This window comes from Euwallacea similis, chromosome 24, assembly GCF_039881205.1.
Source record: "Euwallacea similis isolate ESF13 chromosome 24, ESF131.1, whole genome shotgun sequence".
NCBI lineage: Eukaryota > Metazoa > Arthropoda > Insecta > Coleoptera > Curculionidae > Euwallacea > Euwallacea similis.
Window position 1 is genome coordinate 228,207 of NC_089632.1, and position 60,948 is coordinate 289,154.

General features: G+C 33.6%; 6 protein-coding genes across 9 annotated transcripts; 3 read left to right on the forward strand and 3 right to left on the reverse strand.

Moving 5' to 3' along the window:
• Positions 1–13,320: 13,320 nt before the first annotated feature.
• On the reverse strand, positions 13,321–36,680 carry Ctl2 (Choline transporter-like 2). 4 transcript variants are annotated; one of them, XM_066402043.1, is made up of 14 exons: positions 36,561–36,680; positions 31,175–31,294; positions 30,693–30,853; positions 26,517–26,667; positions 25,840–26,018; positions 24,344–24,447; positions 19,559–19,620; positions 19,129–19,499; positions 18,943–19,057; positions 18,734–18,887; positions 18,527–18,676; positions 18,332–18,473; positions 13,675–13,897; positions 13,321–13,616 (listed from the first exon to the last, which is right to left on the reverse strand). In XM_066402043.1, the coding sequence occupies exons 1-14, from the start codon at positions 36,583–36,585 to the stop codon at positions 13,513–13,515; spliced, it is 2,061 nt and encodes a 686-aa protein (XP_066258140.1). In that variant the 5' UTR covers positions 36,586–36,680; the 3' UTR covers positions 13,321–13,512. The 4 variants fall into 4 exon arrangements, with proteins under 4 accessions (XP_066258140.1, XP_066258139.1, XP_066258138.1 ...); XM_066402042.1 differs by having other exon boundaries at positions 36,555–36,662; XM_066402041.1 differs by lacking the exon at positions 36,561–36,680 and adding an exon at positions 31,411–31,736.
• Positions 21,742–23,334, forward strand: LOC136416626 (jerky protein homolog-like). The gene is made up of 3 exons (XM_066401901.1): positions 21,742–22,312; positions 22,522–22,998; positions 23,062–23,334. Exons 1-3 carry the CDS (start codon positions 21,833–21,835, stop codon positions 23,332–23,334), a joined length of 1,230 nt encoding a protein of 409 aa, XP_066257998.1. The 5' UTR covers positions 21,742–21,832.
• Positions 36,681–43,021: 6,341 nt separating the features above from the next.
• On the forward strand, positions 43,022–45,843 carry LOC136416718 (uncharacterized). The gene is made up of 3 exons (XM_066402040.1): positions 43,022–43,340; positions 43,443–43,586; positions 45,431–45,843. The coding sequence occupies exons 1-3, from the start codon at positions 43,271–43,273 to the stop codon at positions 45,634–45,636; spliced, it is 420 nt and encodes a 139-aa protein (XP_066258137.1). The 5' UTR covers positions 43,022–43,270; the 3' UTR covers positions 45,637–45,843.
• Positions 45,844–49,982: 4,139 nt separating this feature from the next.
• LOC136416642 (uncharacterized) lies at positions 49,983–51,272 on the reverse strand. Its single transcript, XM_066401914.1, has one exon. The coding sequence runs from the start codon at positions 51,270–51,272 to the stop codon at positions 49,983–49,985; it is 1,290 nt and encodes a 429-aa protein (XP_066258011.1).
• Positions 51,273–54,367: 3,095 nt separating this feature from the next.
• LOC136416736 (uncharacterized) lies at positions 54,368–55,897 on the forward strand. The gene is made up of 3 exons (XM_066402066.1): positions 54,368–54,501; positions 54,581–54,748; positions 54,808–55,897. The coding sequence occupies exons 1-3, from the start codon at positions 54,432–54,434 to the stop codon at positions 55,005–55,007; spliced, it is 438 nt and encodes a 145-aa protein (XP_066258163.1). The 5' UTR covers positions 54,368–54,431; the 3' UTR covers positions 55,008–55,897.
• Positions 55,898–57,725: 1,828 nt separating this feature from the next.
• LOC136416695 (uncharacterized) lies at positions 57,726–58,719 on the reverse strand. The gene is made up of 3 exons (XM_066401997.1): positions 58,413–58,719; positions 58,129–58,358; positions 57,726–57,926 (listed from the first exon to the last, which is right to left on the reverse strand). Exons 1-3 carry the CDS (start codon positions 58,675–58,677, stop codon positions 57,858–57,860), a joined length of 564 nt encoding a protein of 187 aa, XP_066258094.1. The 5' UTR covers positions 58,678–58,719; the 3' UTR covers positions 57,726–57,857.
• Between the last annotated feature and the right edge of the window lie 2,229 nt (positions 58,720–60,948).

The following is a 60,948-nucleotide window of genomic DNA, read 5'->3' on the forward strand; positions in this document are numbered from 1 at the left end:
CGCGTTCAGAAGAGTAAACAATTGTAAAAACTTTTGAGACAGCTGCTGGATGACTATCCACTTTTCCAAAACATTTAAATAGGACTTGACTTCTTCTTTTTACTTTCACATTTGAGGACAAATAGTCACACTGTAAACTCTCCTGAATACACCCGTTGTAATACTGCTTAACAACTACACGAATAAAATATGCGTTCAGTTAAACTGCTTTTGCTCATGTGGATTATCTGGATGATTTTCAGTTATGGGGTATCACTAATCAGCATGTGAAATCAGTTGATTCTCTTTGGGTTCCAATTGATTCAGATATTGGATAAAAGCAAAACGCTTCATATACTACTATTAAAATTTGTTTCAACCGAATGAAAAACGTATATTTGAGGGAAATAAAATTACATATTTGGGAATAATAAGAAAGTTAAGATATTAGTATATTCAAATATGCTAAAAAATACAGGATGGTCTATCTATAAAATATTAGCCTAAATGACGTCACCCTTTTTAGATCAGCTGTATACAATGTGAAAATATTTTCCTAAAATAGGCCATTTGATGCAATCAACTATCCAACGACCTCCTTATAACCCTAACAGTTTTCGAACTATCAAAGGTTGGTACAATATTGTAGAACCCTGTGTAAGGTGCTAGACAGTATGTGAATTCACTATAATTCTTCTGGAAATTGTAAAATTGTCAAAAATTAGGCTCACAGTATTGCAGGAATATATTTGAAGTTCTTTGACACAATTTCTAAAAATAACTGTTTAACATTGAACATCGAATTTTAGCCCACATAACAGACTTCTATAAGTTAACTTTGTGCAGAAAGTGCTCGTTGTTTTAATGTTAACGATGCTGTTATATCTTTTATAAACCCAAACATCTTGAATCTCCTTAAGAAAATTTAAGTAAACTGCTCCACAAAAGTTAAGGTAATTAAAAAATTTTAAGATTGTTTTCAGAGTTGTCGATTTTTGTTTACCTAATTTTTATGTATGAAAATTTGATTGTTTATTATTTCATTTAAATGGTTTTTTGATTGGTGGTTTGATAACTTTTTTAGTTTTAGGTAAGGTTCCTACCTTTTGTATCTTTAGTAAAAATGCAGTTTTTTCAACAAAGGAAAAAGAGAAAGTTCAATAGGGGATATGGTTTTCTTGAACCTGAGCCACAGTCCGACAACGGCATTGCATACTTGTCAATCAGGTTATTGAAGTAGCTTTGATCAATTTCTCTTCAAAGTTGTGGTAAAAGCCGTCTGAGCTCTTGGAGTGCATATGGAGGCGGTTGATGACAATTCAAGGCTTTTTGCGGCTGATCCCCAGCGTGGTTAATCGGAGTGAGGTCTAGGATAGAGGCGGCTGTGCCAACTATAGAACACCATGAAGCTCCAAAGCGTCACGGACAATTCTCGCACGATGAGAAAAATAAGAAATTTAGCCCAACAGCAACATGAAACCAAGGAATAACATTGTTTACGACTTATTGGATGTAAATTTGTGTACTTGTGCTCCCCTCAAGCACCAACAATTCTATATGTCTATTAAAATGCCTCCCCAGACAGTTTATGAACGAATGAACTTCCTGGACCAATCTACTATTTCTGGGCATCAGGGGAAGGGTCCATACCCGACCACATCCACTGTCCGAAAACCGTCCATATATCGAGTCGTCTGGGAATTGTACGGGCCTTCATTGGTTTGTTCCAATTCACGAGCTCATTAGGCTCTTCCAGTCGAGATTGAATATGAAGTTGTGATCATCGGAAAAGTTATCGTGAGCGTAGGTTAGCCTTTCAGGAGTTTTTGACGAACTGTTTCAACTAAAACCGCAACGCCAGGAGCATTTAGAAACCTCTTTTACATCGCTGTGTAAGCTCAAAACGAGTATTGGCCAAAAATTCTTACAAATCACAAACGGTAAGAACATGCGTGAACCTGAAAAAATGATCAAACGAGGAACAAAAAATACGCTGGGACAAAATAGTAAACATTCAAATCCACATGTATGAAAATTTGGTACGCAATAATCGACAACATTTAAAATAATCTCAAAATTTGCGAACTTCCTTAACTTTTGTGGAGCAGTTTATTTACAGCTATAAGTTTTATTCGCTCGACAATACCATCCATTTAGGAAAAAGAGATTCCAGAGACTGCATTATATGGAATCGCCCATTATCAAGTCCGGACTCTTAATCTGGATCGTCGCTTCTCAGCATGGGGGCGTGACTACAAACCATCTCTCTCCGAAACAGCATCACAGTGCATTCATTTTTATGAACTACGTCAACTACATGTAGATTTTATGCCGGTGGGGGTATCCAAAAGGGTGTCGATGTTTGCTTAGACCTACTAACCTATTTAAAAAATTTTCTTGTTAACATACAAACATTACAATAAAAAATGCAATGCATTTACTAGATTATAATAAAATATGGGCAACACCGAAGGATTATATTTTGAGCTTTGTGTTTCCTAGAAGGAGTCCCAATGGCGACTTCTAAATGCTCAACAGATAAGCAGAATTGATTTACAATGGCAGCCTGACCACGGTAATACCACTTTCTCGATAATGTAAACATCGTAGGTCTCATCTGGAAAGTCACTTTTCCAGTCGTCTCGTCCCGGTTTCCGGATCGCGTTAACCGGAGGTGACGATCCACATATTGTTGGCCATTGTTGCCTGGAATATTCCGAGATTTCCATTTTAATTAACAAACTTTTTATATTTTTCCATTGTTCCAAGCGCAGCGACATCGCAGGAAGGCGAGTGCAATTTCGAAAATTGATGTGTTTTGTCTTTTTATTCAAAGAGTCTCCCTTTATTCAAGAAGCATCGGATTTTCTTTTAAGACAATAAAGCCATGCAAACTGTTTTGAATTCGGTTAGTATTACTTCCGTTGTAGTAATTTGGTCAATGGTAAAGTTGGACAATGCAACTGTCCTCATTAATCTATATACGAAGTGCAGTTTTGATTGGAAAGTTGGGTGGTATTGTGTGAAATTTCAACGGGGCCCAGTTGTGTGTATTAGCTATTTGAAGTAAAAGAAATAAGTTTTGACTATTATGCCATTCTATAGGTAAAACATGCATTGTGGAAAATTGCGTCATAAACAATGAAGATATTTGTTGGCCTTAACTGCTATTTACTAAAATGTAGAGGCTACGAACTGGGTGTTTTCTATAAAATTGGTTCAATTTAATTACATCTCTACAATTCTTTTAACTTTTTAAATTCGCATCTATGGTCGATTTTCAAAAACTTGTGATACGTACTCGGCATTTCGAGAAGTTATTAGAATTTGCTTTTAGCGATTTGTTTTTGAATGAAACATACCGAGTGTGAAAAAGAACTTGTTTTCCAATGATGGAATACATTCACATATTTACTTTTAATGGATTAATGTCCAACTACAGGGTGTCTCTAAAAGGTCTTTACAACACTCTATCATAGGGGTAGCTGAAGCCAAAATAAAACGATTTAGCCACATTTGCCTTAGTCCAAAAGTTGATAATAACCGAGCTACAGGGTGGCACACAGCAACACAGCAACATAGCAACAGAGCAACAGGGGTTAATTTTATTCGTCGCATTAATTTTTGCGTGCGTGTAAATGGTGGGAATTTTGAACAGTTACTTAAGTAATTTTTTAATGTTATTTTTAATACTAAAAAATAAAAATTTAGAAAATTACATTCCTTCCTTCCTTTGATAAATTTTTATTCTTCACATAGTTAGCCATGGAAAAGAAATAATGACAGTTATTATTGGCATTGTATGTTTTTACATTTACATTTTTTTTGTTTTTACGTTTTTTTTTATTTTCCAAAATGAATATGTACTATTAGTTTCACGTAAAACTTAATTATTTCGAAAATGGTTTGGAATAGATATAGGTAACCCTAATACAGTTCGACAGAATTGCTTTCTCTACTTGATACTGCTTAAAGTTATACGGTGTCCCATTTAAAAAAAAAACGGACTTCTGCAACTTCAAAAATGCAAATGTTAGGAGCTAAATTTTAAACACCCTGTTTAATACTAAGCCATATAAATAGCAAAAGTGTAAACTTAAAACTATGTATTGACATTCTGTAAAATATGAAAATTATGCCTTTAATAATTACGGAGATATGCAATTTTAAAATTGGTCATTATGGAGGAGCGTTTTTAATTCAAAGTCGAATATCTCAAAAACGGTATGATCTAAGTATAGGGCATTATATAGAAAATGTGTCTCAAATATTACATAGAATCTAAAAATAAAATAATATATTGAGGGTCCCATTTGGAATAAGTAAGTTGACAGCTATTTCCGGTTAAACCGGAAGTGACAAGAAATTGAAAATATTTTTAAAAAAACAGCACACGTCGAAGTTAACTTAACACCAAATTTTAAAATTTTTGTCACTTAGATCCTAGTAAACTTTTAATGAACGGGTTAGGTGAATAACCTTATGTATGTATACTCTTGCAATAATACACAATTTTCCACAAGCGATTTGTGTTAACTTAGTTATATTGTATAAATTCTATTCAATATATTAGCGTACCGCAAAGATTTGTGACATTGACATATGCCGTTTTGTTTTGAGTGTAGTAAAAAAATTTTACAGTACAATTTTAAAAATATCGAACTTTTTAGCATATTGAAGCATTTGAGTGGCTGAAAACATACGATAATTTATTGCTATGATTGATTTCATGACATCCATGACGTCTTTCTAAATTAAACATTCCATATTTAATTTTGACATTAAAACTAACGTAATTACAGAGAAGTTTTTGATAGATTTTGAAGGTGAAGGAAGAAAAATTTACTTTGCATTCTATAAAAAAAAAGTCAGTTTATATTACATTTCTCCCTTAGAACTGCCAATATAAACGATTTCCTCTCTTTGCCATTTATTGAGATTCTGGTTCTGAGTATGCAAGAAATTTCATTTTGTGTAAACAATCAAAAAGATGGATAATCGAAATTTTAAAAACATGCACATTTGTTATTAAAACAAAGTTGCCTGAGACTACAGAATTTTTTAAGAACATATACTGATAATGGTTATTTACGTGAAAAGTGCGAAAAGTGATATACACTACTATACCGAGTTGGGTCAGCAATTGATAGCGGCAAACGCATTTACATACGTGTTAGATACAATGTTCTTCCTTCAAACGCATGTCTGTTGACTTTATTATATTCTATAAGTTCAATTAAATAAGAACATTCCTGCGGTAGAAAATTTGGGACAACATGTATTTAATTTTTTATTATAAGACACCAGTTTAGTATTGTTGACCTAATAATTTTTGTGACGTTGTTATAAAAATTGATGGAAAGATGTCAAAATTAATGAAAAGTACTTTCATCATTCCATCAGCATCATGATCACAACCCTCCTCCCCCCTCCCTCCCCCCCTTAATTCAGCTTTAAAACACTAGTTTTCCCTCGCGGTTGGCAAACCAACAAAAGCCCGGCTCGAAATTAAAAATCATTCATCGCATTCGGAATCAATCATTACATCTCTCGGCCATTGTGCCCTGAAACGTAAATGGTTTTATGTTATGATTCCGCCCCTCATCCCTCCCCATCCCGTTTTAATCAATCCCGAAACGTCATAATAACGGTGATGTCTTTATACGCCGCGGACTCACAAAAGCCCTTTTGTCCCGAATTGACTTTAATCAAAATCTGGTTTACACCGGGAAACGGTCGTCATCGTCCTGTTTAATTTTTGCTTATACCGAGTGATTCATGTCTTAGCTTGCGGAGTATTACGCAAAGGGTTTAGTCTGCAGACTCTGCAATTCATGTCAGAAAAATAGCAAATTCGTATCTTATCCACGAATGTATTTGTTAACTTGTTAACCCATAAATCTTCATTTTTCAATCGCCTTTCTTTTGCATTTTATGAGAAGATTCCGATTTAATAAGAGAACAGCAAGTAGGTAATGGACATTCAATTCCTTCAGAGGAATTCAAAGGTCAGTTTTAGAGAACAGAAATTCCGTGTTTCAAGAAATCTTCTATGTTTATTTGTTTACTAATGCTAATTACTTGTTTCGCGAGCAATGTCATAGTGGAAACTTCATCAGTTTTCCATGGGGATAAAACGGAAACAAAAGGCTCATGTCGCTTCTTCGCACTCTACGCCTATCGCCATCCTCTCCATTTTCCCAACCCTGTAAAGTCGTTCGTCGCAAATTAAAAAATAACTGCCTCAGGCAGTAATTAATTAATTCTTTTGTGCAGAACGAATAAGAGAGAGAATTAAAAATAACTGGGCGGGGCTGCTGCCAACGGATCCGAAGGGCCTTGTTTTTCCCTTTTTTATTCCATTTTTTCCCTCTGCAGCTTTTACCTAATTTGATCAATATACACGCGCCCAGTTAGGGGAGAATTGAGCATCCACGTATGCACATCACATATACCTAATTTATTAAACTAATGGATTTGCAATGGAACACTCGGATCTACTTGACTGATGGAAAAAGATAGCGAGCTCTAAACTGCCCGGAAAGTAAAGACTAATTAAACGTTTGATAGAACAAACTAGCGAAGGCTTTGAGACTGAATAAGCAGACCACAAAGCGCCTTAGCGAATTCACCGAATAAAGGGGTGGGGGAGGGGTTTGAAACGATTTAATTAGTAAATCCCGGTGGAGCGTGGTCGGCGCGAAACACTGGAACAGTTAATGAAAATCTCGTTTAGATTCAATGCGATAAGGTTCGATCTCCCGAACTTGCCCGTTAAGGGTTGTTTAGACGACATAAAGGGTAGCCCTGAAAAACCGCCCGATCTGCGCCAAATTGGATCTTTTCCAGATCATTTTGAAAATTGCGTTTTATAGGATATGAGCTATTAGTGTTTCCACTACAGGGTGGCCCACATAATAACATGGAAAAGATTTGCACGCATAAGCAATGCACATAAATATTTACAAGGTATGAAGTTATATTATATAGCGCTTGTAAAAAGTATTGCCACATGTTTATAATTTGCAGAAACCCGATACAAAAAAAAAATGCTTAAACATGTATAATTTTATTAAAAAAAGACATTTAAGGCATTATTTTCGATGTTCAAATTTTCTATCCTTATCCAGCTATCTCTACTAATTTTTTATTTTCAAATGGAAAACTATTGTAATATATCAAATGAAAGGTAATTCAATAGGGAATACAACAGAATACTCTGAACTAAAATTGAATCTACAATTTCTTTTAAAAAATTAGAACAAAGCCCATATCTTAAAAAAAATTAAAAGTTTTAATTTTTGTTTCGTAGATAGACAATCCATTCTTATTTCACTTTGAAAGAAGGTGAAAAAATTGCAATAAAACATAAAAATTCCAAATCGTCTTCAGTGTAAACAATTTTTTAGTTTCAAAATATTTTGGTTTGCATAAAATAGATTAGTGGTTGAATTCAGTTTGTTAAGGACTTTAGGTTATTGGTTTTTGGTGTAATTTATTTAGTTAATTTATTCGTACTTTCATCCCTTAAGTTACACCGATATACTATGTATATCGGCATTTATTTAGAGGATCCTATCCGGGTGCCAGACAACCATACCCATCAGGTCATATCCAAGGGTTCTTTATGGCTGGGAAATACGCTACTTGTTAAAAGAAGCTTTCTAAATTGGACTATTGCTGCAATCAGCAATACTCCAATAAGAGTGACTTGTATAGGTATTCACCCGATGGTTGCAATTTATGACATCAGGCGCGGCCATAGCCCGTAAGGACTCCTGGTAGTGGTGCGCCCCTGGTTAAAGCTTCTCAGATTTAGTACTTAAGAGATGAGTGTAGTAGATTTGCCCTCTTTGACTAGTACTCGCTCTAGACATGTGATCGTGAACATAGTTCGTAATTTGCCCAGTTAAGCAAACTCCCGTTTCATACTTAGACCAACATTTTGTCATTATTTAAAAAGTAAAAATTAATATAGTCCACTTTCGTAAACCAAATTGTTGTTTTCGTGGTTTCGTTTATCGAAGGAACCTTAACACAGTTGTTAGGCATTTACCACAGTTAGAATATTTTAAAAAATGCATCGTTTATCTCATTAAGCAAAAAATTGAAATTTTAATCTTTTTGGGGTATGAAGATCGTAAAAGGACTTACGAAGAGTTATGTCTTATATTTTATGAGAAATATCCAGACCGACCAATTGATAGAAGTGTAGTTTGCTGGATTAATAAAAAATTTCAATAAACCGGAGGTGTGAAAACTGTTTCAAAATGTGAAAAACCTCGAACAGCAATAATTGATGACGATAAATCACTGGACTTTCTTTTATCTGTCGATGAAAATCCCATATCGTCTACCAGAAAACTTGCCGATGAATATAATGTATCTTCAAAATCAGTAAACAATTTTTTAAAACAAAAAAAAATTAATCCATGCAAAATTTTCCTTACCCACGAGTTGACACTTGAAGATTTTGATCGCAAAATGTAATTTTATGAATTGTTACAAGAAAAAGGCATTCAAGATAATAGGTTCTTTTCTAGAGTTTTATTTTCGAATTAAGCAACATTTATCGACATAATTATCGCTAGTGATCTACAGACAATCCTCATTAGATGCAAACCTTGCATACACAACATCCGCAAAAACTCAATGTATGGATAGGTATAATTGGTCCCCAGTTCATCGGTCCATTTTTCATAGAAGGAAACGCATCATACTTGCACCTAATACAAAACGAAATAGTTTATTCAATCGCCGCAATTTTTCCTGGAGAAAATAAAAGACAAGTAGCCAATAATACGTATTTGGATCCAACAAGGTGCACCATGACATTTATGCTATGGCTGTGAAAGAGTATCTGGATGAGATTTTCCCTAGGAGATAGATCGGTAGAAGAGGCGCAATAGAATGACCCCCATGATCTCCAGATGTAATCCTCTTGATTTTTTTATGGGGTCACTTAAAAAATTAAAAATAGGCCACAAAATTTAGATGATTTATGTCCTAGAATTCAAATAGAATTAGAATTTTACCAGAAGCAATACTGGGTAATTGGATAAAAGAGTTCGAGGAACGAGTGCCAAATTATTACTAGAGCCCAATTTGAGCATTTATTGTACGAATTTCAATTTTGTTTGATGTAATAGTGAGTTACTTTATATTCAAGAATTTTATTTTTTAGGGAAATTGTAGATTCAATTTTAGTTCTGAGTATTTTGTTGTATCCCCTATTGAATTACCTTTCATTTGATATATTACAATAGTTTTCCATTTGAAAATAAAACGTTAGTAGGGGTAGCTGGATAGGGGTGAAAAATTTGAACATCGAAATTAAGGCATTAAATGCCTTTTTTTAATAAAATTGTACTTGTTTAAGCATTTTTTTAAATATCAGGTTTATGAAAGTCATAAAAGTGTTCCAACATGTCAGAAGCGCTGTATATTATACGTTTACGTTATGATCCACAGGCGTTAGGCGCAATCCTCCGACGGAATAATGGCTATAACAAACAAGTATAATATACTTTATTCAAGGTTATCGTACATTATCAAAACTAAAGCCTATTAAAAATGTGAATATAATATAATATAATTAATATAATGTAGCTACCTAGATATATGTTTAAAAATTTAATTGTGAAGAAGGTAGGTCGAATAATTTTTTTCGATAAAGAGGTTAATTCAACAACTTGTTGCATGACTGAATTCGAAATACAAATTGTTTCTCAAATTCGTCTTGAGTAATTCAAAATCGTTTATATAATATTCGAAAAGGTAATTAAGTACCTATACCATTTTGAGGGCAAGAAAAAGTGGCTAATTGATCTGAATTATCTTAGAACGAGCTGTTAAATCGTTGAATAATAGCTTGAGCTAAACCCAATCCTTGTAAACGTTGATGTACGCAAGAAGTGAATTGCTGTCACAATAACAGTAATCTGAGATGCCCCAATACCTTTTGTGTATTCCTATATATACAGTTAGGTGCAGAACTGAGTCAATACTTATAAAATTCGTATTAATGGTGGCATAAACAAAATATCTAACAAGTATTCAAAGGAAGGCTTTTATTTTCAAAAAGTACATTAACATTAACATTAAAACCATACAAAACATTTGCCGAAAATAAATGGGGTACATCAAATAATCCTAAATAACGTTGGTTCAGTTTTGCACCGTCAAATTCCAGCCATGAACAAAAACGATACGATCGAGAAACTAGTCGACAAACAAGTAGAAACTCGCCATAAAATGCAGTGTGCAGCTAATATAGACGAGTACGAACCATTTAATCGCATATCCTCCGTTAATAAACATCATAATTCAAAATCTTTAAACAATGAAGCCGATTTCAAAGTTTCAAAGAAAATTAATTGAAAAATCACTGATTGATGGAAGATCCACACGGGAAATCGCATTTCAATTAAATATAAGTCAATCCACAGTACAAAGGGTAAAAAATAAGTGCAAAATTTCCTTAAAAATAAATAAAGGTGGCCAACCAAAAAAGATGTCTGTGCAAGATACTAGAAGAGTAATTAGATATTTGGGCAGTGGTGAAGCCTCTTCGGCCTCCAAAGCAGCCGTGTTGCTGCGAGGGGATACTGGGAAATCGGTGAGCAAATGGACAGTCCAACGAGCTTTACATCAATCCAAACTTGTTGCTGTGGAGAAGAAGAAGAAACCCCTACTTTCTAAGAAGAATATTAGGGCACGACTAGATTTTGTAAAAAGATATGAGGCATGGACCGAGAAGGATTGGATGAAGGTTATTTGGTCTGATAAAACTAAAGTTAACAGATATGCAACAGATGGTCGACATTGGAGCTGGAAACGAGAGGGAGAATCCATGAAACTAAAAGATTTCATTCTGACGGTGAAACATGGGGGAGGAAATATTAAAGCTTGGGGCTGTATGTCGGGATATGGGGTTAGCCCATTGAAGAAAATAGATGGGATAATGAACCAGCACATCTATAAAGCCATTTTAAATGATCACCTAATAGATACTGTTAATAATATGCCTTATCCCACTAGCAAAGTAATTTTCCAACAAGACAACGACCCCAAGCATACCGCAAAATCTGTGAAGGAATGGTTGGGTACCCAAAAATTTCAGGTTTTGCAGTGGCCGGCACAAAGTCCCGACCTAAATCCCATTGAGAATCTATGGGCTTACGTGAAATATCATCTGGTCGACGACTACGATTCGCCACCATCTTCACTTAAAGTTTTATGGGAGAGAATAGAAGAAGTATGGGACCAAATTCCACCTGATTTCTGTGAAACACTAACAAAAAGCATGCCAAGACGTCTACTAGCTGTTAAAAAAGCTAAAGGTCTCTGGACCAAATATTAGTGTCAATGTCGACCAAAGTGTTCAATGTTAATATTAGTGGAGCAAAACTGAACCAATGTTATTTAGGATTATTTGATGTACCCCATTTATTTTCGGCAAATGTTTTGTATGGTTTTAATGTTAATGTTAATGTACTTTTTGAAAATAAAAGCCTTCCTTTGAATACTTGTTAGATATTTTGTTTATGCCACCATTAATACGAATTTTATAAGTATTGACTCAGTTCTGCACCTAACTGTATGTGCGCAAGTCTGGTTTAGCAAAACCGAACTTAAGCCATGATTCAACAACTTGACTTAAATATGACATTTATTTTGACGTATATCTTCAAGGAAATCATGAGAAGTGAAAAAAGAAGTGGAGTGCATCCGTATTTTACACAAACTATATATTAAAACACTTTAATATAAAATTTGTAGTTGATTAAAACAATATGAATTAATATTAATTTAAAACTGTTTTTAATTTTCTTAGTGCATTTTATACTAATAAAAAGTAAAAAAGTAATTTTACACTGTGTCTTCAACCCACCAAAAAAGTCTAGAGCTTCGCCACACAGAAAGTCGAAATTATTCCAAGTTGCGACTATAACTCACTGACTGCATGAGATTTAAAAAAAGCCATTCCAGATGTACTTTTGTGCTTATGGGAACCTATAAATACTTTTTAGCCTAGTTTGCTATCAAGTCTTACTTATCTCCTATGGTTATAATGTCAGAGCGTAGGAACGTGTTTCATTTTCTTAGATACAAAAATTTTCAGTCACTCGATATTGAAAAATAAGTAAAAAGAAAAAAATCAAATTTAGCCAGACTCAGGGCGACCGCTAAGGTAATTAAAAGTTGTTCTGAACTTATTTTTTTAGTTAAAATTAACTTTTTTAATGAAACTAACCTGAACTATGTAGGCAGGATGTCCCATAGTTAGGTGCCAACCTTTAAAGAGCAAAAAAAATATCTAATTGGTAAATAAACGTACATCATTAAGACCCCCCCCCCCCCCCGAGATACGACCCCTCAAAAGGGTCCCAATGAGATTGTTTTTGGTAAATAACTCCTAAACAACTTAACATAAAGGTATGAAATTTTGATATACTCACAATTTCAACGCACTCAATCCAAATATCTTATCAAAGTAGTTAAATCTGAATTATACACCTATCAATGACAGAGTTTGGGTTACAAAAACAGCTACTTTTTTTATGACTCTTTGATGCGGCTTCCCTTTGTGTGGACAATAGCTCAAACAGCTCTACAATCATAGCTTGTAACGTAGAAATTTCTGTAGTCAAAGGTGTATAGAAAAATAAGTAAACTTTCGTGCACGCGAGTAGAATAACATTTTTCTTATGAATTTAAATGAATCTATAGAGTGTTAAAATGCATGTTTACCGTATAGGGCAAGCAAGACCTAGCGAACGGAAACAAATTCGCAGCTGCACCGTTTTCTAATTAATCAAGTAGTCTCGTGAAACCAAAGCGAAGCTGATCATTGGCCCATTTGCACGCCAACCGCAGCCTACTTTAAATAGCTTCACTTTCCAGAAATATCTTTATTTATCTTATTGCTAGTATTATACATTTGTTGATGTTTAAAATTATAATGTCTATAATAGTAAGCAGTTACATTTAAATGGAAACGACAGGTTAACTTGTTTTACCCTGTTATTGAATTATTATGTTTGTGAGATAAAGGCCAATCCGTTTAGTTAATAGGATTTGAATGAAAGGGGCGTAGTTGAACGTGCCTTTTGATCCGATAAATTACCCTTCGCTTACCCCTAAACATATAGAACACATGCATAGAGGAATTGATTACATTGGAAAATCGTATCGTTTGGGTAATCAACGTTGATGGTTTTCAAGTGAGGCTGATGAGGCGTCTTTGATAAAAAGAAGCGGATTGATATTATCTAAAATATTTTATTTAAAATAAAATTAATTAATAATATTTAAAATAACTTATAAGCAAAGTACACAGCTCAATAATATACACTTAAATGCAAAATCAATTATGTAGATAAAAACGTTTCGCCTAGTTAAATTACGTATACACTGAACACTGTTTAGGTATAAGGCTCGGTTACAAGATAGGTACACTGTCTTCACAGCCGGTATTAATGATTATCTTCTTAATTAAGAAACTCTAGAACGTTTACTAATTATTAAACACTATTCATATTTCGGTCCCTTATTTCTTTTTCCGAATATCTTCATCAAATTCCTGGACATAAAATACGGCTTGGACTTGCCATCATTCGATTCACAGTCTTCCACTAAAAGAGAAAAAGTGGCAAATCATCAAGGCATTAGTGCAACTTGTTTAAAACTTACAGAAACATAAGAATAAGGTGTCTACAGCCATGCTATAAACGTTGAAAAATAGCGTGGCAATTAGGTAGGTGACTATCATAACCGCCACAACTGGCACATAACCGAAATTTAGTTTCGAATTGTCCATGAAAGGAACCATGTCAGTGGCAAAGAATACGTATGCTACTGCACCAATGCCAGCAGTTACCAGCACCTTACTTAGGAAAAATAAGAAATCCGTAACCTGAAGAAAAGTAGGAAATTATTAGATAGCTCAACAAATATATTCTAGCATCCATTAAATAAACAACTTTTACTTATGAATCCAATCAAAGCAACTAAAACTTAGCGCTAAACTCTTCTTTAGTCCGGTCAGGGTAGTTCAGATTGAAATGAATGAGTATGCAGGGTGTAAATGAAATAGGGGGACATATTTTAAGGATTGATTTTTCATTTGAAAATGTGAAGGAAAGTTGGTATAAACATGGATCTGCAAAAAACTCTTAAGGGTGCTATAGTTATTCGAAAGTGGCCTCTAAAAAATACGAAATGGCGTGCGGTACCAGGGAAAAGCTACATTTACTTAACATATTCCTATATCTTCTAACTTTTATGACAATTTAATATCGAAATATTATTTCTGGTCTAAAATTACATAGAAAAGGTACTTTTGATAAATTGTCGTAGAGTGAACCGTTTAAGAGATATATCGCTTTAAAGGAAACATTGCAAGGTGAGAAGCTGACATTAAATATAGAAATCGTCTAACAAAACAAAACTTATTTTTTTGATAAAAGGTATGAAACGAGAACAGAGCTTAAAAAATTAAGTTCAAAATCAATAAAAAATTTCACTACCCAATTTCAGCTTGTCACCTTGAAATGTTTTCTTTAAAGTGTCATATTTTTTAAACGATTCGTCCTACAACAATTTATCAAGAGTGCCTTTTCTATGTAATTTTAAACAAGAAATCATATTTCTATGTTAAATTGTCATAAAAGTTAAATGATACAGGAATATGTTAAGTAAACGTAGCTCCCCTCTGGTTCCGCACGTTATTCCGCATTTTTTGGGATCACTGTCGAAAGGCCATAGCTCCCTTAAGAAGCCTTTGCGGACTCATGTTTGCATTAACTTTTCTTCATATTTTCAAATGTAAAATCCGTCCTTAAAATATAACACTCTATTTTATTTGCACCCTGTATTGGCATTTAGATTTCGATTTCCAAGTTTAAGAACTACTGATGGCTGGAAGCCGCGAGGGTGAATTTCTGCAACCTTACATTAATAACTACACAAAAATCGATCAACAACACCTTTATGATTAACAGTAGAGCTACGTTAAAGTTATGTCTTGTAAAAAGACTATTAAAACTTTATTTTGAAATTGCAATCTATGTTGCGAAAACTGAGGAGAATCTCTATCTTATGAAAAAATAGCAACTATTGCGTACTGGTTTTGGCTATCTGATAATAGTTTAACTAGAAGGTAGAGAACCCAACTATTAAAGGAATTCTTACTCCAGTTGAACAACCTGAATGAGTACTCCAATTATGATCATTCATCATTCGAATGGTTTTTCTCTTTGAAGTAAACAGGACAACATAAAGTAACGTAAACCAAATTCTTTTAAGTTTTTTAACGAAATGGCCTCTTTTTAACACAATTTCACATTTGCGTTGAATTCTAAATATTTGTTGTATAACTTATTTACAATATGATTAAATTCAATAGTTTCCCAATCGCCATTATTAGTTTATTGTACTTCCAATACTTCCAGATGTACAGAGTGTATATTTCTTATTCTCGTAGTAATAATTGAAATTAGGATAACGATTCTTCCAATGTTCTTGATTTTTATGAAATGCATATTGCCATTTACTACACTACACGTTTAGAATTTCGAGATGATTTCCAAAATGGTAAATATACAGGGTGTTTCAGTTGAAATTTTGATGGTACGTTTGGTTGCATATACAATTGTTGACAACTCTGCACTGGTGAAACTATTTCTATAAAATGAAATCTGACCTAGTATGGCTAAATAACGGACTTGGAGGTCTTTCTAATTGTTAAAAACTATCTAATAAACAGGCTATGTGAATTATCCTGTATAATGCATTTAAACTTTTTTCATCTTCGTCTTCGCCAAAATAATATTGCCTTATAAATATATTGCATATACAGTTATTACATTAATACATTGTATACAGGGTGCCTGTAAAAGATCTTTTACAACACTCTATCACAGATTCTTCAGATCAAAACACGACGATTTAGCCATATTTACTCTAGCCCAAAAGTTGATAATAACAGCGCTAGAGGGCGTCAAAGTTGAAAATTAAAAATCAATTTTTTATCATATTTTCCATAATGTACAACATAAAAACGTGAAAGTTAGTGTAGGGAAGTTTTTCAAGACGCCGAATTCATATCTGTTGACAAATTGCACTTATCTGGTAGAGAGCTCAACTTACGGCCCACAGCATGTATTTAATTGATTGAAACTTTCTTACCTCCTGGTATAAATGATTTTCAAATGCAGTAGTGTGTTTGGTCATCGTTTCTAAGTAAAAAAAGTATATCTAGTTGATGTTGCTAGGAGGAGCCGTTTACGAGATAGATGCATTTGACTAATTTAGGTGTAAGATATTAGATTAAATAACTTATTTCCTACAAAAAAGTATTCTTGATAAGACTTTTAATAATTCACAGTAGTTTTACAACAAAACTTAATTACAAAAACATGAATGCAAAGAAACAAAAATATCATAAAAACTGTTTAGTGTCCACCATTTGCACGTATACAAAGATTTATACGTCGAAGAAAATTAAAATGTACTCTTTGCATAACTCCTTCGTCGTCTCTAATATCTTCTAATTTTCTAATCTTCTCTCTCTAATTCTTCTAATATCTTGAGTGCGTTGTCAAAGTTGTCATGTAAATCATGAACTGAAGATGTCCCTATAAAAAATAATCCATTGGATTTAAGTCCGGAGAATGTGGTGATCATTTTACAGAGGCGTCATTACCTCTACCTATCCATTTATTTAGGTATTGCTGATTTAAATGATTTCTAACACTTAATGCAAAATGTGATGGAGCTCCATCGTACATAAACCATATACTTCTCCGAAGTTGTAAAGGTAAATCCTCTGACAAATTTGGCAACGAATTTTGTAGATGTTGCAAATAAATTTCCCCTGTTAATCTTTGTGGCAGAATGACAGGACCAACAATATAATTACTAATTATTCCAGCCACACATTAATTTTAAATTCGTGTTGAACATGTTTTACATTGATTGCATACGGATTTTCATCTGCATAAACGTGTTCATTATAAAAATTGGTTACCCCTTTTCTTGTAAAACGCGCCTCATCGGTACACAAAATATTGTTGCCAAAATTTAAATCTCCTTCTGTTTGCCTATTAAAAAATTGACAAAAAAACAGGTTCATAGCAGGATCATATTGTAAGAGATCTTGAACTAGCGTCTTATGGTAAGAACATAGCAACTTTTCTTTAAGTACTTCATGAACGACATCTTTGGATAATCCTATTTCCTTACTTAGTCGTTTGGTGAATATTTCTGAATCTTCTTAGACATGTTCTAAAATTCGACTTCAATAACCCTCACAAAACGGTGCCTTCCATAATCAATGGTTGAAGGAGTAAATCGGCGGGTCTCCCGAAGACGTCTCTCCACAGCAACAAAAGTTGGATGGCTTGGTATACGACGATTCGGGAACCTATCGGTGTACACTCTAGCACATTCATGACTGTGTCCTTGGCAATACCCAAAAACCAATACCATATCGGTATATTTTTCATTAGTATATTGATGTTTCGAAAATTAAATTTTCAAATGAATTAAAATTATTGACAATACTTTTATTTAGATATAAAAATGGACACCACTAAAAAAAATTGTTTATGTAAAAGCAATACAATACATCAAATACATTTCTAAAAGTCATATTTTTATCTAAAGAATATTTGCTAAACACTAAACAGTTTTTATGATATTTTTGTTTCTTTGCATTCATGTTTTTGTAATTAAGTTTTCTTGTAAAACTACTGTGAATTATTAAAAGTCTTATCAAGAATACTTTTTTGTAGGAAATAAGTTATTTAATCTAAAATCTTACACCTAAATTAGTCAAATGCATCTATCTCGTAAACGGCTCCTCCTAGCAACATCAACTAGATATACTTTTTTTACTTAGAAACGATGACCAAACACACTACTGCATTTGAAAATCATTTATACCAGGAGGTAAGAAAGTTTCAATCAATTAAATACATGCTGTGGGCCGTAAGTTGAGCTCTCTACCAGATAAGTGCAATTTGTCAACAGATATGAATTCGGCGTCTTGAAAAACTTCCCTACACTAACTTTCACGTTTTTATGTTGTACATTATGGAAAATATGATAAAAAATTGATTTTTAATTTTCAACTTTGACGCCCTCTAGCGCTGTTATTATCAACTTTTGGGCTAGAGTAAATATGGCTAAATCGTCTTGTTTTGATCTGAAGAATCTGTGGTAGAGAGTTGTAAAGATCTTTTACAGACATCCTGTATAACAATAAAACATCCTACAAATGGTAGGAAGTCTAGATAGATGTCCTTATAGTAAATAATTTAAACGATTCCATTTAGGATCATCTTACCTTATCCAGCACGAACACTCTTATGATATTTCTCATAAGCAACATAAAAGCGTCCTTAGCACTCGCGCAGAAATTTTTTCCGTGAATTGCGCACATGATATAGGCGTTTTTGTTGATGAATTTAATGAATTTTTCCAAACACCTAAAGAAGAAAAAACATAAAAAATTAGGTGACGCATTACCCTTGAAACTAACCAAAAGAAACATTTCAGACAGCACAAAATGGCTTTCGTAAATGCATTGTCGTATTTCTTCAGTTTGTGATCGACGTATTCCAGACACACTCTAATCATTCTACAGATGGCGATGATCAGAGATCCAAATGCTAGTGTACCTAAATGATACCTACAATTATATAGTGGAAGATATGGGGATAATTTTCTGAAAAAGCTTCATGCTAACCTAATGGTCCTGTACAATGCTGCGGTTAGAGCAAAAAATGGCAATTCGCTTTTTCTGATGGTCCAGTACCATTGGGCGAATACCTGGGCTAGGACCATTTGACCGAAAGCGGAAACGAAAAAGGCCAACCAGAAAAAGCCAAATACGTTTATTACTAAAAGATTCGGTTAATAATAATGTGTTGCTTAAGAACAATGTATTGAAATTACCTTGTAAGTAGGGGTAGTATGCTTCATTGGCTATTCCGCCAAATACATAAGACGCATTCTCACAACTTTGGTAACTAGGCTTCTCGAAAGTCGTAATATTACATTCTTGATTATTCTAAAAATTGTCTTATATAGTTTGTTCACATTGGTTTCAATATAGTAGATATTAATTGAATTTCAACGTACGTTGAATCCGGAATCGATAGAACATTTAGACGTAACATTGTAGTGATAATAAGGTTCGCCTGTAGTGGCTAAATACGCTCCAACAAAAATTGCATAAGCCACCACGCCCAATTGCATTATCCAGGGTATTATCGGGAAGAACAAGACCGAGGTTACCGAGCTCACAGCTTTGCTTCCCTCCTTGATCAAAGCAATGGCCAATACTATTCGTTTCCTCAAGAACAGCAGCACCAGGAGTACAATGACTAAGATCAATACGACAATAATGAATGTAGCCAATAAGAGGTCTCTTTTCTGTTTCGAGCTGGTTTGTCCATCGTTCTCGAAATTTTTCTTATAAGTCTGCCAGGTAGCATAGGAAAAATAGCAACCTATAAGAATAGAATAGGGGATAGCTCAGATTCGGGAAATATTTCTGTGGACTCAGTACCTGCAGCCAACGCTGCTACCGCCCCAGCAATTGAGATCCAGACCATAATGCCCGCAATCCACCTAAAAAAGGAAATAAAGGGTGGTTTGGAATTATTGTTAATCCATCTGCTGGTGCAATGGACACTTTACAGAGAAATGCCACTGGTTGAAATGTTTTCTAAAAATTTTAATATGTCCATGCAAATTAAAAATGTTCTGAACTTTGTATTGTGCCATTGAAACCTGTTTTAAATTCGATTTTAATCTCGATATGCTTCAAAATCGATTTTTGGTTATCTACGCCAACTTTGGGGTCATATCGAGAAAATAGGGGAAGTATATCCTTACCAGAGTATGTACTACCAGTACTTACCAGAATTTACTGTTCCAGAATAATAAGTAAATTCTACTAGCCTTAAAAACTGAGAAATACGCTTTACTATATTATACCTTAAACATTGAAAAACAAACAAGTCGTACAAAAATTAAAAGATATCAACTTAATTTTTTAATGTAACACCCCATATATTATTGTACAGGGTGATTGTAATCTATCTAAAGGGACAAATTTTAGTGTTGGATGGAGGGTTCCGCTGTGATACCGCAAAAACTGTAAGGCATTTTGCAATTTCTAATAATATACTTAGTAAAAGAATAGAGAAAAGAAAAAAATAATAAAAAGTACTGAATAAATTGAAATAAAATAGAATCAACTAAATGTACCTGTGCAAAAGTATTTTAACAACAGTCAATTGTTGTAAACAAATAGTTAGTGGTTGTCAGGGTGTCAAGGCCTGCTCATTTGAAGTCTGACAAAACGAGTTGTTTTATTTCTTTTAGGACTTTTTTAATCTAACTTCATTAATTTAGATTAATTAAATAGTAATTTCTACTTTATTTAGAAATCCTTATAATTATCATAAAAATTTTAAATTATCAGACATTTCATTAATTTGACAAACAAAGAGAAATGCTGCTCAAAAACTAGATGTAAAGAATTTTCTACTATATCATGATTTAAACAACTCCGTATAAATTTTTTTTTTGAAAAACAGAGTGTTTTATTTTTAAGAAAATATCAAAAAATCACTTATAATGGTCCAGACCTGGAATTTTGTAATTCTTGTTATTAGAGGTTCTTAAACTTAGACAGCAACATAAAACTACCAAATTTGGAGAAAATATCTCAAGCCATAAAAAAGATATAAATAAAAGAAGATTTGGATCGTACCTATAAAATACCCTATATCTTCGTTGTTAATATCCTAAGGGAACATTTTAATAGTCAATTTGGTATCACAGCAAAACCGTCCATCCAACATTAATGTTTATCCCTTTAGAGCCCAATCATCCTGTATATTTAAGAAGCTTGAAAAAATACCTTTTCAAAGCCTTAAGTAAGTTATTGGGAAATATTTTAATTCTTTGAATGGGGATATAAATGTGTCGTATACACGAGTTCCAACACTCATATTAAAGAAATTACGAAAATAATTATTAGAAGTTTGCAAGTAAATTTCTCATTAACTACTTACTATGCTATTATGGTCATTAACTTGTTATATCATTAAAAAACTTCTTTTTTTGGATTTTACAATATTCAATAATCTACAAAGTGTCTCATTCTTCCTCATTCTTATTATTTATGCTTTCTAATTTTTCTATAGCCTGAAGGATAAAGTTATCAGAATACAACGAACCACCCTGTATTTACTTATAAATGTATATGTATAATAGCACGACCACAATAATTGAAGTGTCCGCTTCATCGAAATAGTGAGTCTATCATTGAAATACAGTAAACACTCGATACTGCGAACATCGGATAACATAAACCTCCGGATAACGTGAATCATCTTTCTATTACATTAACCACCGCATAACGTGAACAAATGATTTCCGTTACCGGGGGAACTACTTTTGGGGATTCCCTGGCAGTCGTGCTCAATACGGGGTTGCCCGACCGTCGTGCCTGGTATTTCCCCAGTATTTCCCCAGTTTTACTTTGTAGTTTACTGACGATCCCCTATTGTTTCGTTTTTTGCATTGCAACATTTGTCTGTTGCTTTTGAACGGTTGTCGAAAGGTTTAGTGAATACGTGTTGTTATACATGTGTAGTGTTGCTGAAAAAACCAAAGTGTTTAACTTTCCATGAAAAATCTCTTGTAATTCAGGAGCTAAGTAAAGGTGCAAGTGTTTCAAATTTATCCAGAAAATACAATATAGCTAAATCTACGATTTGAAAAATAAAGCAAAGAAAAGAAACCATTTTAAGAGTAATAACAGATACATATGTTGGATCAAGAAAAAAAAACACTTAAAGGGTCTGGATTACCACAAATGGAAAAACAGCTATACAAATGGTTTCTAAATCAACGAAATAAAAATTTTGTTGTAAGCGGAGAAATGATAAAGCAAAAAACCAAATCCATACATTCTGAAATAAAGGAAACTGATAAGGAATTTACGGCTAGTGAGGGATGGCTACAGAGGTTTAAAAAAAGATTTGGAATTCGGTTTTTAAGAATTTCCGGGGAAAAACTTTCTTCCCAACCGGAACTTATTGACCCTTTCAAAAAGCAGTTAAAAAATAAAATGCAGAAACTTGAAATTACATTAGATCAACTTTATAATGCTGACGAAACGGGCTTATACTGGAAACTTCTACCGGACAAAACATTTGTTTCATCTGCAGAAAAAACAGCGCCGGGACGAAAGACTGAAAAACAACGAATAACAACAGTTTGCACAAATGCTACTGGAAGACATAAAGTAAAACCATTACTTATCGGTAAGGCGGCCAATCCAAGGTCATTTAAAAACTTTACTTGCCCTCTTGATTATGAACACTCCAAGACAGCGTGGATGACTGCTGTGTGTGGATTTTTAAAAAGTAGTTCCATCATTCCTTTGTACCTTAGGTAAATTTTGTTGTGTATTTTTCTTGAAATCGTAGCATAAATTTACGTATTCCTTTACAGGTTACACGTTTTTTGTCAAATAAAGGGCTCCCGATAAAAGCCTTACTTCTGCTAGATAACGCGCCATCGCATTCAAACGAAGAAGAATTAAAGAGCGAAGATGGACAGATAGTAACAATGTTTCTTCCACCTAACGTTACGCCGCTTATCCAACCTATGAATCAAAATGTTATTAGGCTTACAAAATTATATTACAGGAATAGCCTTCTTGCCGATGTTATAGTAAGTAATTCAAACATCACTGATACATTGAAAAACTTGACTATTAAGGAAGCTGTTGTCAACTTAACGGTTGCATGGAATCGACTCGATTCACAAATTATTGCAAAATGTTGGAGAAATATTTTAGAGAACACTGAAATATCCGAGGATGACGATGATGAATTACCTCTTTCTGTTTTAAAACGTCAATGGGACGATGATAAGGCAGGCTTAATCTCCAAATCCTGTGATCTTCTCAATACACTAGCACCACAAGTAAGGGATTTATCTTTACAATTTAAATCTGTTATTACATATGTAATTTATATATATTTGTAGGCCACATTCAAGGAAACTGATGTATTGGAATGGAATGATGCTGACAAAGAATGTGAAGTCCATGTAGTCGAGAATTTTCAAGAAATGTCAAGTAAAGTGTCACTGGACAGCGCTATAACTGCATTAAATACTGCAATCCAGTGGGCAGAATATAGTGGTGTGGATTTCACAGACCTCATAGTTTTAAAAAGACTAAGAGAAACAGCCCTTGTGCAAAAAATTACAAATCCTAAGAAGCAAATTAAAATTTCAGACTTTTTTGTCACCCAATAATCTGTTGTCCACTCTATTTAGATTAATCCCCGATTACATAAATAAATCGCTAACGTGAACTTGCGTTATTTTATTTTGTTCACGGTATCGAGTGTTTACTGTATTATCAAAATTTCTTTCATCCATTGTCAAACAACAATCATTAATCAAATGCGTACAGATCGTTTTTTGCTCATATATTATTGGACGTCTAAAACATTTCTGGAACAATTTTGTGGAAATAGTCATTAGTAAAAATATATAGCCTGCAAGATTTCCGGATTTGATGCCTCTGGACTATTTTCTGTTTGGTTACTTAAACATTGTGTACAAAAATCGTTTATATACTTTGAAGAAATTACAAGAAGCCATTACTGAAGCCATTAATACAATAATTCCTGTCACGCTAACTGCAGTTTTTCAAAACATGAGAGAATGTGTCAGGATGTGTTTCCAGCAAAATGGCTAGCACTTCCAGCAATTACTATAAATTGAAATTATAATTTGTAGTTGTAAACAACGAAAAACCAATTTGATTCAGACTTGTTTGGATAACTTCAATTTGTATTTAATTTGCAAAAGTTTTAAATAAAAATTTAATTCCTTACAAATTATATTTTTGCTAAGTGAAAATAGACAAATCTTTCCCAGAAAGTCGAAAATATAACAAGTACGCCACTGGAGTCTAGCTGATGGGATATTGTAGTTCTCGACCTTGAAAATTAATGTGAAACAGTATTGAAACCAAATTTCAGTACAGAGAGACACACTTCAATAATTATTGCTCGCACTGTATTATAAAATATGGATAAGCAGGTTTAAGAAGTACTCGCTTAACTAAATGGTCCTGTGATTTTTGAACAAATAACTGTCAACTTTGCTTTCACTGTGTGGTGTTATTGACAGATTGACAGATTTGATGGCTCCTGCCTCTTCAGATTTATTTCCTATGATTAGTGAACTTTGGACCTCAGTTAAGACTCGTTTTACGTCTATAGAATACTTATAACGTTACTCCTGATTTACTAACCTGAGCATAAGAATATATATTATGCATGCCACCAAAGCTATTGCAATGCTAATGAGGATTTTCCACCAGGATGTGGTCAGGTCAGATATTACTTGTTCAGCAAACTAAAAGAAAATACATTTAGTTAAAAAAAACGTACATAATTCAAGCCTCAGTTTTAATAGGAAACTACACTGCTTGGCAGTGATTCAAACTGAGGGTTGAATGGATAATTTATGGCCTAAGCCATAAACACGCAAGAAAGCAGAAACAAAATGACTCAAGCAAAGCAGCAAATGCCCGTAAAAGTTAGTTTAAAGACCAACGCCTTTTCTTGACTTGAACAAACGATAATGCTTTGACTGTATTATCAACTATAACCACAACATCTCAGGTGGTTGGATTTAGAAAAACTACATGAATTAATTCGGCAATGGAGTATGTAACCTCGTCAATAAGAGGGATGCATCAATGTTGAACTGAAAATAGTAGAAGAAAACTTGAACTGGAAGCATCTTAAAGTTTAATTTGCAAAATTAGAGCGTCAAAAAAAAAATTTAAGACTCAAAAATTAGAAAACACAATATTTATAATCAAATTACAGCAGAACAATGACGAACAACACAGAACATAATGCAACATAACACAACACCCAAGTTAAAAGAAATGTAGTAAAACCTTCTCTGTGTTTGATAAGATATCGATTTGACTTATAGATTTGGTTAGTCTATCAGTAAAGCTCGATTCAGGTTCGGCCAAGTATTTTGCGATTTCCTTGATGGATGCACTATCAACCAAGGGAATGCATCTTCTTTGAACTGAAATTAAAAAAGTTATGTTTTTGTATGGAATTGACATGGAATGGACACAAATTCAATAATAATTATTGTTATTGTAAACTGATAATATCGAATTCTGAAAATACATACAATGCTAAGAGAGACCTCATCTTTCAGTGGGTTAATATTGTATATAGCAGGAATATGTTGTTTAAATAGCTATTAATTAACCAGTTAGCAAAGAAGTCTTGCTTTTTATCAAGTTGATTTCTGCAGTGAACGAGAGATACGAGCTCCAGCGAAGAACACGAGTTAAATAAGATCGTCTTTTTGAAAACGTGTTCGAAATAGAAGATTTTTTCTAATTTTGGAAATTTTTTGTGAAACGGAGAAGCACTCTGGTAAAGGTATTTTGATAAATTAGCATATCATTTTTAAGCATTTTGTTAAAAATGCGAATTTCCATTTCCTAATGGTTAAGAAATGAAACGTTTTCAGAGCGCCGACAAGTCTTGAACCGTCACACATTTGTCAGAACTAGAAAAAATGAAGATTTCAATACAATGTAATACTGTAAAAAGTATTACTGTACTGGTATGGCTTTCTAAAAATACAAAGTAGAGTGGTTGCAATATCAAAATCTAAAACAGCACATCGGAAGACCGATTTTCTATCGCATGCTTTTGCTACTTCCTGCACCTATTGCACAAATAGATAACATAAAAAAATCAATGGAACCTCGTGAACTTCGTTGTCATCTTTGACGAAAGATATTCCATTATGCACTACCAGACTCAGCCACATATGAACTGGATTCAGATGCTGCTTCCGTAGCTTTACTTCGTATCTTTGTAGGGGAGCTATTTCTTCCTTGGATCGCTTCTTGTCAGCCACCTTATATACGCATCTATTGAGGACTATACAATGATGAAATTATCATAAAAATGAGAAGTAATAGAAATACAATTCTATAGAAAAAATTTGATCATCCGTAAATAAAAATAAGATTAAGATTTGGATCGTCTTAAAGGCCATAAAACGATCTAAGTTAGAATAACGTCTGAAGTATTTATGAACCAAATTGATATGATGTCTAAATGTGATTTGGTTAAATGTTTTATTGGCTACAAAATAACATAGAGTGAGTAATTTAAAAGAAATTTAACTTTTGAATTAATAGCGGAATTTTCCCGCCCTGTTCCTGGTATCTATCTTACAGGTGGATATTAACTGTTAGTTGGTTGACTAAATGATTTCTGGCCAAATTTGTGGAATGAGTTTCTGACGAAGTTATGCAAAAAATTAATTAAAAAAAATTCTATTCATAATAACATGTATTTCTAAGTATATGACGTTAAATTAGACGCAAGGTATTAATTGATAAAACAGTAACTAACGTAGGTAGAAATACTTACTACTCTTGCTGGGTAAAAACCATTGAGGACATTTGTTTGGGTCATATATTCGAACATCACCGTCGTGTGAATCACAAAATGGAAGCGCGATATTAGAGGAGTTCGTTTCTGAACAATAAAATGCCTCTGTTGGACACTCTTTTACGCAAATCTGCGAAATAATAAAAAAAATAATAAAACAATAATTAACTGAAAGGCCGTGTAAGGTTAAGGGGTCAATTCGGCCCCCACGGGCGATTGATCTGAAATTTTTACCAATTGTCCCTATCACTCAAAGAACTTACCACATAAAATTTTAACTTCCTAAGTCTCACCATTCAAGGGTAGGACAGGGTTGAGGGTGAAAATTTTAAAACGCCATATCTCGGGAACTATTCATCGTACAGCGTGGGGCAAAATGGTGCGTCCTTCAGTAACCACCTTCTTATTTTCATATACTTATAGATTTATCGGTTGATGCCAAAGGGCCGAAATCTCAAAAAAAAAAAAAACTTAGGTGATTTTAGAGGAGTTCGCACTTTGGTACACTAACCATTTTTGCACACTGTGTAGAGGGCCTCTCGAAGTATCTACCCACGTTGAATCAGATTTGTACCAAATTCAGTATTTGAGATATAGCGATTCAAAGTATAGGTATACAGGGTTATTCACCCAACCCGTTCATTAGAAATTTACTAGGATCTAAAAGTGATACGAATTTGAAAATTTGGAGTTAAGTTAAGTTCGACATATATATATTTTTTAAATATTTTCAACTTGCTGTCACTTCCGGTTTAACCGGAAATAGCTGTAACTTGCTTATTTCAAGTGGAACCCCAAGTATATTATTTTATTTTTAGATTCTACATAATATTTTAGGTACATTTTCTGTATGATGTTCTATACTTAGTTCTTACCGTTTTTGAGATATTTGACCTTGAATTAAAAACATGCCTCTGTAATGACCAGTTTTAAAATTGCATATCTCTGTAGCTATTAAAGACATAATATCCATATTTTTCAGAATGCCAATACATAGTCTTAGGTTCACTCTTTCACTATTTACATGGCTTAGTATTTTACAGGGTGTCCAAAATTCAGCTCCTGACATTTACATTTTTGAAGTTGCAAAAGTCAGTTTTTTTTTAAATGGGACACCCTATAACTTTAAGCAGTACCAAGTAGAAAATGCAATTCTCCATTGAACTGTATTAGGGTTACCTATACCTATTCCAAACCTTTTTCGAAATAATTAAGTTTATGTGAAATTAATAGTAGATATTCATTCTAGTAAATTTTTATTATTTGCGTAGTTGGCCGTGGAAAAAAATAATGACAGTTATTGTACGTTTTTGTTTTTCGGTAGCTGTTAGTAGCAAAATTAAAGTGAAACTTTGAATCATGACATGACACACAACATGAATTGAGAATATCAGCGTTTGTGTATTCTTGCATCAAAATTGAAAATATCAGCATTGGTGTATTCTTCCATTTTGATTCAAAGTTTCACTTTAATTTTGCTACTAACAGCCACCGAAAAACAAAAACGTACAATAACTGTCATTATTAACAAATAACTGTCATTATTTTTTTTCCACGGCCAACTACGCAAATAATAAAAATTTACCAGAATGAATATCTACTATTAATTTCACATAAACTTAATTATTTCGAAAAAGGTTTGGAATAGGTATAGGTAACCCTAATACAGTTCAATGGAGAATTATATTTTCTACTTGGTACTGCTTAAAGTTATAGGGTGTCCCATTAAAAAAAAAACTGACTTTTGCAACTTCAAAAATGTAAATGTCAGGAGCTGAATTTTGGACACCCTGTAAAATACTAAGCCATGTAAATAGTGAAAGAGTGAACCTAAGACTATGTATTGGCATTCTGAAAAATATGGATATTATGTCTTTAATAGCTACAGAGATATGCAATTTTAAAATTGGTCATTACAGAGGCATGTTTTTAATTCAAGGTCAAATATCTCAAAAACGGTAAGAACTAAGTATAGAACATCATACAGAAAATGTACCTAAAATATTATGTAGAATCTAAAAATAAAATAATATACTTGGGGTTCCACTTGAAATAAGCAAGTTACAGCTATTTCCGGTTAAACCGGAAGTGACAGCAAGTTGAAAATATTTAAAAAATATATATATGTCGAACTTAACTTAACTCCAAATTTTCAAATTCGTATCACTTTTAGATCCTAGTAAATTTCTAATGAACGGGTTGGGTGAATAACCCTGTATACCTATACTTTGAATCGCTATATCTCAAATACTGAATTTGGTACAAATCTGATTCAACGTGGGTAGATACTTCGAGAGGCCCTCTACACAGTGTGCAAAAATGGTTAGTGTACCAAAGTGCGAACTCCTCTAAAATCACCTAAGTTTTTTTTTTTGAGATTTCGGCCCTTTGGCATCAACCGATAAATCTATAAGTATATGAAAATAAGAAGGTGGTTACTGAAGGACGCACCATTTTGCCCCACGCTGTACGATGAATAGTTCCCGAGATATGGCGTTTTAAAATTTTCACCCTCAACCCCGTCCTACCCTTGAATGGTGAGACTTAGGAAGTTGAAATTTTATGTGGTAAGTCCTTTGAGTGATAGGGACAATTGGTAAAAATTTCAGATCAATTGCCCGTGGGGGCCGAATTGACCCCTTAACCTTACACGGCCTTTATTGAATTAATTGAAAAAACTTAAGGAAACTGCCATAGCAAATTCGTAACACCTTGAAAACCGTATCATAAAAGTTTGTATTAGACTTTTAACTTTTGAGCTACAGCCAACAACTTTTTTTAACGATAAACAATTTTTTTATAACAAAATTAGGAAGTTTTTTTTGTTATGAATTGTTTTAATATTTAAAAAAATAAAAAATATAAATAAATGTAATTATTATTTTTTTAGTTTTTATTTTGGTGATACATAATCGAAAAAAGTCCTATTAGATTAATAAACTAATGTCCCAAATCTGAACTTTTCGAGATATTAAGGGTCAAATTTTTAACTTTAACACTCAAGTTAACCTACACGTGTTTTTCGAAGAACTACTACTCATATTGTTGCATACATACATATATTTGGTTCGCGATTGGAAAGTAAATAAGTCCCTTTTTCTTTTTGTTTGGAAACATTTCTATGATTTTACCATCTTTTTCTAACATACGTCATTTTCGAATAGTAGGGATTCCAAATATTTACCACATAGGGAACTCATTTGAGTTGCTTAGATTGCTTGTGTTAAGAGAAACCTCGAGCGCTATAATTTAAAAGAGGGACTTTCGAACACCAAGAAAAATATATGCCTGTTAATTTTGCAAGTACAATCGATTTTAAATATTTGTATTTTGATCTGGGATACCCATATACAGGGCGATTTAAACATATAGGATCAAACTTCTAAGGATTATTCGGTGCAACAATAGAAACATTTGAGTATAAAAACCTATGTCCAGAAATGTCCCCCTAAGGCTTTATGATGCTTTCAGACAGTTATGTGCAAATATATGTTTTGTCGAGTTTTGATACTCTTAATTTTAATTTGTTTATAGAAAATAACACTACTGTAATTATTCAAAATGTCGTCCTTGAACTTGAATGCATCTGTTTAAATAGCATACATAGTTTCTGCGTTCTTGGTAAAAAATTTGATAATAATGTCAATTCAAATTCAAATCAAATCAATCCATGTAATCAGATATTTCTCTGTTTCCACTGGCATTTCATAAATGAGAGATTTTACATATTTCCTACAGAAAGAGATCTAAAGGTTTTAGATCAGGTGATCTAAGAGGCCATGGAACTGAACTATCACTGTCCATTCAATGTTGTTCGAACTGATTTAGTTCAAAAACGAAATGTTAAGCAATTACTGTAGTGTTATTTTTTACAAACAAAATAAAATATACTCGTATTAAAACTCAATAAAACACATTTTTGCACATAACTGTCTTAAATCATGATGCCGTAGCGCCTTAGGGAGACATTTCCGAACATGAGTTCTGATACTCAAACGTCTACTATTGTCGCACTGAATAATCCCTAGGAGTTGTGAATCAACCTGTATGGGTACTTAGTCAGCATTATCATATTTAACCGCATTATTTTGCAACTAAAATCCTAGCCCTTCTCTAAAAAATAAGGCAACTATTATAGTTTTTGCATAAACAAACCTGTGGAGTATTGCAACCCAGTAGAGACGAGGCACTAATACATTTGGTGAGGTCAAAGAAAAACAGGTATTTTTGATCTTTAACTGTTTCATCCATGCCGCAGCGAAGCCCATAGGAATTTTTTGGTACCAATAGTTTTTCAGGGTTTCCATGAGATATAGCTGTAAGGGATATCGCATAATCAGCACTAAATACTCGGGCTATTTAACCGAAGCGTAACAAAATAATGTCCAATGACGATGTTCATTAAAATTAAAACCTCGCAAATCAATTATTTTTGAAATTTTAGAAAAACAGTACAATACTTTTAGTGTGGAAAAAATCTTAGTAGAAATAATTCTATTGAGCGCCAAAGTTTTTTTGAAAAATTGAAGAAAATCAGTAAGATTACGAATTTTTGTAGTTTAACCATTGAAATGTTCTTCTGAGAAAAAAATTATGACAGTGTTGTCTTTTAAGTCTGAATCATTCTGGTTGCTTACCCCAAGCTCCGATTGCTATCCATGCTCCAACGAACACCAGGAAAATAAGAAGGCAAATGATATCAGTACATGATCGATTTTTGTTTGGTCCATATGACTCATCGTATTGAATATCCCGTCCTGAAAAAAATAGAAATCTACGTCGATTATTGTTCTTTAGATTTCTGAAACGGAGCACATTTTATTAGAGTTAATACTACAGGAGTGAGACAATAATAAAGCAAAGATAAACTTACGGTTAATAAAATCGGTACGCTCATCATAGAAATGTAACTCTGAATCGGTGAACATATCCAACCTAATTACCGCAACAGAACGCAAATTAACTTAGTTGTTGCCTCATTTTAACGCTGTTTTCCACTGACTCAGTTATGTAAACTTTTCGACGATGTTATATCTCCTTTATTTGCCTTACTGTTTACCACTCAACATTAAAAATAATAGCGAGTCTAAATATAAGTGGGTTTTCAATTCTGCTTCATTAAGACGCCAGATAGCCAGTCAAGTATACCGTACACGCAACTGGATAAACATGGGTGGATCAAGCCTTTAAATTTTCCTTTTTTAAAGCAAGCCGAAAACTCACCTTGACGATTTCTATTTTGTGAGTATTAACGAATATCTTTTGAACGGATACTGTTTTATCCCACTAATTATTTACCTCAACTCAGCATATTATCATATTGTAATCTTTTATCTTATCGCGACAACAGTTTACAGAGTGGCCCAACTAAAACTTTACACCTTAATTTTCAGTATTTAAAACGAACATGTGTAAAAACGCTCGGACCCGTCGATATTTGATCCCAAGAGGACAATTTTTTATTGTATTTTTCACCCTTTAACTTCAACCCCTCAACGGGGGTGAAAGCTACCAAAAAAATGTTAAGTGCGAAGAGATGTCGAGTGATACCTTATTTTAAAGGTAGTTGTACCCTGATTATAACCTTTAAGTTTGAAGTCACTGCCATTATCCCCGTTGATATGACAGCTTGTCAAAGTCTGTGGGGGAAAAAAGCTTCTATAACTAATTTATTACATTAAGAGCCGCTGACTTCAAGACGCTTTGGCTTGCTGGAAGTACAAACAAGCCTGGTCGTTATCCGTAATAGTCCACGTCATTTTGAATGAAATGGGCCAAAATGGCATACGAAAGAAGTTAAAAATATTCGCATCATGAGTATTTTAGAATGATAGTGTTTGGGCCATTCATTTGCAGTCTTTTGTATTATTGCAGGGCACCTTAAGATCCCTATTGCTTCTGGGTTCAGAAGAAAAGTTTTTTAAATTCCTTAAATTAATAAATCACTTTTCGAAAAATTATATAATTTATGTGAACTTTTTCGTCAAATTTGTAATAGTTTTTAACATTCTTCCACTCTTAGCCTATTTTGTGTTAAGTGACTTATTTCGTGTTAATCAGAAGACTTGAAATGGGCTATAGAAACATTCATCGCTCGAGTTTGCTGTCGAATAAATTCAATTTTCATGCACAACCATTTTACATTGGATAGGATGGTAAGGCCCACTGCACAGTGTTTAGCTGTTTTATCCGAACATCTAACCTTTTGTTTATATCCTTACATGTTCTGGTGCACTTGCGTTGATTCAAAGCAGGTAAAACGCAGCCTTCCATAACAATATTCATCGATGGCTTGGCGAGATTTTTTTTTTAATCAAGTACACTTGCACTTCCAAAAAAAGTGCAAAATGCTGGATTTACGAGAAAGTTTTCTTCGCTGTTTCGCGTTCTGCAAACTATTCTTTTTCCAAAAGCGTAATTGAAAATGCTCTTTTTAAATCCTCATTTGATCAGCTACCATTAGTTGCTAAAATTTATTTAGCGTTCTACTCAGACCATCTGCTTCGTTTATTTAGTTTGTCTACTCCGTAACTTTAGTCCTTCCTCAAGATTTCAAAACTCATTACGAGGAGGAATATTTGCTATTTATCACGTGTCAAACCTGCTTGATCGTGTTCATACAATAAGGATCTAAAATCCCCTTCCATAAATGTTTTATTTTATATCTTATAAAAAAATTTCAAGTCACCCAAGCAAAACTTGTAGACTCGAGTTTGTAGAGATAGATCTGTTTGAAGACTCAACTTTTATTCATACAGAAAATTATGAAGAAAAATGATGTGGTTCTAATAGTTAAGGGCGGTTTTGTCTTGTCCTTTCTCGCTGGGTATCATATGTGGTTCACTTGTCCATTGTGCCACGCGTTTTTGTACAGGATAACGCAGATGGCCCCATGACGATACAGATGACTGATATTGTTCAAATGTTTCAGTTTTTTTAGTTAAAAATTGTTTTAACATTAACTTGTCATACATCATCAAATTTAGAAAAATATTTCCTATCAAAAAATTAAAAAAAAACGAAATTCTATTTGAAATTCTGAAGCTGACACCTGAAGTAGACGAAGTTGAGTTAAAAAAATCAACTTTAATGATACGTAGTAGTCTAAAAAAATCATTCTATTTAATTTTTAGTTCATCAAAATTTGTTTATAAATGTTTGAGTTATAGCTTTGTCCGTTTTTTTTTGAAACACCCTGTGCATAATAATGTCTGAAAAACCTTGGTGACTTACTGATGTATTTTTCAATGGCAATTCATGTATATTATTACATTTCTTTACTTTATGTAAAATTCTAAGCAGATTTTATTTAGCGTACCCTATTCCTAAATATTGTTTTCCAAATAAAAACCATCGGAAATGAAAATAATCACAAACCGACTATTTCTTCGACAAGAAGTGTGGTGGACATTTAGAGCCTTATTTAAAATATATAATAACTAAGCCAATAAAAAATTAAAGTTACAATTTTTGCAATTGCCTTTTATCATTGTGTTTAGGCTTCATAGCCATGAACAGTATGATCTACTTACTGCATGCTTCAATCACCTTTTCAATAATCAACATTTTACATAGACTCGTTAATTATATAGACAGTCGTAATTATTCCAAACTGATAGTAGGTAGATTTGAAAATCGAAAAAACATTGTTTTGACTCTAAATTATTATTAGAAGCATTTTATCACCTGCTTGGTGCTACCAATGAATGTAACAGCTGGCATTGTTACATTGCTAGAGATTACTAGTTTAAATTCGAAATTAAATAATTTAATTTATATATATGAAGTTTAAATTATTTGTTCCCTTATTATTTATTTGATTTGATGTAAAAACAAATAATGTGAGTAATTCGGAGATAAGATGTTGCCGTTGCTCTCCAAACATATCCGTACTTCCCTTCGTTTTCACTTTTTTTCGTCTAATGCTTCAGGATTCTGACCGAAAAAAATGTCAATTTGCGTTCTTGATATGCGAATGCCTACTTCAAGTCAGGTCTACCTAGATATCTTCATAAATATGTTGCCAAGCACAGTTGCCTACTAAAATTGTCGACTTTAAAATACTGCTACCAATCAATCACTCATGAAGTTGGATGAAGTGCATTTGAATCATTTGGTATAACATATTATTATTTATCATTTGAAATATTTGAATAAAATTTTATGATCTTGACTTTGCTCCATGAAGCTGTTTAGAATAATACAGAGAACCGAAATATAAAAAAATATGGAAAATCTCGCATTTAAATTATAAATTTTCTTATTATTTATAATTTGATTCAAAATAGGAAAAATTGAACATCCCTTACCAATACTTCAACGCAATACACAATCTGAAAATTTCATTTTAATAGGCCCAAAAAGAAAATAGTTATAAACATGAATCGCCCCTCAGAGACTCCCGATATACTAATAAGTTATTGTATCTTATAGTATCTCGTTAATATTATTTATAATAATTCCAATCCCCCCTCCCCCAGCCAGTCGGCTCAGCCCCTCGGTTTGTAACTACTCCAAAAAACTGTCATGGATGCACCACAATCGAAGATAAATTGCTATTCTATGGACAGCCCATCTTCATCCGAATTTCCTTCTGGTGGTCTTCTACTTATCCAGATATGTATGTCGTAAATACGATCTCGAGTCGTGAGCCATTAGCTTTTACATCTGCTGGGGGTGGAGTGCTTTGGTCCATAGAGCAATCGCAAGTGCTGTCGGTCTTTGCCTTATCTTCTATGTCATAGAAAGGTGCTAGGATCATCTCTCTGTCTGGATAGTCCTTCTCTATTTTGCCCATTATTAAATAGAGACCTGTTTCTGTTAACTGTCCTTTGCTATATGCATATTGATCTTTTACTGCCGCTCTGTCCCCCAGTATTCTTTTTGTTATCTCTAATTTCTCTAAAATTTTTATTAGAAAAGATGTCAAAGTTATTGGTCTGACAGCTCTGGCGACACTGTAGTAGTCTTTCCCGCTCTCGAAAAGACGACAGCGTTCGCTATTCCACATGCTTAAGGAACATATTCCAGAGCCACGTCAGTCATAAACAACTTGATCTAAATCAAATACGTTAAGTTATATCATGATGCTTTTACCTTAAGAATCGGCGGAATGGTTTTATATAGACCATTTTGGGACACCCTGTATAATAAAAGAGGGTTTGCATATGTACTGTTTTTCTGGATATTTCTGGAACCATAGTAACTTATTTGATTAAAGACATGTTTTTTTCGAATAACTTTGCCACAGCAATTTTTGCTTAATTTTGCTACAATCTGAATGAAAGCGTAAGTCTTAATCTGATATCTCATCAGTAAGCTTTGAATATGAATGTGTATAGGGCAAATAAGACACTAATTAGAACAGTATTCTGGTATGGAGAGTATCTGAAAACCATTGATAGATAAGATTGGAAAAATATATTAGATACCAGTATCTGTTAAGCTTCTAAATTAAATTCCTTGTTAAAAGATTCGAGATATTGACAAGATTGATAGGAATTATTGGAACTGTTCATGTTGTAAATATTTTAAAGATGATTTTTACGTTATTGTTTTACGACGATTATGGTTAATCCATAAAATATGGAATATTGACAATGAAAATTAATGAATTATTCATAATAATTATTGTTATGTATTGAGTCTCATGGTTTTAGGTCGACACAAGGAAATGCCTAATTCGACTCGAATCAAGGGCGAAATCAAATATTTCTCAGAAATTTTATTTATAATTTGAGTTTTATTTATAATGACGAAAACATCGAATTAACAATTCTACGAAGAAAAATACAACCTCTTAGCTTATTAATTATTATAATTATATATTTGCCTGATGGAAAATTCAATGGAAACTGGTATATCAAAAAGCTTCAAATTAATAAAGATTATTAGAAAAAATTCAAAAATCCTCTTTAATAATAAAAATAACTCAAATGAAACAGTTAGATTGCAAAACAAAAAATTACAAAAAATTACAAAAATAAAGTAAAAAGCTGCAATTCAATAATCACTTACCATTACCTTTATATGGATCTCTTCTTCCCATTTAGTACTCGTGTTTGGGTACTCACACCTGAAACAAAAACACCACAAATATTCTGTTACGGTCTGGAGTTTTCGTCTTTTCGTTAAACACTAAAATTCCGCTTAATACACAGCCATATCTTATCACTGATTAATTCGCTATGAAACAGTTTAATCAGCTGGCAATACAATGAGCCCACTATAACATCAGATTAATTTAATTTTTGCTAGCAAAACTCAATAATTTCATCGGAAAGGTTAAGAAAACATTTGGAAATTATAGAGACCCTTCATCAAATTATTCAAAATTCTATAAAATCATTTTACTTAGAAATCTACATTGTTTGGAATAAATTCCTAATAAATTTTTCCTTTTTATATTAAAAAAAAACACCACCCACTCAAAAAAATAGATATAATATGAAATGTTTTAATTAAGGATGTAGAGACTTTACTAAGATAAGGCTTTTAATGGATTTTTATTCGTAATGAATTAATTGCATGATTATGGTCAAGTATGCGGATTTCCCTGAAATGTTGAAATTACTCTTAAAAAATCTGGGAAATTAAATAATCTTTTCATCTAGTGTGTTCAATTTAAATTTCGTTAATATCCATTTAATATTATTGTTAATAAATTAGTACGTTCAGCAGACAGATGATTTGCCTCTAACTTAGGTCCGTACTTTCAATTTTACATTTTTGTCAAATTTTTATTTACTACCTGATAAATTCATCAAAATTTTGTTATAAATGCATCTCTCTTTTCAGTATAAAGTAATGTTACTTATCCTCTTATTTAACGTAACTTCATTCTTGTTTTCATACTCACATCAGAATGTTCTTCGGCTTCTTCCTGGTTATATGCTATGAACTACTGTTCTGATGGATACTTGCTCTCCATCGCAGCAATGACATATTTATCATTGAAAATTTAATATTATGCTTTTAAGTACCTTTTTTCAATGCACGCAAATAAGAGATGGATAGAAAAAAAAGAATATTTCAAAAGGAACTTTTAATTCATAAACAGAATTTTTTACACAGGATGGCGTACCGAAAAGTTTTCACTTAGGTTTTTTTCTTGTAAACGAATAAATGAAAATGTGCTTGAACATCTAAACTTTAGTTTTCAAGGATACACATTTTTCACATATTTGTACCCCCTCTGCTCCGACCCTTACGAAATCTTAAATGGAAAGGGGGGGCAATGATATCTTATTTTAAAGAAAATTGAATTCCTTTTGTAATGGGAACTTCTTCGTATTATTTGATTAACAAATAAGATGCACAAAAAAGGGTATTAATAATAGTATTTTGGATTTCACTTGAGCCTTCGAAAAATCTGCTATTATCAGTTTGTTTCTCGCAAAGGCAGACAGATTGGGAGAAAAGGTTATATTGAATAGTCTGCAAAATTCTTGATTTGTCACTATCGGACTTTTTTTTGTGGGATCATTTGAATCCTAAGGTTGGTGCAACTAAACTCAATTGTTTAGAAGATTTGCAGCAATGAATAGTGTACCAATGCAAACAAATAACTTTCGAAATACTCCATAATGTTCGTGAACATTTCAAACAGTGCCTTTATAATTGCATAGAGGTTGGAGGTGAACATTTTCAACATTTACTTCATTGACACGAGTGGCAAGAAATTTTGTTATTGTTATAGTTCATTTCCTTTTTTTTCTTATGAACTACTCAATTGCTTTTAACGTGGAAGGTACCATAATAATTCAATTCCCTTTAAAATAAGATATCCTCACCTGCTTCCCCTCTACATCGGGATTTTAAGGGCGACAGCCACTACTTCGTAGGGGTTAGAGCAGAGGGGATGTAAATATGTGAAAAATTGTGTACTCTTGAAAACTAAGATTTACGTGTTCGACCATATTTTCATTTATTCGTTAACAAGAATACATACCTGAGTGAAAACTTTTCGGTGCGTCACCCTGTATATGTAAATATATAGCCTATAATTATTTTGTATGCTTCGTAACATGGACTTCTTTGTGCTGAAGAGTTCATAATCCAACTTTGGAATAGGTTTCAGTACTTTGGAATGAGGAAACATATACCTACAAGTCGACACTAATGTTTATTAGATATTGTGTGTATTGAATTGCCCGTTACAACTAAGTCTCAGGATGCTTTTGGGACAACATCGTCTACAGCCATAGAAGACGATCCATGTGATTTTCCTAATTTTTGCTGATCCAATTGCAAGGAAGTTAACAACGTATTTTCAAGCCTCCAGTTTACTTAATGCTGAAATATTTCGCTTCCAAGATTTTAAGCTTTATGCGTCAAATATTTTGAGCTTCACAGCTTTCAAACCTTGTTTAAGACACTCTCGTTTAAGACACAATGATGTCTTTTTACATAGTACCAAATTTGTGTTTCAGACACACAGTTCATCAATTTAGCATCACCTACCAGCAGAAAGTATAATTTTTGGATGCAATAAAATGTTTCAAACCGCATTGAGACTAATTGAATAATCAGTATTTCTAGTTTATTATACAACAGTAACGAATTCTTATTGCTAACTGATTTGCTAAACCAGAAATTATTAAGTTTTACATTGCGTGCAACCTTGCTTATTCGCATTGGAATCAAAACAATGCTCTTTACCTTGGAGATTTCTACGATAAACTAGATTTCGTGACATGCATAATAATTTGGTTAACGAGTAACATAAATATGAATTAATAAGATAATTTAAGGGGCATTAAATCGTCAATAGAAGTACATTTATTTTGAACAACCTGGTATATAAGCGGTATTAAATTAATTGATTGTGTAACTTGAAGATTAACTTTTCTTGAATTAGAAGTTACTGGTACACTGGTAAAAGGAAATGGTATGCATCCTTAAATTTACTTACTAACCTTTTTCATCAGTGGTGCTACCAGCAATATGAACCAATTAAATTTTTTATATCCGCACAACACTTTGAGGACACGAAGACACTAATAATAACTTTGTCGTCGCATTGCATGTCTGTACGACCTTGCCGGAAGATATGGTACTACAATTTATGGTACTGCCGCAATGCTGAATCGTAACAGCGGCACTGTTTGTAGAGTGGTACTTTCACTGAAGCAGTGATTGGTAGTGAGTTAAACGACCGCCGCTCAGGTACCTACTACCTACATAGCACAGTGTCCCCGTAGCTAATTGGGTAGGAAATGTGAGAAAGGATAATGGGTTTGGGTAAGTGTATTGTTTGGGACAAAATCAGCTGTTCCTGCATCTGCCTAGCAGAGATTTGGTATTTTGAAGGAGATTAAAGGGCCAAGAAAGCCCGGTGTAGGTGTTCATTATGTTATCAGCTGGCTGTGTATAGAGAATTCAGTAACTTAAACTTAGACAGATGTTTTGTTACATTTGTGTAGGTTGTTAATAAAGCACATAATTATTTAATTATTACCTCGTGAGTTTCTGACATCAATGATTTATGGACTATTACTTATATCGTGACAAATCCATTTTACACTGCCAAAGTTTTCGCTCTATTTTTTACTCTATAAAAGTTCCAAACGTAGGTAGCACACGACACACATAAAGTGCGTACAACGCACGTTCTAGGAGGTTTTAAAATATAAATAGATAGTGATGCTGCTCAGTCTACAAACTATAAATATAAATTAATTTCATAATTTGACTGAATTAGTTCGCTACAATTGATGATGACAGAATCGCTAATAGTCTTTTTCCTAATTATCTTCTTAATGTCATTTCAGTCTAAAACTAGTTACAAAATTTTTTCATGAAGCACGGGAACTCATAGTGACAAATCTGAAGGAGTGAAAAGCATTGTTTTTATTCACCATTTTATCCAGGAAAAAATGAAAGAAAGTTAATTACAGCTAATAGTTTCTCAAAAAAGTGATATACAGGCTGTTTGAAAAAGTGGATACAAAACTTAGGGAAGTGAATGTAGAGCCAAAAATAGTAAAACAAGTTCCTATAAATATTAGTTCTACAGAGCATCGTTGTTGAGATATAGTTCTCCACAGGGATCCTATTATTTTAATATTTTTTAAAATAACTTCTGATTCAGATAATGGAATGAAAATTGTGGGCAATAATCATATCATAATGGTGATAGATATGGATGAAATAGAGATATATGAAATAGTATAAAGATATATGTAAAATGTAAAAACGTTAAGAAAATATTACTGTTCTGAGCCATACAGTTTTGACTATATAAACTACACAGAATTCTAAAAAAAAATAGAGACATTTTTTCTTCAAAAAAGTCTAATCCATTAAAAAATAATATTTGCTTAATGATTCAAAGAAATAAAAAAATTACAAACATTTCTTCTAAGGTTAGTTTTCTAACAGAACCGATGCTAATGAAACCTATGATAGTTAAGAACCCTTATAGTATGATTATTATCTACAATTTTCATTCCATTATCTCAATCAGGAAGAAAATTATTTAAAAAATATCCAAATGGAAGTACTCCTTTAGAGGGCCATACCTCAGTAATGATGCTCCGTAGGACCAACGTTTATAAGGTTTTTTTCCCATTTTTTTGTGGTTCTAGTTTCGCTTGTTTAAATTATAAACCAAATTTTCCTAACACTTTGTAAAAGAAAACGAATTATTTCCAATCACAAAAAACCGACAATACAACAAACTGCATGAATATAAAATGTAAGAGTAACATTTTATAGCGGCCGCTAAAGCTGGTCTATTTCTGGCAAACTAAACAAGTTAAATATGTTTAAATGATATAATTTTAAGGATCACTATCTAATATCCATCATATTAGAAAATTATTTAATTACACTAAAACTTTAAAACTTATTCAAGAAAAATTGATTTCCAGAGGCGTCCTTTAAGAGATTGTACCTTCGTAAGGAGGATCTGTAGAAAAAACTTTTATGGGAAGTTGTCACATTATTTTAATTCATTATCTATGTATCGGAACAACTGCCCATATATTCTGGAACACCCTGTATATAATGTAAGCAAAGTTATGTTATAATTTTTCTACCTTTAATACACATCCAATTTTGCCCAAGTTTAAATCTGAAGTTTGACATACCGCTATAAGAAAAATATGGAAAGTGAGAACGAAAATTTTGTCACCCCAATAAATTAAAAACTAAATCTGTTTAATAACAAAAGAAATTAATCAATAGCGGTAGTAATTACAAAATACCCCATTTGCGAAAAAACCGTTTGATTCGTCGGGACCAGTTACCTCTTCGCCTGTTAGATGATATTAATCTTGTTCAAGAAACTAAAAATCAAATTACCGAACAGCGAAATGTGAGCGGTAAGAGTATTTAGCGATGGAATAGTTTAGTACACTAAGTATTTCATCTTTATTTGAACGCTAATAAATATTTTTTGCAAAACCGGACACTTATGTCTGAACAAAAAAAATCTTTGAAATCGGACACTTATTGCCGAACAGAGGGAGTACAATACAGTATAATACCGTAATTTTACTTTAGCTGCATAAGAAGAGCTTTAAATCACATACAAGATAAAGTAAAAGATCGCGCACAACGGAGCGTTTTCTAGGGCATAAGGACTTTCAAAGCTTTTATACACGAATACCTTATTATAAGCACATTACAACTACTCGTAATTAACGCTTTTAGCCTCGAAGTTCCAGTATATCCAAACACTTTGAGGTCAAAGTCAGTTCAAACATGCTAGAATTAACGTTTCCAATATTCATGTTTCCCTAGTAACTATGCGTGCATCATAAAGATCATTCATGCACATAGAGACTATTAGACACGCCACAGCGTGATATAGTCATCATTTATGATGCATGAGTCACAAGACTTAACAGAACTTTTGCTTATTTTAGCTTAACGCTACTTTATATACAGTTCCACTCAATTATCAACAGTTTAAAACAATTACTTACGTCAATATACAGGATTAGAAAAGAATTTAGAAAAGCAAACATTACGCATTCAAATTTTGATTTCTACAATTTAGGCGTTCTAGGCTTTATGACCAGGAGTCCAGGAATTGTTAGGAAAACGTATTTGGTGATGTCAGTATAAACAATAATCTTCTGGTTTGCTAATATACCGAGTGTTTAAGTTTTATATTTTTTCAAGTTTTTTTTCCACAACTTCTTCAATTTTTTAGATTTAATGTTGCATCCTGTATTAAAATACGTTTTTCAAAACACTGCTTGGACACCCTGCATAACTTGAGAAATCATTAGGTTCACTCAGAAATAACCAAAATCATAATTCCAAAATTAAGGATGAATCCCAGTCTCTTGCAGTTATCTTATGGCGCATTCCTCTCATGAAAATACCTTTGTAAAATTATTTTTCTAAGAAATGTCGTTAATTAATGTTTTATATACCTACACAGATTCGTCATCAATAATTAGGTACTTATTATCGAGGTGATGAAAGTCAAACAACCATATATAAGATTTACAATGGTTAGGTGAATCTGAGAAGTCATTTATTCCCCCTCTTTGTCGTACTTCATCGCCGATGATTTGAGTTCGACAATGAGGAGAAATGAATGGATTAATCCACCATATGAGAAGAATTACATTGTAAAATCTCTATGTAATTTCAAATTAAGTCTCCATTACTAATCTTTATCACTGAAGCTAATCAACTATAAATAAAGGCATAGAAGTAGTTTCACTTCAAACAAGTTTCAAAGATCTAGTTATTTGCAGCAAATAGGAATAAACATGGTTTCGAAAATTTTTGTTTCTTCACCTGTTTGCATTTTTGCACTCTACTTTACTCTTCTCAGCAATGGTAAGTGATTTGTCTCGTTAATTTCAACATTTAACAATAATTGACGAATTTTCATTAAGATTTGTTTTCCTTGCATAATAAATATATTTTGTTCATTTACAGACGTCTCTGCCCAAAATATTACATGCTACAAATGTTCTTCATCCCCCAACAATACTGACTGTAGCGACCCATTGGGCATAAACGTGGCCACCATATCTTGTGATGGGAGTCTTAATTATTGCACCAAAGTTACTTATAAAACCCGTAAGCTAGCAAGAAATATCTTAAAACATTTTTTTTAGTTTCAGTTAAATACAAGTTGTCCGTTTAACAGTCCCTCGGCTTTTATGAGTTTACTTTTAATTTCAGAAAAAAATCTTTTATGGACATGTTTGTGATGCTAATGAAGGTAAATTGTAAAATTAGTAACAATTCTACAGGGTGTCTCAAAAGAGCGGGACGTCATAAAGTGTCATTTTTTTTAATGGGACCACCTGCATTTTTTCATGTGATAGAATCCTCTCTTGATTCTGTGTTAATTCCTAGACTTTTTTTCCTGGGATGCAGTGACCTGAAGTTATGGAGTTTTAAAAGAAATTTTAGACATTTGCAGTGCCTCATAAAAAATTACTATCGCAATTAACTTAAGTTAGATTTTGATAATTTTAGAATGGATTCTCATATGAGATCACCTTAGCAGAGACGAATACTTATTTAGCCAAAAACGCACCCAGGGTGTTCACAATAACAATTTTAATTTTCACCTTTTCAACTTCAATTTTCTTAATTTTTTTAAATAGGATAGTGCGTTTTTTATGGCGTAAAACGAAATAAAATTCAATTTTTTTCATCTTAATATAAAATAATATCATATTTATCTTAAATGTTAAGGGCTTATTAATTATTTCGGGAAACCCTGTATTCATGGCTAAGTGTCTGAATGTTAATCATGCATTGCCATGGCTTCGATGTTTTTTTGGTTTCAAGTTATGGTAGCTCATCGACCTCCTGTCTAATTTCTCTTACGCTAATGCTTGGGTGCTCTACTGCTGATAAAATAATGTCCAGTTCATTTTCTTCTTCAAAGATCACCTTCTTTCGACTGTTCTTTTTATAATAAACACTTCCTATCTATTCAAAACACTCCTTTTGACTTTTTAGGCCCTTACATTAGGATGTTCTCTATTAGGAAGTCGTTATGCTCTATTAGAAATCGTTGTGTCGATATGCGAATAAACAATTTCCATCACATGAATCAATTACAAAAATCATACTGATAAGTTCTTGTTGAGTGTATTTGACTTTGATGGTCAGTTTTAGAATAAACAGATTTCAAAGGAACAGATAACTGTAAATGAGCTGTCAAAACTTAAAACAAAAAAACATCGAAATTATGGCAACGCATGATTAACGCTCAGGCACTTAGCCATGAATGCAGGTTTTCTCGAAATAATTAATAGTCTCTTTAACATTTAAGATAAATATGACATTATTTTATACTAAAATGAAGGAAATAGAACTTTATTTCGTCCTACGTCATAAAAAACACACCATCCTATGGGAAAAAATCAAGAAAATTGAAATTCAAAAAGTGGAAATTAAAGTTGTTATTGTGAACACCCTGTGTTATTTGGGCTAAATGAGTATTAGTGCCTGTTAAGGTACAAATATAAAAATATATAAATATATAAAAAAATGAAAATCTTATATGAGAATCCATTCCAAAATTATCAAAATCTAACTTAAACTTTTTTATGAGGCACTGTACATATCTAAAATTTCTTTCAAAACGTCATAGCTTCAAGTTACTGCATCCCAAGGAAAAAAAGTCTAGGAACTAACACAGGATCAAGAGAAAATTCTATCATGTAAAAAAACGCAGGTAGTCCCACTTTAAAAAAATGACACTTCATGACGCCCCGCTTTTTGAGACGCCCTGTAGAGTTGTCACTAATTTTGAAATTACATATGCATCCCCATAATTGATTTTTTTAATGAAATCACAAATAAACTCATAGGAGCTCGATGGGCTGAAATGGCCACCCTGCAGTTCTCAAACATTTAGATTTCTTTTCAGACCACTGACTAGTAATATCTCAATTTTACAGAGAACGTTATGGTGACTTCGCGTGGTTGTGATGCAATCACCAGTGACACCTGCGCCTCGATAAATGCCACTCTGGCTAGTAACTACACCGGCTTGTCTGATTTTTCATGCTTAACGTGTAGCACTGACCTCTGCAATTCGTCAATAGTATTTGGGGTGCCGTTGATCACTATAGTTGCTACACTCTTATTTGTAAGATTTTTGTAACATATTTTATTTAATTTTGTATGCAATGAGACTGATTGTGTGTTATGGGTTTGTTTAAGTAGTAAAGGTAAACAGTGAAGTGTGCATTGTTATTATACAAATGATGGCTCAGAGTACAGTATTAAACAATAAAAATAAATCTTTAATTATGTTAACTCTGAGATAGGTAGCTATTTATAATTTAATGCGAACATACAAAATAAAGAATTGTAAAGAAAAAGTTTAAAGAGTTTTTTCTTAGTTTCTTCATAATGTACCTAGCTGATGTATTATTGGTTTGTTGTAATGGCGTGGCGAAACTGGACGCAATATGGTTTTTCACGTTTTTGAAGCCCCTTTGTGACGAATGAAGCTACTAATCCATGGCAGCAAAATCGAATGAAATGATGACACCACGAATCACTTTTAGGGCTGATGTATGCCGATTGCGCTGGTGTATGATGCATCTCTTACAACAAAGTAATCTCACAGGGACACTAATATACATACCTATATGTTAGTATCCCAGTGGAAAAATTCGCTTTTAGTCGCATGCCGTCAATAGTTTACTACATCCAGTTCTTCTAGATAAAGGGTCACCAAATTACGGCCCTTGATACTTCAAAAAATGTCACAAATTTTTATTAAATTAAATATAAAAACGTATCGAAAATTTTCAATCAACTGGTTTTTATGAAAAAATTCTTAATTTAATGGACATGAAGTGTATCGTTCTTTCCACAGGAAATTTTATTAAAAAAGCTGGATTTAATCATAGATAGTTTTCTTGAACATATTGCATCTGAATATGGCGATTTATTGTACCACTCTGAAGTGTGATGGCTGAGCCGCGGAAAAGTGCTAAAACGCTTCTTTGAGTTATTTCAAAAATGATGAGACTGTATGAGAATAAATATGGTTATATAGAGTGATTCAAAACTCGACTGGCAAATTCCGGCAGATTCCTCGTGAAAAAAGAAGGCAAAAATTCCTTTGACGTTTTTCCAGATTTTGCATTTCAACAAAAATACGGCCTTTCAAAGTTTGTTACTTTTGACTAGTTTTTGTGATTTCCTCGATAAAAGTTCAGCATTTTCTCCTGAAAATCTATATGGTTCACACCATTTGATTTTCTATATATATGTCGGGGTAGCATTAGGAACGTTTTCCATGTTTAACGTTATAATATTTTAGAAAATAAAAGTAGAAAGGCAAACTAACGAATTCACTACTACTCGACCGCCCTTCTGCCCTTCTATCTCTTAACTGCTTGTTCCTTTCTTCTTCTTAACTTTCCCCGATCGGGTGGTCCTTCAGACCCAAAAGGGAGTACCTGCTAGTCCCTGTTTCGCGTGGACAAATCCCACATGTGGGCACTTAATTATGTCGGTAGTAGTGACCTCGTTTGACAATGCTTTATCTTCAAGATGGCTTTGTCAGTCTGCCCCTCATCTATTATCGGTTCTAATGGTACAATTCTAACTTAAGGACTAATAAATCTCCGACATATACATATACAAAATCTTTATTTCATACGAAATAGGCTATCGACCTTTTGGTCTTTCTGCCCTTGAGTGTGTACATTTCATTTTAGAATCTAATCATTTACAATTTTCCCTAAAATATGTGTGGTATAAGCGGGAGCAGTGCAGGGAGTAAGGGAGTAAGATATTAGGATAGGATTTATGTTTGGAGGTGTTCTAGGAGGGTGTTTGTGGGAGAATGGAAGCGCGACTGTCTAGTTTGTCTTGTTAGGCACAGTGGGATCAGTAGTGCTAGATTGTGAGGATTGTTTTTCCATTTTGTCTGGATGTGCTGTAGTCGTTCCGTTATTCTTATCATGTGTGCGCGTTCGTACAATAGTTGGTTAGATGGGTTGTATAGTGGGTTTCTAGGGTTTCTTATTTTTGTGATAGTTCGTAGGGCGATTTGTTCCGTTGTTTGTATGTGTTTTATGGTCTTTTCTGGTGCGTTTGCTCTTAGGATATGTCCGTAGTCCAGGAGTGGTCTGCATATGGATTGGTATATTTTTGTTGCAGTCTTTGTACTGATCCCTTTGTCTTTGTATGTTAGTGATCGGAAATGTTTTGCCCTTTTGATTGTTTCTGTTCTCATGGTCTTTACATGTTTAGTGAACTTCAGCTTGGAGTCAAGTATCATTCCTAAGTATTTTACGTCGTTTTTTGGTTCCGTTGCTTGTCCGTCCGCTATTATTGCTGGGGAGTTGGGTTTAATTCGGTGGTTTGACAGTAGAAGCTGGTTTTTGCCAGCATTTGGCGTCAGCCTCCACTTGTAAAACCACCCCATTGTTTGGTTAGTAAGTGTTTGGAGTCTTTCTACAGCCTTCTTGGTGGTTTTGTCATGTACGGTGAGCGCCGTGTCATCCGCGTATTGTAAAATGTATGCCGATTTGTCTATGTGGTCTTTGTCTTGAAGGTTATGGTTGTATATGTCATGGCAGTATATGTTGTAGAGCAGAGGAGAAAGCGGAGAGCCCTGCGGTAGACCTTGTTGTGGGGAGAAGGAGAATGAAAGAGTATTGTCTATGCGAACTTCTAGTTGTCTGTTTTCAAGAATGTGTTTTATGGTTGTTATCATGCCTTTTGGTGTTTGTAATTCGAAGAGTTTGTACAATAGTCCTTTAAGCCATACAGTGTCGAAGGCTTTGTTGATGTCCATGAATAGACTTGCTGATTTTCCTCCCTTTAAGTGTGTAGTCTGTATGTTATTCGTTAGGACCAGAAGTGGGTGGATTGTCGAGTGTTTTGGTTTAAAGCCGAATTGATATTTTGGAATGTGTTGACCGATTTGTTTTTCAAGTCTGTCTTTTATGATGTGTTCGAAAAGTTTGCTGATGGTAGGTAGTAGGGTGATCGGTCTGTAACTTTGGGTTTTAGTGTTGTCCATCCCATTTTTTGGAATGGGGATTATTATTCCATTCTTCCACGATTGCGGTATCGCGTTGTTCGTAAGACAGTTATTTAATTGATTCCGGATTTCGGTGTGCGTTTCTGGCGTCAAACTTTTTAGTATTTTGCTCTTTATTTTGTCTTTTCCAGGTGCTGTGTTTTTAAGTTTGTCTAGGGCTTTGTCGTATTCTTCTTCTGTAATTATCTCGTGTCTAGAGTTCGTTTGTTCGGTGAAGTAATTGTCATACCAGCGGTTTACTCTGTTCCAGTTATCTTTGTCAAATAGTGGATGTTCCTTTGTGCTGAATGCTTCCTGAAAGTGTCTCGCAAATGCATCAGCTTTGTCTTTGTCTGTATAGTGTTCGGTTCCGTTTTCGTTGATTGTTCCAACTGAGGTAGTCTTTTTATATCTGGATATTTTTTTGATTTTTTGCCAATATGCTTTTCCTTGCTCGTTCTCAATTTCTTGACAAGTTTCTAGCCATTTGTCCTGTCGGTATTGGTCAATCAGAGTCTTTGTGTTTCTGTTTAGGTTGTTGATAGTTCTTTTTAAGTCGTTTTCTTGATTCTAAGTGTAAAGTCTGTATAGTTCCCTTTTATGTTTAATTAGTCTCATTATGAATTTTGGTAGGGTATGCTGATAATAGACTTTTTTCTGTTTGGGTGAGTTCATTTCTATTGCTATTGACAGTTGCTGCTGTATTTCTTCCATTGAAGTAGGTTGCGTCTGCTGTTGAATGTAGTCGTGCATTTGTTTTCTTACTTTGTCAATGTTCGTTTTGTCGAGGTTAGTCTGTCCATTGTTTTGTTTTGGGTCGGTTGTGTGTTGTGTATCTTGAATGTTTATGTTGAATGTCATGGCCAGATGGTCTGATCCTAGTTCATTAGTTAGTTCGACGTCATTAATGCTATGAGTGAGGTTTCTTGTGTAAAGCAGTACGTCTGGTGTTGTGTCTTCATTTCCTGGCATCAGGAATGTCGGCGGTGTCTGTTGTTTTATAAAGTCTGAGTTGTCTAAGAGGGTGTTAAGGTGTTTTGTTTTGTTTCTGTTAAGGTTGAAGTCTCCCACAATTATTGCATATTTGTATAGGCATGCCTTAGTGAATATGTTCTGTTCTAGGTTGGAATGTGGATGTATGTAGACAAGAAAGATGTGAATTTTGTCGCCTGCGTGTGGTATAGTGAAGTGGAGACATTCGTTTAGGGGATTATTCAAGGACGGGAGGTTTGCTTTCCCAAGCTTAATGTTTGGCTTGAGCAGGGCTGCTGCGCCTCCTCTTGCATTCGAGTTTGTATTGCCGTGCTTGCATATGTATTGCCAGTCTCTGTATGTCGGAGTCTGTCCTGGTTTGGTTTTAGTCTCCACAAACATGCCGCAGTCGATTTTGTTACGTTCTATGTAATTGTAGGTTAGTTGTTTTTTGTGGTTTAATCCATTGATGTTGGCATAGAGCAGTTTTAAATTGAATGTCCCGTATTCGTGATTGTCTGTCTCAGTTGTTCAAGGGGTTCAGTTTGGGAGGTCCTGTTAGGCTGGAGCAGGTCGAACATTAGAATGTACATATGGGATCCAAAGAAGACCACCGAGGTGTCAATGTTAAAGTCTTCAACAAATTGTTTACGCAGTTTCTTTACCAATTCCTCTCTATTTGTGTTAGTCGTTTTGTTAAGTTGGTGTTTATATTTGTTGATTATGAAGTCGTGTGTTGTAATGGGCCGATGAATTCTGCTTCCTACTGTTATCCCGTCTGACACCTCGTTGGTCCTCCTGTTAAGGCACTTAATTTTAACATTGGGTATACCATCTATCGGGGCTGTAGGCCTTTTTGGGCATTTCATACTCCATGCAGCATGGTCATCCGATTTGCATGCAGCACATTTGATGGGAAGTGGAGATTTACAGGTTGTAGTCGGATGCGGTCCCTGACACTTGTTGCATTTGATAGGTGTCTTGCATTCCTCTGTCCGATGGTCAAATGCGTTGCATTTATTACAGGGTGCCGGGATGGGCGCTGGCGGTTTGCTTTCCACAATTCTGAAAACGCGCCCCAGGAAGTGTACCGCGCGTTCGTTCATCAGCTTTTCGTATGTGGCGAGATCGCCGGTGATCAGTCTCATCATGAGAGTCGGGGCGTTTCTTTGTCTTGAGATAATTCTCTTGCAGAATCTAATTCGCAGTTCCATTCTCTCAAGGTGCTTGAAGAACATCTCGTCGGTGATTTCAAGATCTACCCCAGTTGCTACTACTGAGCAGGAGGCTGTTATGTTGTGGTGGTTGGTGTTTTTTTTATATTGGGTAGATGTAGTTTCATTCCTGCCTAGTTTGAATGATGTTATTACGTTTTGTTGTAAGAGGAGTCGGAGGGCCTCGGTTGTTTTCTGTTCATCATTTGTTTTAATGAGAAAGTTATTTTCTTGTTTAATAATGATGTCCTTGTTGTTTGTGTTGATGTCCTCCCATTTAAGGGCCATCTGTACTCTGGATGTTGTGGGCGGTGCATACACCACGAACGTGTGGGAACATTTTGAATGAGTATTTGGTATGTATGCTATTGCTTTTGTTGTAGTTCCTTGCATTTGTGAAGTACTTGCAGTTTGCCTTTGTAGTGCCGGCCTTTTTGCTTCTGGTGTTGGGGTAGTGGGGGTGGCCTTAGGTTTCCTGCCCCTCTTCTTGGAGTGCGGTTTCGTAAACCCGTCGTCCTGGGAGGCGCGGTCCGATTCGGACTCCTGCGAGCTCCCAGGCTCCATCCTTCTTTCCGAGGTGCCCCTGTACCTATTGCCCAGGCGATGGGGTGTTTGTACCGTACGTTTTTAGGGAATATGTTTATGGTTGTTTCGTCGCGATAAGGATTTCAGTAAATAAACAAACACTTGCTATCGTTTATATGCAGAACGCACGACCGCCTCTCTCGACGATTCGCCCGGAACTCTTTGATTTTCTATTAAACCTGTTTTATCAATTTCTAGAAATTTATTTGGAACCATGTGAAACAGCTGGTGCCCTTAAGACTTTTGATGAAAACTTTTTTCCTGCCAGCTTTAAGGTGAATTTATTCCAAAATTAGAATCCTTGTACCTTTCTAATAAAAAAAAGGTTCTCTTCGTTAATTGCCGAAAAATGCAAGATTTTCGAAAAAAACTACTTTATGTGAAAAATCATATTCAATTATCAATCGAGGAAAAGTTTTTACATTACAAAAGATGTTCAAGATAGCCCCCATTTGCGTTTATACAGCTGCGAACACGCTTGATCAAAGATTGCCAAACTCTTTAAAAAATTCCAGGAGTTTCTCTTATTGTTCCAAAACCTTGGCGTATTCGAATTGGCGTGTTCCCAACTGTCTACACACAAACGGGGGCTATTTTGAACATCTTTTGTAATGTCACAACTTTTCCTTAATTGATAATTGAATATGATTTTTTACATAAAGTAATTTTTCTTGGAAACCTTGCATTTTTCAGCAATTGACACCTTTTTTATTAGAAAGGTACAAGGATTCTAATTTTGGAATAAAATCACCTTAAAGCTGGCAAGAAAAAAGTTTTCATCAAAAGTCTTAAGGGCACCAGCTGTTTCACATGGTTCCAAATAAATTTTTAGATATTGATAAAACAGGTCTAATAGAGAATCAAATGGTTGTGAACAATATACATTTTGAGGAGAAAACGATGAACCTTTATCGAAGAAATCACAAAAACTAGTCAAAAGTAATAAACTTTAAAAGGTCGTATTTTTGTTGGAATGCAAAATTTGGAAAAACTTCAAAGGAACTTTTGCCCTTTTTTTTCACGAGGAATCACCTGCCGGTATTTGTTGGTTGAGTTTTGAATTATTCTGTATAGATCCAAAATGACCCTATCTATCCTCCATTGAAAACTTTCTGTCGCTCTATCAAACACCCTGTATAATCCGTTTCTTATATCGACAATTACCTAAAACTCTTTTTAACCACTACTTATAATTAGAAAATGATGGAATGTTATTATTTCGCATTCAATCCAAAATCTACTTCTACTTTAACATCTAGAAGGCAGAATTGCAGAAAATGTAGTTATTTACATAATTTAAGCAATGGGTCGTGGTAGGCAAAAAGTAGTCACAGACAAGTTTCACCTACCTCTAATAATGCCGAGAATCAAGGAAAGCCCGATAGCGGAGAATATATTGCTGTTATAAAAATAATTTTTTAGGACTTAAAATAGCAAATCACGGAAGCAAATGTATCAAATTGGTAAATAAATAAGCGCAGCATAAATAATGTAGCGCACTGCAATACCTTAGATAAATTGAATTCTCTTCAACAAATCATTGAAAGCTCTCAATCTTAGCAGCTACGACGAGCTTTGTCGGCCTGAACACGGTCATAGGTAATTTCTAAAATTTTTCTGGATCTTGATGAAGAATGCTCGAAAGTAGTGACTTTCAAGTTATTTATTGAATAAATTTAATTGTGTTTTGATCTGAAGTGGGTAAGGAAATGCGTAATTTTGTGATCTGTGAGAAACCACGATTTTATGTATTTCGATCACAACTTCAAGAAAAACAAAAATACGAGGAGGGCTCAATAAGGCATATCGAGAATTTTGGGGTAATATTCAAAATAAGACCAAACGAAATAAAATGGTCAATAAAAATAACAAATAACTTATTAGTTTACTTAGTTTACTATGTCCTGTATACTCAGCGACATACAAAGTGTTATTTAAATACGTGGCGAAACTTCAAAGGCTGATTCTTTAAGTGATTCTAAGCCGAAAAGTTTATACAAGTATAAACATAGATCTGATAATGCTTTGTTTTCAAATTACAGGGCGTCAAACTTGTTTTTAAAAATCGTTACATATTAAAAAAAAACTCCTAAATAATAAAAAGACACAAACTAATATAACATTGAAACTTGATGACAGTTTTTAATGTAGTGCAAAGAAATCTTTTAAACTAGAAATTGTTTGTCTCCTTTTACTAGTGGCGGGCACAGGGGCAACGCCGGAAATTTAAGAAAAATCATACAAGAAAAACGCTTTATTAAAAGTATACTTAAACAAATGGTACGCAATTTTTTTAGTAAAAAAAATATTTTACGATAAGCAATACGAAATTTACAATAGTTACTAAAAGTGTCCTCCTTCAACCTCGACACAAGCATCAGCTCGTCTGAACAGCGATTGCATAACATGTTGAAATATTCCTGCCACATATTTTATCTGATTACATGAATCCCATATCCGTTGGATTAATTCTTCTGCAGTGTTGATCGAAACTGTATAAACGAAGACCTTTACATGCTCTCAAAGAAAAAAATTTAACAGATTTAAATCCGGTGACCTGGGTGGCCATGACTGTGAACCCGTGCGACCAATCCAGTTTTCTCCATAAGTTGCATTCAAAAATTGACGTATTACTATGCTAAAGTGAAGTGAGACCCCATGATGCATGAACCACATTGCTCCTCTTTCTACCGACTAAAAAAAAAAGTCTCAACACCTTGTATCTTGAAAACGAAGCATTACCGGAATTATGTTTATATAAACTTTTCATCTTAGAATCACTCGAAGAATCCCCTTTTGAAGTTTCGCAACGTACTTAAGTAACACTCTGTATAATGAGTATTATTAGAAAGTTATCCAGCAAATACTCCCCATGTATTACGAGTATTATTCATTTTTTTGTAAGACTAATCTAAATTATACTCGATTGAAAATAAAAACTAAAACGCCAATACACTTGAAAAGTTATTGTTAAGCGTTGATTATCAGATGTCTAGCAATTTGCTTTAGTTTATCTAGATTTAGATATTCTAGAAATCTAGAACAACTAAACTATAAGAACGACATCTACTTAAACTCGGTATTTAGTCACAGCAGAAGCACACTAAACGATTTTATATTATATTACTATTGCAAAGAATGTTTTCCTACAAGCTTTCCACCATTTCCATTTTGCTCTTTGCGACTTGTCTATCTACATACTTTAATGGTAAGATTTAACAACTAATGCTTTTTGACGTAAGTACTTAAATCATTCCTAAACTAATATCTTATTTTTATCCATCCAGTTGCATTTTGCAATGGCTTGGTGACTGATATGGATATGGAAACCATAATGTGTTACAATTGCACTTCTCAAAACAATAACGAAGCCTGTGCTGATCCCATGGGCGAAACAGACATGATTGATTGCAAAAAAGGAGAAAATTGCTTGAAGATTGTTTTTACTACCATTAGTAATAATTTTTTTTTATAGATTTAATTTTTTCAGTTTTCAATACATGTTGCTTTTTAGATAATAAAACTGAAACAATCAGGAGCTGTGCGCCAAGTAATGCCTCCTGTAGTGCTTATACTGCAGATCTTACGAAGAAAAATGGCAACTTCAAAGAGCTAAATTGTAAAATATGCAACATTGACCATTGCAATTCGGCCACTTCCTTTGGATTGTCCCTTGCGGTCCTAGTTATGCCGATAATCATTAATTACCTCTAATTGTATTCCTATTTATTACTATGGAATAGTGACTCTACTTTAAAATGATCTACATGTTATACAGAGTCAGTAAAAAAATTCGACATTGGTCTAGATTATTTACTTATGTTACTTCTAATCAGAACCATTTAAATCCATTGTATTAAAATTAATTATGCGATAAGTTCCTAAAAATAATTAGTAAGACATCGGTATATCGATAAGGTCTCATCAATTGATCACTAACCAAGAGAAAAATAGAGAAGAATGAGGAAACATTATTCGAGACATTCAGTTTGATATACTTACTCAAAAGGGGAAAGTCGGTTATATTGAACCCCTTTTGTTAAATCTATTTTTTTCAGAATAATGTATTATAGAAGTGGTCATATTATTCATTACACCAAATGAAGCGACAGTTATTGATCGTCATATTTATTAAGGATAAATCAACACAACTGTTATATAGGGTGGCGCACTGAAAACTTTCCACTCAGGTTATTTCTTTATAAATAAATATGCTCGGACACGTAAACTTTAATTATCAGGGGGATACATTTTTTACATATTTACACCCCCTCTGCTTGGATCCCTACGAAGAGGTTGCTGTCATCCTTAAAATCTTAAATGGAAAGGAGGGGCGAATGATATCTTATTTTAAAGGGAATTTAATTCCTTTTGTTATGGGATCTTCCTTATTGGAATTGATTGAGTAGTTCATGAGAAATGAAGAAATGAAATATAAAAGTAACAGATTTTTTTACCGCTTGTATCAATGAAGTAAATGTTAAAAATGTTCACCTCCAACCTTCATGTAACGATAAAAAAGAAAGCACTGTTCGAAATGTTCGTGAATATTATGGAGTATTTCGAGAGTTACTTGTTGGCACTCCTACATTATTCGTTGCCTCAGATTTTGTAAAGAACTGAATTTGGTTGTATAAACTTTAGATTTCAAATGTTTCACAAGAAGTCCAATGGTGACAAATCAGGAGATCTTGTGGGCTATTCAATACAACTTCTTCTCCCAATCTCTCTGCCTTTGCGAGACACAAACTGATAATAGTAGATTTTTCGAAGGACCAAATGAAATTCCAAAATACTATTATTAATACCCTTTTTTGCATTTCATTTATCGATCAAATAATACGAGGAAAATGCCATAACAAAAGGAATTGAACTCCCTTTAAAATAAGATATCATTCGCTCCCCCTTTCCATTTAAGATTTTAAAAGTGACAGCCACCTCTTTATTCATTTTTTGTCAAAATAATTAATTTATATTTGAGACATTCATTTTCTTGGTCTTCTGACATATAGTTGTCTGAATCATTTAGAATTAATATTTCTTCTTCGTAGTGTAATTCTTCAGTCGGGCTTTCCTTCATCATTTTCCCACGCTTCTTTACACATATCTTTTCCGTATTCTGCTTCCCTCTGTTTTTTGTTTTACAAATCGACATTTCTTGTACTGTCTTTAGATTTATATATTTTTTCTGGGGTTCTGTGGCTGATTTTATCTATTCTATCGTTTCATATAAGTGTAATACCAAGCTTTGTCTGCCATTTCTTTTATATGATTAAAATTCTGAGGAATAGAATTCTTTTCTGCAATTTGGTAAGTTAATCTACGAACATCTATAACTGTTAAACCAGCCATACGTTGTTCCAGTTTCAATATGTGCTCAACTATAATATTGTATTTTCAAATTCTTCTTCAAAAACAGTCGGTCCTCTTTTATTTATTTTCGCATTTTTGCTTGTATCGCTCTTATCCAAATGCCTTTGCAAGATAACTTTAGAAACTTTGTGCAATCTTGCGCACTCGTTAAAACCAATACCTTCATTTTTATAATAATGTGTTGCATTTTGAAAATATTCAAATTTCCACTTATAATACTAATTTTCTGTTATTTGCAAGAAACCATTTGCATCAGTTAAATTGAACCGGTCAATTTTATTCACTACCTGGGGTCCACTTTATCAAACTACATAATATCAAAATTTTAAAAAATATACAATAGCATAACCTACAAAAGGTAATATTTTTGTCACTGCAGTAAATCGTAGATAAATAATGAATGTAATTTCTAAATACAAGCACTGAACCATTAACTTTACTGTCTTTAGAACAAAACACTAAAAATTACATTAGAACTTTCAAAATTAACATTTTGCAAACAACACATGATCGCGTTAGTTTAAGTGAAAAAATAACATGGTTGGCCAACATGAAGCTGTTCCTAATCGCATAATGTTGCCAACTCATAAAAATAAAACTACAATTTGATTTATAATAGTGGTTTAATTTAGCAAATGGTCCAACATACCCAACTCTCCCCTATCTCGGTGAACCAAAATGCGTTTGATAATTCTAAATGACAACCTAGATGAATAATTGACAGGGAAAAACATTATAATCCCGAAGATATGTCAAAAATATACCGTGGGTAAAATGTCAATATTGCCTGGAGGATGATGGTCCAAATTAGTTGAGAACAGAGTTAATATGAAAAATCTCAAAAATCCATTAACGTTTCCTTTCTCGTGTGGTTTTTTCATATGGGGACGCCTGAAAAATATTGCTTTACTGAGAGTGGTCTGGTGCGGATGCCTGAATTCACTATCTGTCAAGCATAACGTGAACCACGTGCGAAAGGAAAACACACCATGAATACGCTCAATTTTATTGAACTAGGAATATGTTGATTTGACGAATAGGATAAAGAATTAAGACAAATCTTTTACTGTTAACTCTTAACAGAAGAATTTATTTAATGTGACATAACAATGCCGCTACATCACTTAAGACATTTACACAACATTTTCATCTCAACATTGGAAACATGTTATTATACAAAAAAAAAGTAATTTAGAGATATTTCTCTATAGACGGAATCAGCTCCAGAGGATCTTTCTTTGGGATGTGCCTTTCGACAACCTGAAAAATAATTCTTTCAGCTAAATACGTAGTAAATACTGAATTTGTAGAGAGACTCTAAAAATAATATGTCTAGGAGCTTGAATTTTAAGCGAGAATTGAAAACTTTTTCATTTTAAACTTTTAAACTTTAAACATTTAAAAAAATTTAAACGATACTCTTTTTAAGAAATTTCTGATTTTTTCTGTATTTTTTACTAACCTGTCCTTCCTTATCTACAATAAACTTGGCAAAATTCCACTCGACTGAGCTGTTGCCCGGAGTGGTTCCAGGCTGCTTATATTTCAAGAATTTGTAAAGGGGATGAGCATCATCACCGTTAACATCTATTTTAGAGAACATGTCGAACGTGACGTTGTGGTTTGCAGCGAATTCCGCAATTTCTTCGTTGGTACCAGGTTCTTGCTGCAAGAACTGATTGCATGGGAAGGCTGCAAACAATAATTATCACAACGTGTCTAACTACGCGCCTTATACAAACTCACCCAATATTCTAAGACCTTTGTCCTCATATTTGTCATACAAGGTGTTCAACTGCTCATAGTTCTTTTCAGTTAAACCACAGTTTGAAGCCACATTAACGATGATCAAAACATTTCCTTTGTACTTGTCCAAGGAAACGTTATTTCCCTTTATATCTTCGACCGTAAAATCGTAGACTGAATTTGCCTTAGTGTAATCTTCAGGATTTTCAGCCCAAACATAGCAAAGAGCAGCTACGGCTATTGTTAACAAGACTATGAATTGCATTTTAATTTACCTAAGAACAAAATATGCATTGATTGACTAAATGAGCAAACAACGTTCTTGAACTCACCTTCGGATTAGCTGGGCACGACTCGCGAGACTCAACTGAAGCTCCGCAGATACCAAGTCGGGTAATATAGGAGACCTTGGTAATGAATTTGAAAAAATAAGATAATCGTTTAAAGGTGGAACCTGTCCATAGTGGTTCTTTCGACCGGAAAAATAAGATAAACAAATGTGTCTAATTAAAATGCGCGACAGATCATCGTAAGCATTTATTATACCGTATGTCTGAAATTTATATGAGACCTTCAGAATAATTAAGTCTTAGAACCAAATTGAATTACGGAAAAATTTAGCGGGAGCATAACGTTCCTTTTCACTTGAAAATGAAGGATGGTCATTAGTTTTTTCAACTATTTATGTGGAAATTAATATGCCCCCGCTATTACCTACCAGAACGCTAAAAATTTAGCCCTAAAATACATGTCCAATTAACACCAATTAAATAGGTACTAATTATAAAAAGTAATTTATTAATTTATGTATCACTATGCACCTCTTTTTCAAGCATATTTTGAATATCTGTAACACTTTTTCGACAACCGGTACATATATGTTAGTGTTAGATAAGGTTGAAATGAGTTTTTTGCAGATTACGATTAAATCTACAGCTGCTGACATTGCTTGATTGATTATTTCTTATGAGTCTCATCAATAGTAATTTGAAATGGCAATTTGTAAAGAAGGAAAGAGGGTCTTTAACACAATCTTTAACAGACTATAAATTACTTTTTAATGGGTTTTTAATTCTTTTTTTCCTTCTAAAGGTCTTGAGTGTGTCAACATCACTGCCCACATAATAACTGTGCGATGGTTTTTCCTGATGACGTAGATATACAACTGAGCTTGACCTGACTATTGATATAAACATTTAGGGGTTTCAGAATTTTTCTCAATAAAATTACGATCCATAATAAATAAAACTGAGTAAGCATTAACCCTAAAGGTTCAAACCTTACAATATTATTATAGCAACAGTACTTTATTACTGATGCAAAATTCGAATTTACGGTGTATTATAGAGTAAAGGAGAAAGCAATGAAAAATTCTTAAATTGAAACTATTGCATTTAGATGTACGGTAATTTTAGCATTTTCGACCTAAAGACATACAGGGCCTTCATGGCGAGGTCCCGCGGTGTTACAGGGATACACAAAACAGTTTCTCCTGATGAATTTCTTACATCATTTTTCCAAGTTAGCAGTACGAAGAATAAATTAGAAGAAAATGGAACCAATTTGATCTTAATCAAGTGGCGCCCCGTATCTGTAGAATTTCAGCATCCATTATTGTTATTGGTACAATTTATTTAGTTAATTGTGAAATGAAGATACTAACTTTTATTAAGTAAGCAATTGCGGAACGGAACTCCTTTAATCATCGGTTTAAATAAAGAAAACAGACAAAAACACTTTATTGGGCAAAATTAGAAAAATACACTTGTGCACGTATTAGGTACAATATTTTTTCTGTGACTGCATGTGTGTGAATTTGATCATATTTTGTATGTTCAATTATTGATACTAAAAGTTCATTCAACGTAAAATAAGGAAGTTAATTTAAGTCCACCAATGTGTAAATTAACGGCAACGACTTCAATTGATGTGATTACATGGTTTTTCCTCAATTACAAATGATTCACGAAATAGCGGGGATTGAAGACTTTGAAAATTAATCTGTCCTTCCAAATATTTGGGAAATCACTCAAAAAATAATAACATTGGACGGGTTTTCTAAGTAAACTCCACAAAAGGCAACTTTTCTCCAATTTGACTAATCTTATAAATGCAGCCGTTTTAGAGATAGCAAATGTACGCAAACAGAAACAACATCCTTAGTACACTCAGATCAGAGGATAATACAGAGTGGCTCAACGAAAACTTTACGCCTCCGTTTTGGGCATTTAAAATGAAAATGTATAAAAACGCTGGGACCCGTCGATTTTTGATTCAAGGGGGACAATTTTTTATTTTAATTTCAATTGTTTGTCTTCAACCCTTGAACAAGGATGACAGTTACCCCCAAAATTTTTAATGGGAAGGGATGTCGAGTGATACCTCATTTTGAAGGTAGTTGTACCCTGATTATAGCCTCCAAGTTTGAAGTCGCTGCCAGTATTCCCGTTGATATGACAGCTTGTCAAAATTTGTGAGGAAAAAAGTTTTTAGTTAATAATTAATTTATCACAATAAGAGCTGCAGCCTTCCAAAT

Coding starts and splice junctions, on each gene's coding strand:
- LOC136416695 (XM_066401997.1), bottom strand. CDS start 58,677: ATGCAATTCATAGTCTTGTTAACAATAGCCGTAGCTGCTCTTTGCTAT. Junction 58,359..58,412: donor CAAAGGTCTTAGAATATTGG/GTGAGTTTGTAT, acceptor TATTGTTTGCAG/CCTTCCCATGCAATCAGTTC. Junction 57,927..58,128: donor TTGTAGATAAGGAAGGACAG/GTTAGTAAAAAA, acceptor ATTATTTTTCAG/GTTGTCGAAAGGCACATCCC.
- LOC136416718 (XM_066402040.1), top strand. CDS start 43,271: ATGGTTTCGAAAATTTTTGTTTCTTCACCTGTTTGCATTTTTGCACTC. Junction 43,341..43,442: donor CTTTACTCTTCTCAGCAATG/GTAAGTGATTTG, acceptor GTTCATTTACAG/ACGTCTCTGCCCAAAATATT. Junction 43,587..45,430: donor CAAAGTTACTTATAAAACCC/GTAAGCTAGCAA, acceptor TCAATTTTACAG/AGAACGTTATGGTGACTTCG.
- Ctl2 (XM_066402041.1), bottom strand. CDS start 31,465: ATGTTCACCGATTCAGAGTTACATTTCTATGATGAGCGTACCGATTTT. Junction 18,888..18,942: donor ATACTACCCCTACTTACAAG/GTAATTTCAATA, acceptor CGAATCTTTTAG/TAATAAACGTATTTGGCTTT. Junction 18,474..18,526: donor TGTCTGAAATGTTTCTTTTG/GTTAGTTTCAAG, acceptor TTTCTTCTTTAG/GTGTTTGGAAAAATTCATTA.
- LOC136416736 (XM_066402066.1), top strand. CDS start 54,432: ATGTTTTCCTACAAGCTTTCCACCATTTCCATTTTGCTCTTTGCGACT. Junction 54,502..54,580: donor TCTATCTACATACTTTAATG/GTAAGATTTAAC, acceptor TTATCCATCCAG/TTGCATTTTGCAATGGCTTG. Junction 54,749..54,807: donor GATTGTTTTTACTACCATTA/GTAATAATTTTT, acceptor GTTGCTTTTTAG/ATAATAAAACTGAAACAATC.
- LOC136416642 (XM_066401914.1), bottom strand. CDS start 51,272: ATGGAGCCTGGGAGCTCGCAGGAGTCCGAATCGGACCGCGCCTCCCAG.
- LOC136416626 (XM_066401901.1), top strand. CDS start 21,833: ATGTTGGATCAAGAAAAAAAAACACTTAAAGGGTCTGGATTACCACAA. Junction 22,313..22,521: donor ATGCTACTGGAAGACATAAA/GTAAAACCATTA, acceptor ATTCCTTTACAG/GTTACACGTTTTTTGTCAAA. Junction 22,999..23,061: donor TCAATACACTAGCACCACAA/GTAAGGGATTTA, acceptor ATATATTTGTAG/GCCACATTCAAGGAAACTGA.